The sequence below is a fragment of the Channa argus genome, chromosome 9 (assembly GCF_033026475.1).
Source record: "Channa argus isolate prfri chromosome 9, Channa argus male v1.0, whole genome shotgun sequence".
Taxonomy (NCBI): Eukaryota; Metazoa; Chordata; class Actinopteri; order Anabantiformes; family Channidae; genus Channa; species Channa argus.
This window is the reverse complement of record NC_090205.1, coordinates 21,121,224-21,182,171: the sequence shown is the minus strand read 5'-3', so window position 1 is coordinate 21,182,171 and position 60,948 is coordinate 21,121,224. Positions and strand designations below refer to the sequence as shown.

The 60,948-nt window shown below is 39.7% G+C and overlaps 3 protein-coding genes and 2 long non-coding RNA genes across 5 annotated transcripts; 3 read left to right on the top strand and 2 right to left on the bottom strand.

Annotated features, from left to right (window-relative positions):
• Nucleotides 1-5,549: 5,549 nt before the first annotated feature.
• cryba2b (crystallin, beta A2b) lies at nt 5,550-8,714 on the top strand. The gene is made up of 5 exons (XM_067516666.1): nt 5,550-5,645; nt 6,362-6,549; nt 7,483-7,624; nt 7,817-7,959; nt 8,335-8,714. The coding sequence occupies exons 2-5, from the start codon at nt 6,392-6,394 to the stop codon at nt 8,480-8,482; spliced, it is 591 nt and encodes a 196-aa protein (XP_067372767.1). The 5' UTR covers nt 5,550-5,645; nt 6,362-6,391; the 3' UTR covers nt 8,483-8,714.
• Nucleotides 8,715-10,436: 1,722 nt separating this feature from the next.
• fev (FEV transcription factor, ETS family member) lies at nt 10,437-21,985 on the top strand. Its single transcript, XM_067516665.1, has 3 exons — nt 10,437-12,616; nt 13,291-13,362; nt 14,432-21,985. Exons 1-3 carry the CDS (start codon nt 12,568-12,570, stop codon nt 14,971-14,973), a joined length of 663 nt encoding a protein of 220 aa, XP_067372766.1. The 5' UTR covers nt 10,437-12,567; the 3' UTR covers nt 14,974-21,985.
• A 66-nt stretch (nt 21,986-22,051) lies between these two features.
• On the bottom strand, nt 22,052-23,480 carry LOC137133238 (uncharacterized). Its single transcript, XR_010915219.1, has 3 exons — nt 23,059-23,480; nt 22,534-22,690; nt 22,052-22,365 (listed from the first exon to the last, which is right to left on the bottom strand). It is a non-coding gene; the product is annotated as an uncharacterized lncRNA (long non-coding RNA).
• An 849-nt stretch (nt 23,481-24,329) lies between these two features.
• Nucleotides 24,330-27,360, bottom strand: LOC137133237 (cyclin-dependent kinase 5 activator 1-like). The gene has a single exon (XM_067516664.1). The coding sequence runs from the start codon at nt 27,123-27,125 to the stop codon at nt 26,238-26,240; it is 888 nt and encodes a 295-aa protein (XP_067372765.1). The 5' UTR covers nt 27,126-27,360; the 3' UTR covers nt 24,330-26,237.
• A 13,037-nt stretch (nt 27,361-40,397) lies between these two features.
• Nucleotides 40,398-50,959, top strand: LOC137133178 (uncharacterized). Its single transcript, XR_010915215.1, has 3 exons — nt 40,398-41,010; nt 50,158-50,315; nt 50,699-50,959. It is a non-coding gene; the product is annotated as an uncharacterized lncRNA (long non-coding RNA).
• Nucleotides 50,960-60,948: the final 9,989 nt, after the last annotated feature.

Below are 60,948 nucleotides of genomic sequence, written 5' to 3'. Positions count from 1 at the left end.
CTCCTACGTCATGAACGGAGGCTGCAGGCAAGCACTAGGAAACAGAGATGGGCTTAATGGGAGGATATGTTAATCATTAACTAAACATTAAGCACACACAGAGCAGACATCTGATATGGGCCATCTGTCATTTTAGATGTCTCATTCAACCATCTTCCATTTATCATTCATTTTCTGTTGTTTCTTATGTCAAAGAGGATGTATACCTCTTAGTGTTTTGGTGTACGATTTAAATGTTTGCTGAATTGTCTTATGTAGTGTGTGGTTTGACAATAAACTGATGATTCCATTTCAAGCATACGATTCAACCATAATCATTTTTTGGGGGGGTAGGGGTTAAAATCTCAAGCTGATTTTAGTTTTGATTTTCTTTTTTTCTAGTTTTGTTTATCTACAAGTAGAGTTTAAGCTGTGCCCTAAATGCATCACTTAATTACTTAATTGTCTTCTTCTTTATCCATTGAACAGAAACTAAATGTCCATCACAGACTGTTTGGGCTACTTTCTTTTAAATGCTGCCTTATACACTATCAGATGCACACACAGGAGCCAACCAGGCCTAATTTTCTATGTTTGGATCACTTGGGCTGAACATCAAAACACCTAATGTTATATAATTAAAAAAATATTTAGAATCATTGTTTATGGTGTTTGGGTCTTTGTGCCTTGGATTAAAACTTAAATACTGAATATTTTCCGCAGCATATAGCACCTTCCCCAGTAGGATTGCTAATGAACTAGCTGAAATTTAGTGTACACATCTTTCTTTTAGATTTCATCACCTTAAAGGAGACATTATAATGGAGCCAGTCATACATGCTATTCTTTACCTGAGAGCCTATTTGCCTCTGCTTGAAGCTCAAGTCAATATTTATTTAAAGCCATAAGAAGAGAAAGCTCACACTCCTCAGTATCCTGGTTACCTTGCTCCGATTTAAACTGACTGTCCCAACTGGTCCTGCTGCTGCTACACCCTTCCTACCAGCCCCAGGAGCAGCATTAGTTGTTGAATGATTTGGTTAGAAGTGAGCCTAGCAGCTTAGCCACCTTCTTTACATCTGAGTCTGAATTATGTAATGTGAGGAAATATGGTTCCTAGATTGTTTTGTTTTTAATTTATACCTTTAGCCTTAAACACTGTAGCCTTTTTTGCTTACCAAAATGAGTATTGCTTACCTGAATTTGATATTTCTTTCCTGAAAACTCACCATTGCAAGCATCATTTTCTCAGAATTGTTCGGCCAAATGTGAAGATTTTTTAATCCAAATAAAGTGTACAGTGACACTGGGTTTTTTATCTGTAAGAATTCCTCTAATACAATGAATTATTATAATTTTAAGCCACATACAAATAAGTGAGTTGAGTTCACTAGGGAACCCCTGCACCTGACGTTTCCCATTACTCCTGCTGCCCCAGCTGTGACCCTATGAACTCTGGACAGCAGGGGTGTATTCTATCAGCTCCATTTAGACCACTGTAGCAGTACACATCTGTAGAGCAGAAACATGATTACATTTGTAGTGTCCACCAAACTGTTTGCTTCTATAATCGGTGCATCAAATGCTTCCCAGAGGGTGTGTGTGTGTGTGTGTGTGTATGTGTGTGTCTGTGCTGCCTTTAGGCTGTGTGCTGTTTCCTTTGACAGTTACTGATAATGAAGAGTCATGCAAATGCTTGAGGCTTATTCCATCTCCTGGTTGGCTACTTTGCTTTCTGTAATGGTAGTTGGTGGCGCTATGGCAATGGTGTCGCTGTGATGATGTAATTTATGAGCTCAGAAAAGGTCATTCTGTTCATTAGGGGGTATATTTTGTAGCACTCACAAAAACCTCTTGGCTCATTTCTTATGATTCAGAGCATTATCAATTAGAGAAACAACTTGAGCATTATGTGTCAGTAAAGACTGTCTAGAGAAGTGAAAGAAAACAGTAAAAATGATCTATGATTTTGACTTTTACTCTTCAAAGGTGAAATGTTTTTGTACCTGGCTCTCACCTGCAGTTTGTGTCTGCCTGTCATTGCAATTTAATACTGATAAGTGAAAGATGCTAGCCCAGAAAACCTCAGAATCTACATTTTCTCTCTCTTTGTTTCCTGCTTGTAAATCCAGCTGCTTGGGTGTCAGTGCAAAGATCAGCAGGGACAAGTGGAGGTGGTACGAGCAGATGTCCTGCTCACATCATCCTTACCTGGATTAGTTGCCATGGTAACCTTCCACCTGAAGAAGGGCATTTATTCAGTGCAATCTGTGTGTATGTCCTGTGTGTGTGTGTGTGTGTCTGTGTGTGTGTGTATGCTCACATGCAAACACACTTGTGTGTGTGTGACCAGGTGCATTCACTGACTATTCAAATAGTTCAGACTCACACTGACCCAGAAAACAAGATGTCTCTCAGTAGAATTAGCACACTTCCTGCACTGCAGCTAACGAAATACAAAATATGAAGATATAATATGATTACTTTTTGCATTAAGAGATAAGGATGAGTTCCGTTTTTTTTTTTCAAATAAGTTTTTATAAACTGTGCATAAACGTAAAAACATAACAAAATCGTTTTCCAACAGAATGTCCAACTACTACAGCTCAGTCCATACAAAGGAAAAAACAAAACAAAACTAAAAACCTAAACTAAACTAAACTAAACTAAACTAAACTAAACTAAACTAAACTAAACTAAACTAAACTAAACTAAACTAAACTAAACTAAACTAAACAACGTAATTATTGTTATGTTCACAAATTGACTTAAGTAACAAGATGAAAAAGCTTCAGGGATGATTTAGTATGAAACTGGCCTTATGAAATGATCTAATGTTCTGGGCCGTTACACTATCATGCAGCACAATAATCTGATTATAGCTGTATTCCTGTGCTTTGCATTAAACTGCCTGACTTAAATGTAGAGTTGAACTTTTGACCTGCACCAGACATACACCAGTCTGAGAGCAGGAGAAATTAAATGACAAATCGAGGTGGGGCCTGTCTGTTTACAAAACAGTAGTGCATAATGAATCAATAATGAACTGTTGGCTTTAGTCTTTAAAGAAACTAAAGAAACTGGCAGCCATGCTTTCTGTAGTAATAAAGAAAAACTGATATATAAAAAAACAAGTTACTAGATGAGTCATATGAACAGTGAGAAGACATGGAATGGATTTTTTTATACAGCCAGATAAGGATTCAAAGTAGAACTGTTGTACCTTTGTGCTGGATCTCACTATCCTTGATGGATGCAAATCCCCTGAGCTGGATTTAACAGGGAAATGAGTCAAATTTGTGTGTGGTGTGTGTGTGTGTGTGTGTGTGTGTGTGTGTGTGTGTGTGTGTGTGTGTGTGTGCATTAATGTAGTTAAGACCTTTTGGCAAAAGGAGGACACTTTAGTGGTCCCAACAAGTTAAAAGGATAGTTAAAAAGGTGCGTTGAAAGAGGTTTTAAGACTTGGTTTTGAGGTCAGCGTTAGGAGTCGACATTTAGTTGTTATGGTGAGGGTTATGGGCCCAGGGAATGAAATATGTCAACAAGACACTGAGTTTACATACATTTTATGGAGACCTACACACTCTCGCCATAATCACCACTCGTCTAACCTTTACCAAAAGCACTACCCTAACTTAAAACCAATTTCCACCCTCAATTTTAATGATTTACTTTAAGGTTGCTTTTCGTCCTCCAAAGGAAAGTGGGTTCTCACTGTGTGACTGTTAGAACAGATTGGTTATGTACCCGCAACATGAGTAACACACACAAACTCACAACATCTGTGTCTATATACGCTCTTCCTTTCACCTGCCCATCACCTGCTCTGGGGGAAAGCAGGGTGACAGACACATATGTAGAGAGACAATGAATGGGTTAACAGGACACAATGAGAAAGCTGTTCATACAAGTAAACAGCTCATGCATGCCCAGAGGTGGAACACACACACTCACACACCTCATACATCACACACACAGTAATAACCAAACTAGCTGAGTTCTTTTTACTTGATATGTGGTAAGAAAAGAAAGATAATAACTTAATAATCTAAAATCTGGTGCACCAAAAGCTGGATTGTTGTTGTCGTTGTCACTGCTGAAGGTCTTTCTGGAATTAGATACTTTCATCCAAATACCATCTCAGACCCCGATTTTTGTCAAGTCAAAGCAACCAGTCGATTGAATGTTAATTCACTTTTGTGTTTATGTAGTAAATAGAGCAGACAAGTGTTACAAGTGTCTGTAATAAATGCTTCTGCCGCTAGATGTCAGCAATGATGAAGGAAAGTGGATGACACAATCTTCATACTACAGTATATTGAATCACAAATCATGCAAGAAGAAATAAGAAAACAGAAGGAAACAGCAACATAGGTCTGGCATTAAAACCTGACCTTAAAACATACTTGAGATAAAAAACTAAAACTTTGTGTCCGGTGTTCTGTCAGCTATAGACATAATGTTTTTTCAGTGCTTGCTCAACAACATATATTTATTGTAATTTAAATTTGTAATATTGTAGTATTCGCTTCACATGACACACAGACTAATAATACAAATGAAGTAAACACACAAAAACGTATGTCCATTACAATACGAATGGGTTCATTCATGATGTGTGTTTACTAAAATGTAACTAATGCAAATCTTTGTTTTTTAAAGCTCAAAAGGTTGTAAATATCTGTAAATCCTTAGTTGAGAAACAGCTATATATGTTAATAAGAATTAAGCAATAAATAAATTACTACATTAATAAGTACAAATAATTGAAATTGATGTTTTTCAAAGTAGAAAAAAAATCACAGGTAAGCGTGACCAGTCTGTAGTGTGTGGAATTGCCATAATAAAAATGTGCTCCAAGACACCACATGTATCTGTCCTTTTGTCTAAATACTATGACTATTCTTGCTAAAAGCCTACTGTACAAGAAAATACTGTGGCTTTACATTTTTGTATAATAAAATAATATAATACCAGAGCACTGCTGTATGTGGAAGTGTACTGAGGTTGAGCATGCTGATGTCCTTCTTTGGAGCATATACTGAGACATACTCACACCTAGTTGTATATGAGGCTGTATCGATAACTGTATCTATCAAAACCGGAGACGGCTGTGGAAAGGGCCTTCTGAATTGGTTCTGGTCAGAAACTGCTATGTAGCTTTGTAGCACCGAATCCAGCTGACATCAAAGACAGGAATATCCTTTAGATGAAATTGCCACATGTCACGTTACTGACTCTGGGGGATACCTTGGGCCCTTTTCCCACTCACAGCCAGGATCCACTTTACATAGAGCAAAGAGAGAGAGAGAGGAGGAGAGAGAGCGGATCAGCTCCCAGAATGTGTCTATTATCCTGCAACACCAATCAAACTGTTGTGTCAGTGCGTTACTATTGTATAGTCCTAGGTCAGGTTGCTACAGACCATGGCTGCCATATTGATGACTAAGTCAGTTTGGGGCTCTGAGGACAATGGTGCTCTGGAGCCTCCACAAAGCGCGAGGCTAAAGCCTGCCTTTCAGTGGGCCCGCTCATCTGCTGAGTGTGCAAGGCTGCTGGGCAAATGGAGTGGAGCAGGTTCAGGGGGCTCGGCCCTATAAAAACACAGGCGGGGGTCTCTTCCCCGACATTGATTATACTGGATCTGTCCCACCTCAGTACTGTCTGTAAGTATATCATCACACTGCTTCAGAATAAGAAACTGCAATCAGGCGACATCTCTCTGTACTGGGGTGGAGCCCAACAGCTACCAAGATGCTGCTCAGAACTGTGTCTTTTATAGATTGACTGCTTTGAGTGCATTTTAATGCTTGGTTTGCTAAGAGTAAGAACATAGAAACCACCTCATGCTTCTGCTCTTAGATTATTTGGTTTGCTTTGTTGCTGTGTCCTCTATTTTTAATTGAGAAAGAAATTCTTGAAATGAAAGAAATGAAATATTCTAAAAATAGGAGGCTTCAGATGGCATTGTTATCTGAAACCAACTGAAACCGAGACAAATCTGCTCTGTGGTGAAATTGAAAAATGATGAATGAGTGGAATATTTCACCTCCAGTGACGGCTTTAGAAAGAAACCTGAAGAGATATTTCTTTTCAGAGTAAAAGTAAAACAATGTGATCTTAACAGAAAGGCAGTAGTGTAGCACACTGTGTTTTATCTTAATAAAGAGTCTTTATTATTCAGGACAAAATATTAAATATTCCAGTTGTAAGGTAATTTAGATAAACATCAACATTGGCTTAATCAACATTTGGCAGTTTGCTCTCCTAAACCTGTTTTTTTAATATTATTTTACAGTGTTGATCATTTTAACAACAATGTTGTTAAAATGATTTGTAACCCATTTAACAATAAAATGTTTTAAAACACTATATTCTTCAGACAGTTACTCCAAAAGGAGAAGCAGCAGCCATGAACACTCAACAGATGGAGCAGATGGGCCAGTTCAAGATCACGGTCTGGGAGGAGGAGAACTTCCAGGGAAAGCGCTGTGAGTTCCTGCTGGAGTGTCAGAACATCATGGAGAGGGGCTTCAACAAGATCCGCTCCATCAAGGTTGAGAATGGACCGTAAGTCGACATTACTGGTTCTCCTTTGGATCACATGTTCACTTTTAAGCTTTTGATCTCAACCCATCCACTCATATATTTTTTGGATCCTTTTTTTCATCCCCTGTGTGGATCAAAATCTGTATTTTTCTCACGTTTCTTTTTCAGTATAACATTGTTTTTCTTGAACTATGTTTAGGATCTGATATCTGTAGGACTAGTTATTTTATAGCCCATAAAAATGACTAAATGTTGTCATTAAGACCAACTAAACAACATAAACACTATTAGTAAAATGAATATTAGTTTACGAGTTACATCGAGATCATGTTTAGCTTTTACAGTATGATATTCTTATCGAATTAAGGCCACATTGTTTACTTCTAATTCTAATTTTATCTGCTTGAAAAAATCTAAATTGGAGCATGCAAGCCTCAAACACCAACTGCAATCATTGACAGAAAAGACAAAATAACAAACAAAAAAAGAAAAAAGAAAAACGTAACTTGCAGCCTACGCTCTTATTACATTGCTAGTTGACACGTAGCGATTGTGTGGGTGCATGCATCCATGTGTGACCTTGATGTGATATGAGTTGGCTGTGTGCAGCTGCCGGCTGTGAGCCAGAATGGGTGGCTGACTGACTGGTGATCAGATAAAAAGCCCTGGGTGCAGCGGCAGCAGCCACAGGGATGGTGGTGGCGGTGCCGATGTAGTCCGGAGCAGCAGTATTTAATGTTTGCTTTGTGCTCTCGGTAACAAAAGAAGCTGCATGCTCTTTCCCTCGAGGCCATTCTGTGGGCGTTGGGCTCTATTGTTTATTGAAAATGACAGTTTTAGTCCTGTTGCAGTAAAACAACTTTGTAGTTAATTTGTTGAGTATATACTCGGGATTTTACTTTTCTTTCCTTTCCTAATTATTCTCACATTTCTATCCTGCTTTTTGTCCTCCAGCTGGGTGGGCTATGAGTACCCAGAGTTCCAGGGGCAACAGTTTATCCTGGAGAAGGGTGACTACCCTCGCTATGAGGCCTGGAGTGGAAACAGCAGCTACAGAACCGAGCACCTGCTTTCCTTTAGACCCATCAAGTGTGCTGTAAGTTTAGTATTTTATACTCAACCCAGCCTCTATCGACTTCTAAGCATGATTTACCGTGTTGAAATGTACTTTGCAATCTCCCCAGTTCTCCGTCTAATCAAATCTAAATCTTTATCAGTCACCACTTTTCTTGGCTGTAGCAGCACACGTGACTATGACACCTTTCCCTCTTTTCCTCTTTCTCTGCAGAACCACAGTGACAGCAAAGTGACCCTGTACGAGTGTGAGGACTTCCAGGGCCGTAAGTTTGAGGTGTGTGATGACTACCCCTCTCTACAGGCCATGGGTTGGTGCAGCAAGGAAGTGCCCTCCATCAAAATCAACTCGGGAGCGTAAGTTACATGCCTTGCGGTTTTGTTTATGGGGATTATTTTAATCCAAATACACTATTTAAAATTGTTTACAAAGCTTTTGCCGTAAAATAAAGTTGGGCAGTAAATAATCATTCAAGGCAAATAATCATTCTGACACAGGCCAGTCTGATCTGATTCTGTTTAATGTGAAGATGATAAATACATATCTGACAGCTGCAAATCTATAACATCTGCTAAGACGCACTCACCCATCACAACCAACCACACACTAAAATTGTCTTCTTCACACACTTGTGAGTGGCCTTAAAATTTCACCTTGAATTCCAGTTGTTATGACACAACACACACTGGCCTCGACTTACGTCCTCTCTGTCTCTCTCTCTCTTTCTGCAGCTGGGTGGCCTACCAGTTCCCTGGTTACCGTGGCTACCAGTACATCCTGGAGAGAGACAGACACCAAGGCGAGTACAGAAACTACAACGAGTACAGCACCCAGGCTCACACCAACCAGGTGCAGTCCATTCGTAGGATCCAGCACTAAGTCTTCATTCTGCCTGCCTGACCCAACCTGAAAAAAACAGATAAAGCAACCCCTCCCTGAACCCCTTCTTCAACTTGAACCCTGGACAGACCACTGTCACAGAACAGTAGATGGACAACTTCTTTCTATCACTCTGTGGCTCTGCGTGTATGGATATCTGAGTATCTACTTCTTCTACCATGCTACAGCATGTTTGTGAAATAGGAAATAAAGGCTTTTCTTCAAAACTAGACACTGTTTGTCAGTATTTTTTTTTTCTTACAAGGAATTTTATCAACTTAAACTAATTAAAATACATTAAAAATTGGTTATATAAATATGTCAGCCAATTTGTGCCTGTAAGTCAAACTACAGGGGCACAAACATGGCAGAGCCCACATGCTCATTTAGCTCTGTGTTCTAGCTTGTCCCTATTTAAATAACAGACATTATGTAGCTTTCTAGAGAACGTAGATGGGACGATCAAAATCTGTTAGGCTTTTCTTCTCAGACTGTATCTAATTTGCAATAAATAAGAGCATGAGATCACATTTGCTTCTATTATTTATTCTATTATTTGTTCTTCAGCCGTTACAGCTTATAAAGTGAAGTTTTAACCAAACGAGCTTAAAATAGGTTGCCGGTGCTGTTTTGAAACTATGTGCTGTAGCTTACTGACAGTCAAATACTCAAGAGATACATAATCAATATATCTGAGTGAAACTATAAATCATTTATTCATTCAGAAAGTTGCTCTTTCTTGGCTTAACCGTAGCAAAGTTGTCAAAAACATTCAAAAACACAGTCAGGAAATAAATACCTCGATAGACTGAAAGGACTCCAGGCACTTGAGCTGCTCCATGGTGTCAGCACACATCCAGCCGACCTTATTTAAATCGCTTCATTGCTCTTTGAACACTTCAAAAGAGGCCAGCAGAGGTCCTCTGAGAGACAACTTGTCATCTATGTAATGTTGTTAGTTATTGATGAAATGTAGATGCACGTGCCCTGTCCAAGGTCCTGAACTGTTAGAATAATGGTCTTTAGTGATCTTAGACACTTTTCAAACAAACAAAACAAACAAAACAAAACAAACAAACAAACAAACAAACAAACAAACAAACATAAGCCGTGTCCAAGGTGGACAAATAAAGCCACTGACTTATACAGTATATGATGACCCAATGCTATGCTACTGCTTGTCACTGACTGTGGGAACCGTGTGAGCCTACAGTATGTTGAAAACGTTAACTTCCTATTAAACACAGGGCTGTTTTCCCTTTTTGACAATGCATTTGTCAGATATTCCCATTGTCCTTTTTTTAAAACATGTAGTTACATTTTGTTTGAACCCACAGTGAAATACTTGAGCCTTCATTTACCTGAAAAAATTCAAATCCCCAAATTTACTTTTTCACTTTAAATACTGACTCATGGTGATGCAGTGATGACATGAAAATTATATTATCTTATTTATTCCCTCATTATATGTTGATATTTTCTGTATTTTAAAGAATATGCGTTTGAAATCCATTTGAAAAGCATTTCTGTAATTTCTGAAATAAAATGTATGCTGATGATTTCACATAACCCAAGACTTGCTATGAAAAGTCTGGTAGCTTAGCATTTGTTTGTTTATCTAATGTGACACTATCATGTTTATCTTAGTCACACGCCGGGATCCTGGAGTGTGTTTACCTCTGCACACACTCCTCCTGTTGGTCCAGGACGTGGGATTCCGTGTTACACACCCACAACCCTGCACCGGCTGACAGTCCCACACCCAAAAAACCAGGATCTTTTAATAAATGTGTAACTATGTACACACACCTTTCTCAAATATACATTCCTCTGCAGAGAGATTAAAGAGGCTGCACTCAGGCTTGTAGAGCAGTGATACTTGACTAGTGTAGTAAGTTACAAGCCGGGTTACATCGAGCACACAAAGGTAGGTTCAAGACTTCACAGAAGAACCATGGAATTATTCTTGATCACAGCAGTCTTGATTGACCTTATGCCTGATGACTCTATGAATCTTATTATCATTTTAAAATAGAGGATTGTTATTTGCCTTGATAGATTACATTTGACTTTAGCTTATGTTATTTTTCACAAACTAGAAAACTCAACTGAGTAACACCCCTTATAAATAAACATTGTATTAAGTTTTTGGAGATTTATGCAAAACTAATATGATTTTAAGTGTTCAAAGCTTTAGATAAGCTACTATAAAGTGCTGACCTGGCTTTTTTCAATTATAAATTCTTCACTATCAGTATGTTAACTGAGTGTAGAGTTTGTTGTGGAAATTTAACCAATCTTTGCTTTTCTGAAAACATACATCTGTCCTTTGTCCATGGATTTCTGGCCACATGAAAAACAGTCTCTGGAGGGTGAACACCTATTTATTTACGACTCCATTAATGGATACAGTCTAGCTTTCGAGGCTTGTTTTAAGTTGCCTGCGACTTGTACTTGGACACAGGCAGCTAAAGCAAGTCTGGGACGCCTGAGACACACCTACAAGCCCAGCCCCGAGGACATGCTATCATGTGAAGAACTGAAAATCCAGCTTTTAATCCAGGAAGGAGGAATTTCTTATTTTCTAATGCAATCTGAATATAATTTAGACTATGTGAACTGTGACACGTGTAGAAACATGCATGCTGTTACTGACTGTGTAGTAGTTAAATAAACAAAATGACTATGTAATAGATTTTTTATTCTGCCTTTGTGTATGTCTGCTTGGTCAGGTGGCATCTAAATAGATTATAAATGATCAGGTAAGTCAATATTAAAGGCAAAATATGAAAGGAATTTATTATTTTAGGGGTAAAGGTGGGTTTTAATGCTATGACTGATATTATATATATTTAAAGGTGACTGGGCCTGCTTACCAGGGATATTATTTACATTTACATTTACATTTAGTCATTTAGCAGACGCCTTTATCCAAAGCGAAGTCAAGGAGAAAACATCAAAGCAAATTCCTATCAGAAAATCAAAAAATTCTAATGAGATGCAAGTACATCTCATTATGATTATAGCAATAGCCCATACATATAAATACACCCCTTTTAAGGTATATTTGCAAACCTTTATCGCCCAGATTTTATGTTAGGCTCATTAATTTTAACAAATTTCGCCTCTCACTTACAATGTCGTTAGCGTGTCGTGTTTCATTTTTTCCACAATAATAATGTGATTGATCAGATGAAATGCTGCTCTGGAATTGAAAAAAAAGATGCATGATATCAAGTCCAAATATCGACAGGAAACTTAAGCACGGAGTTAAACGTCTCGAGTGATTTGCTCGTCTGTGTAAATGGGGTAACATAGACAGTTATCCCCCTTAACTGCCAGAATTAATGATAAATAATTGCAGATGATGTGTAGACTGTTGACATATATTTAAGAAATTAACAAACAAAGGCATTCCACATGAGCTAAACCACGAGTACAGGGCCACAACACAGCCCACTGCTCTGAAGAAAAGAAGAAGAAAAAAAAAAAGACATGACAACGTTTGCGAGCATCACAAGCCACGGTTGTAAAGTTACAACCTCATTACCCTCAGATTGAGGCTATATAACCTTAAACCCACAAGCAGAAGGTTTTGTGGGATGAAATGTTCTTGTTTTCTCATGTGCAGTGAAGCGTGCTTTTCAAGGTAAATATTCTTTTTCCAACATGAAATAGGCCTTTGTTGTGTACCGAGAGGTAAAGAGGCGGAAAAGTGAGGAGGATCTGAACTGGTTTCCATGTCAAACACTTCAATTCACCATAGAAACTCAGATCTTAACGCGGAAACTTTATTAAACTGTGATGGCGGATTGATAAGGGCCGAATTTCTATCGGCCTCTTTTTATTGTTGGCACCAGGCGGGCTGACAGAGGTAAATTGCTCTTTTAATTAAAGCAATGCACCAGGGGAAATTGCTGTCTGAATATTGTCTCAGAGATGGGGGCCACTGACTGTTGCCTGGAAACTTCAATCTGTCCACCCGCATTTATTCCAGATCACAGTTATGAGATAAAGTTTAATAAAAATCTTTTCCTCCGCCACCAACGAAATGAAATCCAACCCTTTCTGAACAACTCAACACAATGAGACAGGACTGCGGAGGAAACCTCATGTTCAACATGTATCTCTCAGGTTCGTCATTTTGTTCCGTAAAGAGTTTTAGAAACAGCCTGTTATGATAGAATTTTTTTAAATTCTGCTGGGTGTCGGTGTCCTGAGGCGGTGATGCTCCAGGGCTTTCCAGGGCACAGCATTGTTCAAGCTTTTCAATCTGAAAGCCCGTCTGCTCTTTTGTCGGAAATCGGAAATCCTTTTTCCTGGACGCGTTTCCTGGCTTCTCCCAGAGGAGAAGGCAAAGGAGACATGCTTCGCGCATGGGACTGAGACTGGACCTGGAGACAATTAGGACTTGAATCTATTCTAACTTCTGAAGAAATATTGTGATTTTTAACCTTTAATTCCAATTTGCACTAAGCCGATCAATTCTATAGCATTTTATCACAAGTAATCATTTGGACCGAGAGTGCGTCATTTTTATGAAAACAGATTCAAAGAAATTCATTTTTAAAATGTGTTTTATTTTATTCACCCATAGTTCTTTGATATCTAAGAGAGGTCATGTTAAAATACGTTTATTTCTACAAGATTCCGCATATAACTGGCGTTCTTCTTACCTCAGTGAAACAATTATTGGCTATGAGGAATAAACACAAGGCCAGCACCTGTTCCAGAAAGCATCTTGGAAATTCTTCATAAACAAAGAAGTAGGCAGCTGGTAATGATAATGTATCTACTTTCATTTTCAGATCCAACAGAAAATCTGTTGAAAGAAAGCAAAGGAACATCATGGGGTCCAATAAATACAGGAGTGCAAAAAGGTAAGAGAAGTCAAGAAGGAGCCAAAAACTTCATTATACAGTCCCATGATTTCATATTAATTAGCGTATGATCATAGGAAATTATGTTTTCAGTTCTCCATCAGGACATTAATCAACATTAATTTCTCCACGCTACTAAAGAATTTAGTTTCAGGACAGAAAATTGCTTGAAAAAAGAATAAAAGGAATCAATACAATTTACCAATATAAACATAAAAACTATTATCAGGGTTATAATGCGTTAAAGGCCAACTTCATTTTATTTGTGTGTCTATTTTGCCTCGTACTGGAATTCAACCAATAAAAATCACAGCTATTTTCTGAATTCATACCTTGAGTATGAAGTTACATGATATTTACTGGCCTCCACATTTTAAAAACATCAGTGATAAATAGCTTTATGATCAGATCAGATAATAGAAAAATACATTTTATTAAGGTAAAATAAAATATAAATCCCTATAATCCGTCATTCCTCTTTATCTTAATGTGACTTATTTAATCAGACTGTGACGGAGCGTTAACATCATAAAAAACTCAAAAGCAAGTGCAAAGGACTAAAGGAAAGAATTCGGGACGCTTTAATAATCGAAAATATATAAAACAAATGACAAATTATATTTCAAATGTGAACGATCAACAGACTAATGCATATGAGAATTTCAAGAATATTACGATGTTTGCAGGATATGTGCAATATTTTAAACCCTGAAAAAACGAATGCTTAAAATTCATTTAAACGTGACATTTAATAAATTGAACAGGCGTAAACTATGCTTAATATGTATATTTTTGCAGCTGGTGTGTAACTTGTCTGTATATCAAAACTTGCTGCCAATAGCATATAAAATGTAAATAATGTATAAAATGCACGGAATATCACTAAAGTCGAATGCCACATTATTATTATTATTATTATTATTATTATTATTATTATTATTATTATTATTATTATTATTATTATTATTAATATGAATATTATTATTACCACCAGGCTTCACAAAAGGTTTGTAGTTCTTATCGTGCTTTGCATAAAACGGAAACCATCTTTTTTTATGTCTTTACTCAGGCAGTGGGCAGATTCAGCTCTGGCAGTTCCTGCTGGAGCTGCTCTCGGACAGCACCAACATGTCATGCATCGCCTGGGAAGGCACCAACGGAGAGTTTAAGCTCATCGATCCGGACGAGGTGGCCCGGCGTTGGGGGGAGCGCAAGAGCAAGCCCAACATGAACTACGACAAGCTGAGCCGAGCACTGCGCTACTACTACGACAAAAACATCATGACCAAAGTCCACGGCAAGAGATATGCCTATAAGTTTGATTTCCACGGCTTGGCGCAGGTTTGTCAGCCTTCCACCACGGAACAGGCCATCTACAAGTTTCAGGGTAACTTCTCCCCGATTCCCTTCTCGGGAATTTCCAAACTGAACCTCGTGGCTCCCGGTGTGGGGCCGTCTGGTTTCTCCTACTGGCCTGGCTCTCCTCCGGCGGCTCTGTATCACAGCCACAACCTCCAGCCTCCAGGGCCCTTTGGCACCGTTTCTCCCTCACACATCAGCTGTGTCAATAACATCAACAGTCTTAGTAACATCAACAACCATTACAACTGACTTTTCGTGTATGTTGTAGACAGACTGGCAGATTATTAACACCATAAATGACACAAAAACGATCGAGAGAACAGAAAGGTCTGTTGAACATGGCTAAAACTGGCAAGATTCGGTTAAAATGGAACAGGAAATATAAGGAATAGTTCAACAATATAGGCTTTCAGCCTTCATAATGGATGCTCATGGCCAGCAAAACAGTTTTTTTTTTTATCTAGCCTGGTCCAAGATACCTTTTTCACAAGCAAGCTATTAAATGTAACAGACGGGTCGCCTATTACGCACAGTGTTTTGAACTTTTACGCAAAATATTAACAGTAGTTGTTTTGGTTATATTTTATTCCCAAAACAAACAAATGGGGTTTAAAAAAAAATCTTCACAACTGAATTTAGGTGAAAAATTTACAAAGCTTTGCTTGAGTGGGAGGTTCTAAATAAACACATACATTTAAACTATTTAAAATACAATGATAGAGAGGTTGTGCGTTTTATGACGAGCAGTTTTCGTTTCCCCTGCTTCCTGTGCTGTTTATCATCCCATTTCCACCCAGTTCTGGGCTTGGTATTAAATGCAGGCAGTTGAGTTTGCGCCAAACTGTCCTCTAATACTAGACCATTGGCGCCATCTCGTGGTTATGTGATAAAGCCAACTGGCATAATTATCTGTTTAAAGATCGTCACCATCACCACCACATTATCCAGTAATAGTGTTACTTTACTCCAGGAATTAGATCTAAAGAATACATTGTGTCCTTATAGAAAGAAAATTCACCGTGAGGTACTTGCAATAAAAATGCAAATAGTACATAGATGAAAAGATGTGTTAAATAGGCTCCAACGTCAATAGAAAAAGAGACTGTGAATCGTTGACCTATTGTGTAAATACTGAAGGGTAGATTCAGGCTCGGGCTACTTTGCTGCTTTTTAGGGATTTTGCAGTAAATTAGTAGGCATCCATTCATAAATGCTCATTCTGTAGCTAAACTACTATAAAAATCAAATAAATAAAAACAGACTGTTATAAACAGTATCTCTGTGTCGTTGCATTATGTGTTGAAGCCCCTTTGCTTCATCATTCAAAACACCTGTGTCCCAATAACCAGACATCTGTGTCCCACTTTAACACAGTGCAGGGTTGTGCAGGGTTCCTCTGGTTGTTGAGTGTTTTCACAAAATGTGTATTTTTAATTGATTTTCCAATACAATCTCTGAGTTATAAATAAAACAATTATGATGACAATGATCCCTCATGGTGGACATTATTGTAAAAGTTATGCACTTTTAATATAAATCCTCTAACAAAACACATCTTACACGATTTAGCTTATTAAGCTCAGCTTTACTTTAAATGAAGCCTGAACAGGGAACTCATTGATATTAATTGTAACATTGCTAAGGATCAAGTGCACTATGTTTTTAATTCTAAATGACAATAGAAACGCTTCAGCAATGAAACACCCACTGAGCAACCGACCTGCATTTTTATGTGAATCCCTCAATTTATCATAACTCATTTTCAAGCATGTTGCATTTTTCATAGTTTGCTGCTGCTTGTGATGATGTGGCCTAGAACTGCGGCAAAATGTGACATCAAATGCCAGCCACATGGGGGCGCCATAACTCTTCCAACACCAGAGAAGCACTTGCATAATAGGTAGTAAGGAGGTGGCCTGATTTAAGAACATAAATGCATCTGCAAAAAGCAGGTGGAGCCCAGACCTCATCGTATGACAGAGGTTAAAGTAAAATCAAGGAATTTGCTCCTAAATGCATAATGTGTGGATACAAAAAGACACTGCTAACTGAAGATATTTAATCGATCATTTATTCGGACAGCTGAGCCCCACTCCTTTGTGATGGAGTAGCAGTAAACATTATGCAACTTTTAGTCAACACTGAATGCAGTGAAATGATTGGCTTTAAATTTTTAACTCTAACTCTTAATAGTCAGCGATGATTCAGAAACAGCAAGTGTGTGTATGTGTAGGACAGAGGGAGAAAGAGAGTTACTCATTCACACACATTCACCTTACGTGTGTGTCCTGCATATCAATACGAAAGGCATGGGGTCACTCCTGACAACTGTAGGTCTCTCTCTGTCTCTCTCTTTGTTGGCTAGATTCTTTAGACCTTTACAGACAGCAGAATATTCACACAGACACACACACACACACAGCAAAGGAAAGAGTGGTGTGTAACTCTGATTTGACGTTCACACCCTTTAGAGTATTTACTTCTTATAAGTGGAAACTCCATAGGGACCTGTGATCATCACTGTCTTCTCTGCCAGCTGCTCTGCCACTAATCCGATGCACCTATTGTTGTGCACTTATCCTCTCTCTTCTTCTTGCATAACAAACTGGGTGGGTGTTTTCCCTGGAAGCTACAGGATTAACAGTGTGAATGCAGAAGACTGAGGAGTGAGAAGAAAACATGATAAGGAGAACAGAGAAAGAAGAGACGACCATCTAGCTGCTTAGCAGCACTTATGTAAAAGATGAGTCTTCTCTGTAAGTGAGAAAAAAGAAACTAGGAAGGTGTTTTCAACATGGCACTTCTCTTTATGGATAAAGTGGCTTGAGACAGTTTGTCTCTGGGCAGGCCCTCTTATGCTACTTGTCAAAGTTTCACGCACCATATATTATCGTCATGGTGCCGTAATGCAGCCTTAAATACTAAATGTATTAAGAAGCTATGTGGGAGGTGCATTCAGGTGATAGTGGAAAACTAAGTAGTCATCTGAGCCATCTGAGTAGTGCAAGTAGGTTCCTGCACTATGCTGCATTCACAAACTATAAGTTACAGTGTTGGATTTCAATAGACATGAAGGCAAAACAGACATCATGACAACTAAAATATCTATTTTGCCTGAATTTTCTAATTGGGAAGTGGCTCCTCAAACCTGAGAGCAATTCAGCATTAGTATTTGTAGGAGGTAAGAGCTTGCATTAACTTTTTCATTCTTTCACACTAGCAGCACAGTGGTGGAGTAATTAACACTTTTGCCTCACAGCCAAAAGGACCCCAGTTTGAATCCACATGCAGACTGCAGCCTTTCTGTGCGGAGTTTGCATGTTCTCCCTGTGCTCACGTTGATGTTCTCCAGGTGCTCCAGTTTCCTTCCCACAGTCCAATAACATGCATGTTAGGTTCAGTGGTGACTATAAAGTTGTGAATGTGATTGTGAACTATTGTCTGTCAGTGTTGTCTCTCTGTGTTCACCCCTCTCTGCCCTATGACAGCTGGGATAGGCTCTAAGCCACTGTGACCATCAACAGAATAGGAGGCAACAGATAATGGATAGATAGATAGATTCTACTATGGCCAATGCAAAATACAGTGCATCCAGAAACTATTCAAAGCATTTAACATATTTTATTATGTTACAGCCTTATTCCAGAATGGATTAAATTTATTATTTTCTTCAAAATTCTACAAACAACACCCCATAATGACAACGTGAAAGAAGTTTGTTCGAAATCTAGTAAATAAAAAAAAAAAAAACTGAGCAATCGAGTGAGAAGGGTCTTCGTCAGTGAGGTGACCAAGAAGCCGATGGTCACTTAGCATTTCTCTGTGGAGAGAGGAGAACCTTGCAGAAGAACAACAATCTCTGGACTCTCAGATCATGAGAAACACAATTCTGTGGTCTGATGAAACAATGATTGAACTCTTTGGGCTGAATGCCAAGAGTCATGTCTGGAGGAAACCAGGCACCACTCACCACCTGGACAATAAAATCCCTACAGTAAAGCATGTAGGTGGCAGCATCATGCTTTCGGGATGTTTTCCAGCGGCAGGAACTGGGAGACTAGTCAGGATCGAGGGAAAGAAAAATGCAGCAATGTACATATTTGATGAAAACCTGTTGTAGAGCGCTCTGGACCTCAGACTGGGGCGACTGTCATCTTTCAACAGGACAATGACCCTAAGCACACAGCCAAGATAACAAAGGAACCACTCTGTGAATGTCCTTGTATGGCCCAGCTAGAACCCAGACTTGAACCCTATTGAACATCTCTGGAGAAATCGGAAATTGGCTGACGCTCCTCATCCAACCTGATGGAGCTTGACAGGTACTGCAAATAAGAACGAGAGAAACTGCCCCAAAAATAGGTGCCAAGCTAGTAGCATCATACTCACAAAGACTTGAGGCTGTAATTGGTGCTAAAGGTGCTTCAACAATATGACACTTTCAGACAGTCTCTGGACTAGAAGGGTAAATAGTGTATGTTAGAGATCACAGTAACTGAAAGCAACATTTTGTTGTGTTTGTTCAAATTCTCATCCTGACAGGTAACGATGAGTCACATATTCCATGAAAGAGAAGTAGGTCTCTCTGTCCCGGTAGTGAACATTGTCATTATTATTAGGACATAGGGTAAGGCAGTCAGTGGGCATTGTGTGGCTTTGTGTGAAGTGTTGCAGTCAGTGAGTCATTCTTCCAGCTGGAGAGAGTGGTAATGAAGGCTCAGCTAAATTAGAACAGTACACCTACATGGTGCTGAAATAGACTTGAGGTGAGAGGAAAAGATGTGAGGACAGGGGAGAAACTTACAGAGGTAAAGGAAAGAGAAACAAGGAAGGTAAAGGAAGCATTGAAGGAAAATTGATAACAAATGGACACTCACACCTCTGGACATAAACATGGATTTTGTAAGCTACGTGTCACTCAATGACAGGAAGCCAGCAATGCTTTGGTTGAAATGTAAATGTATCAGTAAAGATAATGGCCTGTGATTTGAGCATCTTTATACTTAAAAATCCACCTTTGGGTTCTGTCTGTTCCATAAAACCCGAGGGATGAGTAATCATGTAGATTCATGCAGTGTGAGATGATTCACTCGCAAATAAAAAAGAGAAAATAACAATGAACACTGTGTAGGTGTCCTGAGAATGAAGGGATTACTGTCATGGATATATTACATATTATATAAGCACTTAAATATAAAACATGTTATTACCACATGACAGTAGATGGCTTGTCACTTTTCAATGAATTCAACAGTGAGGATTCTTTGGCAGAAGTTAACTGCTAAACCAGACCAAGTTTAAAAGTGTCAGCCAACTGTCTCTCACTGCACATCAACGCCTGAGGTAATCTCTTTAAAGAGATTAAGACGGGGGTGGTGTAGCAGGAGGACGGCAAAATAGACATAATCCCTATAGGGTGCTGCTTACTTTGTTCCAGAGTTGATCATTTTTCCACTTGGTTGACAAATGTGAGGTTATAAATGGTAAAGAACATGAGGAACCTAAAGGTAAAGATGGTAAAGATGTATGGGTAAAAAACAATGAAAGCAATTTGAATTTTTTTCTGATTTTTTTATTGATGTTGGAAGCACTGAGATTCTTTACTTCAGTAAAGCTTCTATAAAAATATCTAATTTAGGGGTGGACTGCCTCCAAAGATAAATCTGATGGGTTTTCACATAACTAACGGAGCATGAAAGAAAAAAAATTCTCTAACACCACCTTGTATTTCTTTTGCAGACTCATAACCACCTAGAGTCTGGAACACTAGTTTCAATGAAATCATATGTAAAGCTCTTTTCAGTCTACCAGAAATGTTATGAAGACATCAACAAGATTGTGAGGAGCCACAGAGCAAAAATATTTAACTATTTATTGGATTTTAAAAGCTTAATAAACACTGTTTAATGTAAAATCTCAGCTGAAAAGAACCAGAATAAAACAATAAAACCACAAAACTGTAGTTAAGTGTGATTACATGAATACATTACCTTTCACCACCGTCTTACTGCAAACAGTAGTATTTATGGTGTGAATAAATACTGCACTATAATGTTCTCATCTAATGCAGTTGCTGGTTGCATTTGGGCGAAGTTATTTTCCACAGACCAGCAGAACAGCAACAGGAGACACCATTTACCATAGTTTTGTTTGACATCATCAAGCCACATTTCGTTACATTATAACCACAAAGATAAATGTATTTTATTTAGATTTCAAGTCATAGACCAACAAAAAATGGCACATAATTGTGAAGGGAAAGGAAAATGATGAATTATTTAAATTTTTTTACAAATAACTATCTGAAAAATGTGGTGTGCATTTGTAGTCACCCCCCTTTACTCTGAGGCCACAAACTAAAACCCAGTGGAACCAGTTGCCTTCAGAAGTCACCTAAATATTAAATAGAGTCCACCTGTGTGTAATTTAATCTCAGTAAAGCTATAAATCTCAGATGGTTTGTTAGAGAACATTAGTGAACAAGCATCATGAAGTCTGTGGAACACAGCAGACTGCTCAGGGATAAAGTTGTGGAGAACTTAAAAGCAGGGTTAGATTACATAAACAATATCCCAAGCTTTGAATATCTCACGGAGCCCAAGTTGCCCAAATTAGAGTAATAAAAAAGCAAGTTGATAACAAGTTTAACTTTAATAAAGTATGAATACTAGTATGAGGCACTTTAGCTTTTTCATCACCATCAATACAGAAAAGGCTGGAAATGTTTGGGAAGAGTATATTAGCCAAGACCACTACTTTTGTGCTTTCAGCAATGAGATGAAATCACCTGAACCGAAAAACACCTCTGGATGATGTCATCTGGAGGAAAATAGAAAAGTCACATAGAAGTTATATTTTGCCTTTCATATCGAATGAGTTGAAAATGACTGTGATTTCATCCTTTAAATCATTTTCCAAATTATTTTAAATTAATACAAATGATTAATAAAAACGCCACAACCACCCACAGTCAATGTCAGTCAGTCACCAACAGATCATCTCTTTTACCTGTACTGTGGCCCCCTGTTGTCTAAAAGCTATTTAAACATATCAGCCAAACACACTGCTCCACCAGGTGACATGTTTTGCTTTATTATTTATTAGGCTTTATTATAAAGTGGTTTTAATATTTCTGGACAACAATGGAGGTCTATGGAACAGACTAATAATATAATTCAGACTGCTCGACCATTTCTCCAACTCCCCCATATATCTGTACCTAAGTCTTAGTCCCTACCATCTCATAGGACCAACAGCACCATTTGGTAAAATAGCGCCCCCCCCCCCCCCCTCCCCCCCTCCCCCCCCCCCCCCCCAAATAGGGAGGCAGGTGTTGAAACTGCATGGCACCAGACACCATGATGATGATAATGGTGGCAGCTGAACTCAATTCTTTAACAACGGCATTGGGACAATGGGACAAAGAAATTGGGGTTAGGTTAGGTTATAGGTAGAGTGAGGTAAGATAACAAACATGATTGGGTGTTGATAAAAGGTTGTGCTGTTGCTTCAATTTAATGATTTGTCACATAATGTATCACAACAAAGCAACAAACAGTTGTTTCACACTGGACTCAAGTGGGAAAGTCCTTTGCTTCATTAAACCTTCCAACCACGGCAACCTCTTCCTGGTGAAGTTTTCTGTGGATACATTAATGGAGGATAATATTAGGTCGACTGCACTGACAGACGTTCCCAAACACTGTGTGCCTGTCTTCTAATGATCCCTGCAGTGTGTATTCGTTGTGCAGTGGTTCTACCCACGCTCAGCCCCACACAGCTCACTCTGTCCAGCTCTCATTCACTTACCTACCCGTTACTATAGAGACACAGTGGAGAAGAATGAAGAAAGCAGGCTGGCAGGCAAGGGACCTGGGTTGAATTTTAATAACGAAGAGAAGGCTCACAACACTGCACTGGGAGGCTGTTACATAACACTGCAACAGGATTCTGCTGTGAATGCAACCTATAAAAATTCAGAAAAAGAGAGAGAAAAAAGAAACGACCAAAGCTACTTTGACCATCAAAACGGTGTGTTTGCCATCTTTTCTTTCAGTGTCTGACCTCACAGGTCAGAATAAGTAATAATTCAGCTCACATGGAAGTTGAAACTGTACGAGTGACATGCAACATTAGTGATAAGGAAATTCAAAATGAATATTGCAGGAGGTTCTGTGGTATTCTGCTAGACAAACAGGTCAGTAAAGTGACTTTCATGTTTTATCGCAGCAGTACTGTATGTGTTAAATATTAAATACAGTAAATCTACATGTATTGTAAACTGCAATATAAACTGCAGAGGTAAGACAGAGGTGCTAAGGGCAATATACCTACATTATGTGGCTAAAGTTTCAACTTAAAAGTCTTTTGGAAGGTTTGCTTTTATTCTTCCTCCAATATCATCAGACCAGCATTTGATGGCAGTAAATAGAAAAAAACTCTCCCTCCGCTTTATTCCTCTGTGTTCTCATTTGCCTCTTTTTATAAAAAACTGTTCCACTTTTTCCAGTCTCTTCACCCGCATTTACCTCCCATTTCTGTTTTTATGTCCTCATTTCTGTCTCCTTGGTCTCTGCCTTCGCAAATAGGCGATGTAAGACCATAAGACAGACAGGGACAGAGAAAAAGAGAGAGATGCATGTTGGGGTGAGGAATGGGGGTGGGAGGGTAGTGGTGTAGAGGGAGAAAGAGTCACAGACAGTTGTGAGACTGCAGCAGATTCTAACCAATCACATGAAGGAGCCCTCCAGCCCACGTGTCTTATTCATAAAACCAGGAGGAAACCCTTATCAATCCAGTTCCATTCTGTCATACCCACAACCCATAAATGTAGCCATGAGCTTCTACTACTTGACCTGTTTTTAATCTAATTGATGTACAACATTTATATATATATATATATATATATATATATATATATATATATGAAGAATTGAGAATCTAAAAAAGCCTTCTGAAAATCATACACTGAGACAATTCAGAAGAGTGCATATTGCTCATGACTGTTCCCATTTCAGTACAAGGTCCCATTTCGAATACCCAAGACACACAGATAGGATACCAAAAATATCCTTTATATGTGTCAGCATGCTTCATTGTCCTCTGTGCACAACACTGCTAAACAGCTAATGCAACTGCAACATATTTTAGAACATAATGCAGGTCATTTTGAAGGTTATACGTGCTGAGGTTTGTTATTTACAGAATATAACCTTTTATGTTAGTATACATAAAGATTTGCCTGAATTAACCTTATCTGATGACTTTCTGTGTTTCCTGGCAACAAATGAAATCTCAGGAGTTTTAGTCTCATGGCAACCCACGGCAACATCCGAAACACATGCCAGTAAGCATATTCGTCATGGACTTTTTTCTATTGCATAACCGTGTCTCAAGGGCTCCCTTCAAGTCAAGGATTAGCGGGTGGTGTCAGCGGATAAGAAGCTGTCTGTGTTAAGTACTGCTTTAGCAAAGTGCAAGGTTTGTACAAACATTGGCCCACAAGCGTGTGTGCTCACGAATTAAGCGATGTATGGTGGTGCTCACAGAGAGAATCATTAAGCTGAACTGTTCGATGATCAAATCAATGCAAGAGAGACCAGAGATTCTACATAAATTTGGATTTATTTCATCATGTTTACCATAAACCATAACTAATTGTTGATCTTTTATTAACATGTACAGAGGGTGAATGCAACTGTGGTGCAACACCACAGACAAAACACGCATGTCTAAATATCACTTGTCATAGCTGACACAAAATGAACTGTACAAAAGATTTATTTCACTGATGATCATCCTAGAGCCAGACTTGATGACAGCAAACTTAACAGCAAGGACTCCAGACCTGAAAGGAAACACTGGCACATGACCATTATGTTAAACCACTGTGCAAAACATCGAAGGTTTGTTCACAGCTGTGCAAAATAGCAGCATCATATTCCACTTTTCAAAGCAATGACTTCACAACACAACATCACAATGATCACTCAGAAGGACCGTAATACTGAACACTAACTGTCAGATTTGCCCTAAATGTTTGGTTTCAGACTTGGAGTCAAATAACTTTTAGCTTATGCAGTGACACAAATGTGCAAATCATAGTCTTCTGCCATATAATAATGAGACCTTTACATTCAACACTTATATTCCGAGGAGAGATCCTGCCTGAATTAACTGAAGTGAAAGTGAATCGAATCTAGCAAACCAAGGCCCTTCATACATATACACAACAGGGCAAAAATACCATTTGACCACTGAGCTCTATGTGTTTTTTGTAGTGCTTGAACTACATCAAGTGCAGCCACTTTCAAAACAGACAGAGGAAAATAAAGTGAAATTTGAACATCTGGGATATGTACATGTAAACCATATAGTTTCAGGCCAAGATTATGTCATAATTGGCACATATGAGATTAAAAAAAAAAATCTCTTGGAAAAACTATACATTCCATTCGGTGTCTAGTTGTCCTCTGCAATATGTTGCAAAGCAATACATCACAGTGGCCACTGTGTATTAAAAGCAATACATAAGTGAGGCCCCAGCTTGTTAATTTGCCTTATGGCCATCTATGGGCCTATTTAGTGCAGTTTAACACATTCCAGGCGTCATTAATTTTACATTTCATCCCCCTATATCATCAGCTCAAAAACAGGTACATTACTACACTATAATGTTGGAAGCCAAAAACAAGCCTTAGCATTTTAAATGTGATTATTGTTATGACAAATTTAAGGGTTTTATGCATAAGATGAGCTGAAAATGGTTGTATTTCAACTAGGTATTAAAATAGCCGTACACACAGCAGGGTGCTTTGCTGCAGAAGAGGCCTTTTAACATATGAGCTCTGCAGATGGAAACTAGCCTTTCACCTATATATTACCCATAGAGAAATATCAGTTTAGTTACACCAAGCGATGGGTTTCGTCCCTTTTAAGAAGCATGCTTCTGATATCTGGTGCATGTAGCCTAACGTTAAAAAAGCACTATACACTGCATATCTTTACTCACAATGCTTATGCGGAAAGTGGACTGGGCTGACTCTGGTGAGACCTTCTTAAGGTGACTCAAATAGCAGGGAGCGGTGGGAGAAATAGCTGCACAGGTCAGCACCTCGGACAGCTCCGCCTGTCGACTTCTCACAAAACACCGATCTATTCTGGTCTTTTTCTGGAACCTCACCTCACTGCGGCATCTTTTCACTCGCCCGCAAAGTAGGCTAATCGTGAATGACTGTCACTGAGAATGTGATTGGATTTATATCACGAAGTCAATTCCTGCGTCACTCGGGGGACAAGACAAAGGGACGATATATCATTGGCATGCATTTAATGAAATCTCCTACGCTGTAGCCTAAACACCATTGTGAAGTTGTGTAACATCATGAGAGAGATAGTTAGCCCACATCTGAGAATCCCTCCTCGTCGGCCCTTACATTCAAAACCAACCTTATGTGATTTTGCAACACATTCATCTTTAAAAAATAAACACCAGTTTCTTGTTCGTTTCCACATCAGCGATCCAGATTGGACTCGCCGGTGTCTCGTTGACTTTTGAGGTCCTGGAAGACCTCGGTGAAAAAGTGCGGGTCTGCGTTCAGCTGCAGCATTTTGGCACTCATCCTGTTGATGATCCGGAGAGACGTCTCCCAGAAAACGTCCTTGTTCGACTCGGTCATGAACGGCTTGAGTGGGTAGGAGATCTCGTTGCCCATGTAGGAGTAGGCGAGGTAGAGGCAAGTCTGAAAGGAGCCCTGCAGCTCGGCCGGGCTGCTGATGCTGTCCGTTATCGTGTCTTCGCACAACAGGTACACGAACACCACGTTGGCTGGCGTGATGAAACCCTGGTCCTGCCAGCCCTGCAGCAAAAGAGTCCGATCGATGTTTCGGAACCAGAGGATCACCTCTCCGCTGTTTAACTCTTTCAATTTGTAACACCTGCGGCACATGAAGTCCCCTAAACAACGCAGCAGTTCTCCCGTTGAAGCCTGGATGACGATCCTCCTCGGGGACACCAGAGACAGGCTGCTGGGTTGTTTCTGCACTGAAGAAAGCCTCCCGTTTTGGACTACAGCCTCATTCTTTTGCGTGGGGACCGTGGGCACCGGGACTGGGATGGGCGCTTTGGGTTTCTTTTCTTCGTTTTGGTGCGTTTTCCTGATGTTCTCGTTGTTGAGCTGAGCCACCTGGCTGGACGGGAGTTCACGGATAGGGAGCGGATTCGGGGTCACTTTCTTGGCACTCTTCTTGGCCGAATTGGCTACCAGCTTCTTCCAGGAGAGAGAGACGAACATCGAGTGCCGTTTGAGGCTCTTGTCATTTTTGAGTCCATCTCCTGCGACTTCGGCGTCCATAATAGATGCCTTTTTTGTCGCAGGAGATATAGAGAGGACGGTACCCATGACTGCAGAGGAGAGAGCCGCGGTGATGTGATGCTGCTGCAACTTTAACGCAGAATTTTCTGCAGGGTGAGAGGCGGCGAACAACAGTCACGACAACGTCAGAAACTCCATTTACGCGTTTTCACTCGCTTTGGAGCTGGTTTTCGCTGTGAAGTTGTATTCCGGCAGATGCTCTGTCAGCCCCTCAGCACGGAGACGATAAGACACAATCCACCGACTGCAGCCCAAACGAGGATTAGTCGCTCTGCGCAGTCCAAGGGTTTCGACGAACCAAAGAGCGCAACAGCTGACTGATACCACACCCAGCCAATGAGAAACCGCCAAATGATCCAATCACCGGGAACGTTGTTTATAGGACTGTGTTGCCATTAATAGCCAATGTACAGGTAACAAACACATCTGAGGCTTATGCGCTGGTCTTCAATACTAGTCTAGTTCATTGGAAGCTATATGGCTATGTATAGCCATGTGACGCCGTTTGTCCTCCAACACTGTCAGTCAGAAGAAAAAAAGGTTCGCTTAGCAACATTTCTGAACGAGGAGATGTGCAGCTCTATTCACCGATCTACAGTTCCCATTATCATCCCGTTCCTCAGATCGTTTACCTATTTAGAAACTGAATGGTAAATCCTTTTTCTTAGCAGCAGCTCACCAGAGGGGGCCTGTTTGCTCACTGTGGAGAAATTTTGATCCAACACCATCACCCACCATCTTGGGTTCAAACGATTATATGGTCAGTACGCTTGATGCCAGAAAAGAAAAAAATGATTGAATGAGTAAATAAAAACAAATCACCTTGATTTGTTCTAATTGAAATACAGGACAATTCCTTAGGTTGTAATCTTGATGTTTATCAGGTAAAAGTACTGCTGTATGAGCACTAGACAGGTTACAACGAGATCAACTTTATATATATATATTTTAATCTTTCATGGCTGATCGCCTTAAAAACTAAATAAGCTTATCTTGGCTTGGGGCTATGCTGGGAGTCATACCAGAGCACTCTGATACTTTCCTGCAGCCCATGTAGTAGGACACAGTTCAAACCCAACACCCACCTACCCAGTGACTTCATAAGACGTCTCTGGAAACTCAATGGGTGATCCAATTACGCACAGTCGATTGGCAGCCCTCCACTAAAGTTACATGACTGATTGCAGTCTGATGTTTCCATTCAGGTTGAAGTAGAAACATATAGTATGTTTGCATTAATAGTCTGAGCTATTCAGTATGTTTGACGTGCATTTCCTCTATTCTGAGATGAGTAATATCATTGCTGTAATGGTGAAAATGGTCAACAACAATTTTTTTTCATTTTTTTCATTTATGATTTCATTGTTGTTGGCAATGTGAAATTAAATTCTGTAGCAATTAATCAATTTTTTTTTTTAAAGTTAGATGACTTTAGGAGATGCAGAGATCAAGGAGTTGTGTTTTGTCCTTTACTGGTTTAGAATAAAGGAAAAGAGGTCAGACATAGTGATGATCTGTCAAATCAATGTGGGATATTTATTTACGTGTCTATTTTACAAGTAAAAGAAGATTTTAAAAAATTATCACTAAACCGCTTCATATACATTTGTATAGATATGTATGAAGGTGATTCATGCCAAACTTAGCAAAGTAAAATGAATTACAATCATGTCCTAGTCCTATTTAACACAAACTCTTTTGATCACGTCAATGTTTGATCCAAATGCATCATAAATAAATAAATTATTTGGTTTTCAAAAGACACTCTTTCATCACAAACAGATGTGACACAAGAATAATCTCAATGTATTAAACATGAAACAATCAGTCTTTCTGGCTCTATTTTATATCGCTATGTAAGTGCCAAAGAAAAATCTCAAAATCCCTGAATTTGGTAAATGCAATATTGGAATATGATCAACTGATATAGTCCTTAGTGAAAGGTACTTAGCAAACACTGAGCAACATATGCTATAGTGAGTTTTTTGCAAAGCTGCCAGCAGTGACTGTAATTGAGCAAGAGGAGACCAAAGTTTCTGAGCTGAAAAACTAAAATAATTGTTCACTATGGGCCAATTAGCTTTGTAGAGATAAAGGGAGCATTTACTTTTTTAACACTTTTTTAAGACCTATTTGACTGCTTTTAGATACAAAACCAGTGGAACCCAGTTTTGTACAAGATGGTGAAAAATTTCACAGAGTGGGGGCCTAATGTGCACTAGTCCTCATGCTGATGGACAAGGGACACTGAAGAGAATTTATTGGTTTACTTTCCCCAGCACCAGGTAAGCAAAGTGCCATATCAGCAGTTACCCAGGATTCCCAGAAGGAGATGATGATGGTGATGATGATGATGACTATTTTCCCCACACTCACTTGTTGTAAAATTTTCCCAGCATAGCCCCAAAAATCTTTAGTCACAAATGCTTGACCTTTACCCACCAGTAAGTATCCAGCCAGAGGTTTGGAATTGATCAAGTGCAGCAGGACCAGGGTTCTCTACAAACAAAAGCAGGCCAACACAATAATCGTCATTACCCCCCAATGTCAACCATCAGCCCAGAGCTACGTTTCTGACCCCATTTCTCATTGAGCTGCTGCAGTAACGCTGATGATTTCTTTCTCAAAATTGAAATGCTAAACATATGCTCTGAACGCATAAATGTAACTGTGGTGAGGCAAAAATACCGATTTTTAAGTTTGCTGACATGTAAAAACACAAACTATCGGTAACTACCGGCTTTTAAAAGCCAATGTACCACCCAGCCCTAGTGTTGTATTTTGCAAACAATCTCTGGGTTTCTGTGCCTTGGTTATGTGACTGTTCTTAGTCATCCAGGTTTGGATATACGAAGGTTGAATCATCATCAATAATTGTCTTTTTTGTTGGTTGGCTCCAAGTAGTGGTTTGAAATAATGAACCCTCAACAAAATTGCACTTAAGCAAATTGTAAAATATTCCCTAATTTTTTGCGTCATAGTTTTTTGTGTCTTAAGTACATAGAAAACATATTGGTATTACTCTTATACCACCAAGCCTACAATTCACATTACATATGAATTGTGGCCAATTTATTGTAGAGTACAATAACAGTTATATAATTTATAACCTGTGATGGATTCTGGTCTCTGTCCTATTGCTATAGAGGTGTTGAGGCTACTAACCCCATTTTTTTCAGGGCATCTGTCCATAATCACCAACTCTCCTCTTCCTCACATTGACATCTCTTATCATTTTCCTGGAAGTTTCCAGGAAGTGACTTTTCCTTTTTTGCTTTCATTTTCATAAAATTCCAGAGAATCTCTCTGACAAGCCACAGATAATGTTTATTTTGTGGTCAGTAACTTTTATAATTATAATGTCCTTTATGAGAATATGTTGTTTCCGCTGTAAAAATGGAAAGTTTCTCATGAATTTAATGCAAAAACTCTATAAGTGTATAGAAGCATATAAGTGTATGGAATGTCAGCCATTTTGTATGTTTTTGCTGCCAGAAACTAGTAATGTGATGTGGATGCAGGCTACTAAAAAAATAAATAAAAAAATGTGTATCTCACAATTTTGCAGCCGATATTATGAAACTAGTTTGTTTTGCATTGTGGACGAATCTAACGGTTCTACATTTTGATGTGGGACCAGGTCTTTTCATTGATAATATTGCAGCAGCCATGTCACACTTTTGAAGACATGAAACAAGGACTCTGCAGAAATAGCTATTAAAAAGAAAACACACTTTGTTTGCTTGTTTTTTTGCTATAACAATTCATTATAAATCTTTTAATATAAGAAAATGCATAACAGATGTACACGTTGCTATCACTTCATAAACACTCAGTAGTGATACAAAAAAAACATATATACAAAAAATTCTATTGTTTTATGTTATACAAATTATTTATTTCAAGCTGACAGGAACATCTGATGTTTGAGTTATACAAACTGAAAGAACATTCAGTGAACAACTCTGAACAAAACGGAAAACTGTTCATTTCTGCACCACATTATTTTTAGTGTACAGTTAAATGCAAAATCAAATAGTAAAATGTAATGTGCGGTCAGATTGAAAGTATTTAGCTGCTTATAGTTAAACGATTCATTTCCATATTTCTTCTTTCATACTGCACAAAACCTATATATTTTCAGCCTAAGATACTGTATGTGTGTGCAATGTGACCTGATGGCCAGTAATTTCAAACACATCCTTTATGGTACATTGATGGTTTATATCAGACTCCTGCTGACTGAGCTTAAATGATGAAAAGCAAAACACCATCAAATATTTGACGTCCTGCATACATTTTCTGGATTATGCAAGAAAAAATGTCTTCAGGGCATACACTAGTTTCTGTGTCTTTATTGGCATGGCTGAAGCTTTGCTGGGGTAAGTTTGCCTCCTGCTGGTGATTCAGTGCAACTGTGGCAACTGCAGAGACTTTCTTTGTCCTCTGCACTACACATATACAATTTTTAAAATAATTTTAACTTGATCTGACCATAACATGTTTATATTCAAATCACTGTGCCTTCTGTCAGAGACTTATTTGACAACTGAATTCGACAATTGCTCATGTCTTATGCAGATAATTTGTCCACATCAAGTTTCTTATTTTTTTTAAAAACATTTTTAAAAATTGATAATTTGAAAATTTTGAAGGATTAAATATTTGCTTTGCACATTTAATACTTGTGGTCAAATTAAGTCTCAGAAATGAGTCTCAGAAATGTTTCTGGTTTCTTAACCCTGGAAGCAGAGCAATGACTTTACAAAGAACCAGCCTTTTCTAAAACAGTCTGTTCATATGAGGTGGAAACAAGCTAACCACTGGAGGGCAGTCACATTCAGCCATTAAAAAAAAAAAACCTCAGACTGCGTGGAAATATTTGTAATTCTGGTGACATTTGCTGTCATCGGGTGTCTTCACCACCTTGTCCTGGCATTTAATTAGTGAATAGGCATATCGGGCAGAATGACTGAAGAAAGGAGCAAAGGTTTCTGAAACCTTTGACTGTTATTAGTTTTAGTGACAGAATTCCCCAGTTGACTGACTGTCTGCCAACAGACTTACAGCACTGACAGGAAAACAATACTGCAATCATGTAAAAGGGTTTTGTAGCATCTCGTAAACTGTTTTTATTTATTATGCAGGTGCACACGGGGAATATATAAAGTAATAAATTTCGTTCTGTTTTATGCCATTGCTTGTTCTCTGTGTAACTGTCATATCTCTTTCATTATAGCAAAAGAGAAATTGGAGATTCATCCTTTGCTCGGACAGAGCAATGACAGATGAATAAAACCAGTCTGAACACTGGGTTGCTCTGCTTTTTGAGAATATTCTCAAAAAGCTTTCTGTCTTTGTGTGTGTTTGTAGTGTAGATCAAACATTGGTAAAGAGATTGGATGTCATGCCTTATCGAAGACATGTCTGTCAAAGCCAGTGGGAGGGATTAGCTTGGCCGACACAGGCAGGTGGAGACAAAATACAATCTAGAGAGAGCAGAGTGAAAGAGAGGCAGGTGGCATCACACAAACAAAGACAGACAGCTGCACACGCACACACACACACACACACACACACACACACACACACACACACACACACACACACACACACACACACACACACACACACACACACACACACACACACACACACAGACAAACAGGTGGCCCACTGTGAATGTCATAGACTTGTTAAAGAGCTTCCTCCTTTTGCTTGTATGCAGCTGCATGACCATGGAGTTGCTGATAATGATACACACACACATTTACACACTTTTGCCAGATAGACACATATTTTCCCACTCATGACAAAGCAGGATTGTTTGCACCACTGAATGGGTTCGTTCTCATACCATACACAGTCATCCTGTCATCGATGTGCAACTGTCTTACACCAGAAAGTCTCCTTTTCATAAACATGCCCTCTGAATTAAACAATTATTTAATCAGAACAACTAAACAATTAAAAAAATGTTGTTCTACTACTTTTCTCGATGTAGATTTGGTATATAGTTGTTGCAACATTTGTACTTTGCAGCTTCAAGGGACCTGATAGATGCTTGATTTCACCATAAATAAACAAAAAACAAAAAACCACAATGTGATTATGAGCATCTCCACTTCAAAAAACTTTCACTGTCTGTGTCACCTAAGGCAACCCACCAATTTTTAGTCAGCTGGAAAACATTTTTTCTCAGATTCTCAGATTTTTTCTTAGATTCTCAGATTTGTGTGTTTTTTATACATCTGCCGTTGGATATTAACAATTTTAGCAATTAATAAAACATAATGGATACCAGCTTTGAAGCAGTGTCTGACAAAGCTTCAATTCAAACACAACTAACAGGTATCGAGACAAAAGCAGCATCTGGTGTTAAACAACCTCACCTGCTGCTGTCCATTGAATTTTGTAACAAAAGACAAAAACAGCAATATTAAAATGAGGCTTTAGCACTGTACCAACACAATCAAAAACAGACAGGTGATCAAAGGCTACAATCTCTCTGTCTCTCTGTCTCTCACACACACACGCACACACACACACACTTTTACAGCTGGATGTAGGTCTTTCCTCTCAACACAAGCCGGAAGACCTGCCCTGTACTGTTGTGCCTCACTGCTATAATTACAACAAGGGATGATAAGTATTCAAATGCTTTGATGTTCTTATCTAGGGCAGCGAAAATGGGGATGAGGACATGCTTGTAGTCAAGGTTCAATCTCACTCTCATGCATATACACACACACACACACACACACACACACACACACACACACACACACACACACACACACACACACACACACACACACACACACACACACACACACACACACTTTAAGGCTTTGGTTAGGTAATGTATTACCATTCATATCCACCAGGCTGCGCCCTTGTCTACCTATTTTGTTCTGATACTCAGGATAATCCTAGACAATGTCATACAGTTAGAAAAAAGATAATTTAACAGCAGCGACAAGTGTGAGGGATTTACAGATCTTTAAATATTTTATTGTATGAAAAAAGCATTTATTTGTAACAAACTACAACTATTAGTCTCACAGGTTATTGCCAAGAGATTAAAAGTTTGAAAGTTTGAGACTGATGCCAGACAACTTTTCTAAAAAAAAAACATTTGATCAGTCTCCAGTAAGGCTTTCCTTTTGTTTGGCAAATTAGACCCAAAAAAGATAAACTTCTTCCCACCCACATCTCAGTTTGCCTTTGGCTGAATGGTACAGTAAAGATACTGAGGCTCATACACAAGTTCAAATCCAATCTGTTTCTCAGTTGGAAAGGACTGGAGCTCTGTTTACACAGTAGAAAGATTATTGCTCCATAGGAACAAAGTGTGGAGGCTTTGATGCACAATAGGAGCTACTGAAAAGGACCAGGAGGAGGACAGAGGGAAAGTATGGTCCGAGACACACACACACACACACACACATACACACACCGAAGTGACACTAACCTTCTTGGAATAAACTCTGATTGCTCCTCTTGGAAGGATCACAAAATATGGTGAACAGATGTTTTATGTTTTATCATACCCACAGGACAGAGGCAGTGTGACCCATCCTAGTTTCTATGTTTTTTCTTGTTATAGAACCAATTTCACGGTATTTATTTACTGTATGTAAACTCCATTGATTCCACGTAGTCGATCAAAGTTTCCCTAAGGGCTCACTGCAGAAAGTCACATGTTTGCAAAGTTGCAGGTGTTGTGAGTCCAACTCACAAACCTGCAAACCACCAACGCTTTCATTGTAAGCTTTTAAAATACAAAGAAAATACTCTAAATATCTATTGTAACTTAAACAAAACAAAACAGAGTAACTCGGTTCCTTCCAAACAGACCCTTTTCAGCCCCTCTCTAGCCTCTGGCTGTTGTATTTTCTCTGAGCCAGAGATCAGGGAGAGCTCCACAGTTCTGTGGCTTTAGGCCAGCTGGCTGATACTTTTCCATCAACTGGTGGCTATCTAAGATCTCCTCCCTCTCACATCTTCCGCCTTGACTTTTCACTCCATCTTACCAAAACACACATATATACACAGAAAAATCACTAACTATTCTACAGAAAGCAATAGGGTCATTTTATTGTGAAAAGTATCATCTTTGAGCTAAATCAAACACTTTCCTCTGATGACCGTACTGTCACCAAACGTTTGATAAAGAAGCATTGAATAGTTTTCAATAGAAAGCAGGTGGTTGTTTCAGCAGTTACATTTTGTATTGTAGATATTTTATTTGTTTTCCTGACTTGACTATTATTCTCTTTTTCACTTTATCACAGATAAGCTTGGGGTCTCCACTACAGATCAGGTCATCTTCACATTGATTTGGCCCAGGATCTCATGCCTGATGCCTTTCCTGACACAACTCTCCCCAGTTTTCAGACTTGCGAGCAGGACTCAGATGCGCACTGGATTGTGCTACCTCAGCATCTGGGGTTGAGCAGTTTGGGGGTTAAGTGTTTTGCCAAGGGACACTTTGACATATGGCCAGGAGAACGGACCATAAATCGCTGACTCCACGGTCAATCAGCAAATCCCCCAAATCAAAATAGTCTCTGGAAGCTCCATGATCTACGACTCTAAGTGGAATGTTAGTGCAGATCACAATCCAAGGACCTTAACTTCCAGGTACTCAGAGAAGGCTGAAGCTGTTCTATGAAGACTTTATAGAAGACATAAGAAAAGAAAAGAAAAACTGTTCAAGGCGGGATGGCGGTCTAAAAGAAGTGGACTATTGTATTAGAAATGAATTTTTGTGAAAGACTGTAGACTGTTGTGTTTTTCCTGTTTTTCCTCGTCAGACTCTTTTAGTTGCTACTTTGTGTTTGGTTGTTACTTTCCGTTTGTTACATTGTATTCGCCTTTGTTGTTACTTTTGTCCCTGATATTTTCAGCCGCCCTCAGTTCTCCTCTTTTCCTCGTCCCCTTGCCTGTGCAGAGGATCTCACCTCACCCATTTCCCTGTAGGAATTCAGTCACCATTTATACATCTCTGTGCTCAAACCATTTCTTGCCTTCATTTTTTTCTCTTAGATCTCCACGACATTACCTGCACCTCCCATCACCTCTGCAGCACTCACATCTCTGCCCTGCCGCTCCGTCTGTTTAGAATTCTAATTCATTCTGGCAACCACGGACCCAGCAGGCAGGAAGGACTGGAAGAGGAGCTAGAGGGTCCTCTTTCTCAGCATGACACCAATATGGCCATGATTCATGCTGATCTCAATACAATCTCAAAAAATAGTACATTTTCTCAATTAAATCTGAGAGAGATGCATTTCGCCTCCTCTCCAGACTCACGCAGGGATGGTGGCTGAGTACGCTATTGGATTCAAAACTATTGCAGCAGATTGTTCTTGGAATGAACCCACCTTTGTGGAAAGGTTCTACCAGCAGCTGTCAGAATCCATAAAGGATGAACTCACTTTTTGGGAACTTCCTTAATCTCTGAATGCCTTTATCGATGTGTATACTTGTGTAGACCGGACAGCTCTCACTCAAGTTTCCCTTTCCACCAATTTCCTGGTGTCCGAGCTTAGGCCTTCTCCTGCCTCTAGTTCCCCTAAGCCAATGCAGCTATAGGGAGAACACGTCTTTCCCCTGAGGAAAGGAACAGGCAGTTCAGGTGCAGCCTGTATATCTACTGCGGTTGTTCAGGTCACAAAATGCAGTTCTGCCCTTCGCTACGTTTACTGACTCCAGAGTGGACACAGAATTCATGGACCTGGTTTTCAAGTTGGGTCTTCTATTATTAGCACACTTCAAACCCATTACCATTCGTGCTGGATGGCCATGTGTTAAACTGCTCCCATTTTTTTGACTGTAGAAAACCACCGCAAGAATTTATCCTTTCAGATCATCTGGTCCCCCCAGCATCCACTTATCCTTGGCTCCACATGGCTAACTATTGATTGGCTAGAGGTAAAGTTATTAGCTGTGGGGCTCCACTGAGACTTCGCCTGATAAAACTGACCTGTCAAATGTTCCTATACTCTATCATGACCGAAATTAGTTTTTAGTAAAGACAAGGCCACATCCCTTCCACCTTATCGTCCCTATGACTGTGCCATCAAGTTTTTACCTGGCACCATGCCACCACGCGGCTCTGCCTATGTATTGTTAATCATGGATTATACCAGATAACCGTGCTTAATCGTTATCCTTTTCCTCAGTGTTTGAAATTCTGCAGGGCATAACCGTGTTCACTAAATTGGACCTTAGTAACGCATGTCACCTGGTCCGCATCTGGGAGGAGGACCAATGCAGGATGGCCGTTAACAAATCGGCCGGCCACTTCGAATACCTGGTCATGCCCTGGGCTGCCTAATGCTCTGGCAATATTCAAAAATCTGGTTAATAATGTTTGGGAAACACGTTTCTTTTCTTCTACACAGGAAACATTTTTATCTTTTGACCCCAATCGACAGTTCACTGTAGAGGTAGATGCCTCAGATGTAGGGGTCCGGGCTGTTCTTTCCCAAAGATCTGGAGACAATTCTAAGACTGACCCATTGTTCTGGCGTCTCTCAGAAGCAGAACAAAATTATGACATTGGTAATCGGGAAATTCTAGCAGTTAATTTGGCCTTGGAGAAGTGGAGGCACTGGTTGGTGGGGGCTAAGCATCCCTTTGTGGTCCTCAGGGATCACAAAAACTTAGAATAACTTAATACTGCCAGGCTCTCACCCGGCTCGCTGGGCCCTCTTCTTTAATTGCTTTCGGTTCACCCTAGCCTTCCTCTCCAGTCACAAAAAAGCACCAAAGCTGACACCTTGTCCTGCATGTGTTACCCTTCGCCAGGCAGTGAAAAGCCTGATTTCATCTTACCCGGTTATGTTTGTCTAACTCTCATCCGCCAATGTCATGTTCTCCCCAATTGTCCGGATGGACTCCTGATTGTGCCAGATCAGCTCAGGTCTAAGGTGGCTAGATTGGTGTCATGGCTCCTGTTTATCCTGCGATCCTGGCATATTATGTACTTTATTTGTGGTGCGCCAGCGGTTGTGGTGGCCTAATGTCCACTTAGAAGTGTCTGAACTGCTTATACCTTTAGGAACAGATGATAGATATAATACTAAATATGACTTCAAATTTACAAACATGTTTCTACACTTCACCAATACAATAACTACATTTTAGCAATGGAAGTACAACCTGTGAAATGGTCATTAAAAGTGCATTTTCCATTACACATTGATCCCATACCTACAGTATATGTTAGATGTTGTCTTTGTCTCACCCAACAACAGAGGGCAGCGCTGCATCTTTGTGTCTTTCTTCCTGCCCCTCTTAAAGCTGGAACACATGACATCAACCCCTGCATTCTCCCATGTGAATTACCAGAGTCCTCACCCAGGGGTAAGGAGTCATCCAAGGAAAATAAACCAAAGCAACCAAAATAATCTATTACTGGAATGTGGGTTTGTTACACCCTCAGTGATCCACCATCTTTCTACAGGTGCTGAAAATATGTGGGGGACAATTTTCATTACGCTGATTACACTTTGTAAACAACATTATACTTATTGAAGTTTATAAGGTTTAATGAATATTTATTGGTTAATGTCTAAACAGCAACATTTACGCTAGAATCTCAGGTCTTAAATGCTTCTCAGCTCCTGAAGTACAGCTTTGTAGATGTCCCTGACTTACTGTACAGGTGAATAGACAAGAGCAGCAGCAAAGACCTCACCAGCATATAAAAATCCTGCATTTGAAACAAGACAAACCGATTTTTTTTTTTAGTCCAACTATCATTAATTTGTTGTTTTTGTGCAGCAGCATTACATATCACATGGGACACAGCAACATAGGCGAGTTTAGCAGACAGATCACACGGCTACTGCTAATGTGGATCTTGTTATTGCAAGGGTACCCAGAGGAGCATTTTAGCCCCACACTGGGCCTCCCTCACTGAAGCACTATCATCCCACATCAGTCCTTGATGTGGTTTGGCAGGACGTGACGGGGCAGAGCGGGGCCCAAAGTGATCAGTCGCGAAGTAACATCTGAAACCCATTTCCCCACAATTAAAGAGAGAGAGAAACTATCAGGACCAAACATCACCCGTTTCCACGACATTGAGTCAAACATTTGCGTGTGTGAGTGTGTGAGTGGTGTGAGCTGTATCTCTCCACCACAATCACACACACACACACACACACACACACACACACACACACACACACACACACACACACACACACTTCTCCCACCCTAAATAGTGGCAGAGCACTTCCAAATGTGTTTACTTACAAAGAAAACCACTTGTCACAAAAAATGAGAAATATCAACACAGATACAGGGAGGTAAATAAACAGGGGGAATGACAGATAAACAAGGAAAGTCTGTACATGATGGATGGCAGAGTCAGAAAGGAGCGTGACAGCAGATAGTGTTAGGGTTGTTTTCTCTGCACACCTGTGCTGCTATCAACATACACACACACACACACACACACGCAGAAACTAAGAGAACTCAGTCGCTAGACGATGCCCTGTCTGAGATCCCTTTCCACCATGTGTGCGTGTGTCTGTGTGTACATCACCAGACTGTGCATGTTGAGTTGCTCCGTCTGGATGCTCATTAGACATCAAACACAATAAAGCAGTGAGTGGAATGAAGCTGATTGCTATCTCCACATGTAATCAAACCAATTCAACCCACAGAAACACACACACACATGTCCACACATCTTCTCCTACTCCAAACCAAGAGTAAAGGCCTCACTCTTCCACTCCTTTTACAGTGCCTCCTCCCTGGTTCAGATCATTGGTCATGATGTGCTTGCCATGTCCTTGGCCCAGGATGTACAGCAGAGTCACCGAGCTCCGCTCTTTACTGTGGTATCAGTGGTCGGCCATTTCATAAACATCCTCCAGGAGAACCTGTCAGTGAAGTTCCTATCCAGTTGAGCCAAGAACTGCAGCTTCCCATGACCCTCAGCTTTCATGGGTGAGGTTGACCTCGAGTGAACCTCAAGATGACCTTTTGGAACAGCTCTGTGTTTTTCATCAGTATGTCTGTTATGAATGAGGCATGAATATGATAATACCAGGTCATGTAAAAGGCTACTTATCCTGATCTTTGTTTTTTTTAGGTTGTGTTGCCTTGTGCTCTCCTCTTTGGCTTGGTGACCAGGGCTTCAAAATGACTTTGGTTACCTTGGTGAAATGATGATCTGACACCAACTAAGAAGTAAATGTCATTTTGTGGCCAGAAAAATTAACTTTGGTTTAAATGGGCTTTGGACCTTTATTTTTTGTGATTACACATATCTATGTGATCATAAGATCTGTTCAAATCTTCAGCTCTCTGATTTCATTTGAATTAGCAAGTGTAAGTGGCCTTGCTGTGAGCTGATGGGAGCATGTGTGTGTTTGGGCATGCATCCTCCTTGGCAAGTAATGTTTTGTTGGCTCCGACATGGTGGTAGACAACTTCAGACAGAACAATCTGTTACAGCCCACAGCAGCAACTCAACCAGTGAAATGTGATGAGGTTAAGAAGACAAAGAGAATGGCCGACGGAGAAGAAAGTGAATACAGCCAGCGGGAGACAGACACAAATCAGAGTTGGAGAGGGAGAAGCAGACGACGAGTACTAAGAGAAAACTTTGAGAGACCACTCTGACTGAGAGATCAGACGCAAACAGAGACAGAGCCAAATCATTATTGTTTCATTAAAACAAGCATGTCCTAACTATCCAGGAGAGAGCACTACTTTCACTGGCCTATCTCTGAAAACTCCATCGCAGGGAGAGCCATTACTTACCCTTTCACCTTTTGTAACTTGGCAACTACTATCCATCACCTATCGTCAGCCAATGCTTTTCTCCGGAGGCTGAAAGGGAGCTGATGAGCATGACATCAATTTGAAGAAAAAGCACATACACGTGAGTATACTGTACCGTACATCATATGCCGTAGCTACTAGATGGTGCGATCAACAATAGTTTGATGTTTTAAGTCAGCAGTAGGCTAGTTCAATTTTTGCAGCTAGCTAGATGAGGTAGAATTTCATTTCTGTAGATTATATGCAGTGACGCCACAGCCAGCAGTGGATTAGCCTGTGTTGGCAAAAGAATTGAAAGAAGGTAAAAAGGTAGTCTGGCTGTGATCAGGTCACCGACTAACACGCGTAATCTGTATAAAAACACTAGTTGTAAAATTTCAGCTATGTTGGATTTAAAAAATTGTTGGATTTGGACGCACAGTGGTGGAGTTGTCACTGCTGCCACCTCACTGTTAGAACTTCGATGGTTTGAATTTACCTGCTTGTTGGGGCCTTTCTGTTTGGAGTTTGCATGTTCTGCCCGTACTTGTGTGGGTTTCTTCCAGGTACTCAGATGCCACCCACAGTCCAAAGTTACTTAGTGAGTCTAAACTGCCTGTAGAAGTGAATGTGAGTGTGAATAGTTGTCTGTGTGCGTCTCTCTGTGTTGTTTCTGACATAGACTGACAACCTGTCCATAATGTATCCCACGTCTCGCCTAATGACAGGGGGGACAGGCTCTAGCCCTATGACCAATTTCAGGCTACATGATCAAGGTAATGGATGGATTGTTTTGGACAAAGGCAGGCTGATTGTTTCCCCCTGTTTCCAGTTTTTTTATTAAGCAATATGACTATAAACTGTAGCTTCCCAATGTACTGAACAGACATATGAGTGGAAATAGACTATCAGAAAGAGAGTAGGTAGAAAAAGGTGCAAATATTGAACTCTAAGGGGTTAGAACGGATAACACTGTCATGGTCCCAGTGCCCTTCCTGTCCGTGGACTTTTATTTTATGGCCCCTTCTCCCTACTTCCTGTGCCTTGGTTCTTTTCCCCAGCTTTGCCCTCGTTTGTCCCTCATGGTTTGCTCCTGTTCTCTGCTCTCCTAAGTTCAGTCTTCCCCTCACTCCCCTGCCAGATCCTCATCGTCATTTCCGTCGTTGTCATCGTCATTGTTGTTACCCTCACCAACCCACAGTAGACTCTGAACTCATGTTAAAACCTGAATTTATGTTTCTCGGACTCCTGTTTTCTGGACTCTTGTATCATGGACTCTGTGCACCTGTTACCTTTGGTCTGAGGTTTGCCTTCTGTTGAATTCAGTGTATAGGTTTAGTTTCCAGTTTTCTTGGCTTGTTTGGTCCTGGTTTTTGTGTTTTAGGTATGGTTTTGCATTCTTCAGTTTATCAGTGCCTTTTGTTCAGTTTGTTCGTGTCTGCCTCCCTTTAGTCTGTTAGTTTATGTACATCCCCAACTCTGTACTTTGGTTATCTTTTTCCCTCCAGTGTGCTTTAGGTCGTGCTCTGTTTTACTTTAGTTATCAATTGTTTGTATCTTTTTTATATATTCCTGTCAATCTCCTTGGCCTTTTCCCGTGAGTTTGTTTGTTTAAACTTTTGATTTAGATATTCTCCTGTGTTTTTTTTCACCCACCCTTCAGTTGTGTAGTTGGGTCCTTAAGTGTTTCTTAAGTGTATTTTGTTAAGATGGTTTCCGTAGCCTTCCCCTTGTGTTTACCTGTTTAGTAGTTATTGTTATCCGTGTCATTTGTTTTTGTTTATCTCTCCTGTTTAGTAGGAGTTGTTTTCTGAGTCTCATTTGTTTAGTTATCTCTGTTTTCCAGTTTCCTTAGCCTTCCCGTGTGATCATTTAGGTTTTATTCTTTCATTTCCCGGTCTTATTTATCCCTGAGTCTTTGTGTTTATTTTGGCAAATTAAGTTCCCCTCTTGTTGTCTAGGTTAGTTTCTGTTGTTGTCTTATTTTCTACTTAGTTAACTCCCCTCATGTTCTGGTCCTCTGGATAGTTTGTTTGAGTCTGTTCTGTTCTGAACCTGTTTCTTGTACCCTCCTGTTAGGAGCGATTTATATTTTGCCATTTTCAAGTCCCTGACAATCAAAGCCTTTTTGTTGTTGCAATCCCTCTCACACTCTCCTCACTTGGGTCCTCCCTTAACCAAAACCCTGACAAACACAATGAATAACAAACTTAAATTTGATTTAAACTAAGTCCAATATAGAGATTAGTTTCAAATGCCATCCACCAGATATTCAGTTTTAGGTGGCATGTGTATGCGAAATTATGTTATGTAATTGTATTGTGTCAGGTTCAGCCTGCTACAGATATGAGTAAAACATTTGTCAAAAGTTGGTGTATCTCTATATACCTTCAGATTTGAGTTCTGTGGGTTTAGCCATACTTTGAGATGCTTCTTTGGAGAAACTGTTTGTAAACGTGTGTGAGATTGCTGTACTTAAACTTGTGATTAAAATTGGTCTGTTATCGGCTGTTGCGAAGCAAATACAATAAATGTTCATCATACAACGATCTCTGGAGTGAATTACTTGTTGGACCATCAGATTCGAGTAAGATCCCCTCTACATTAGTAAGAAACCTTCTATACACGTGCTAAACACTACTCAGCGAATAATAGAAGGAGAAATTGAGGCAGCTAATGTGGAAAAACGACAGGCAAAGCCAAGTCTGAAGGCCATGGAGAATGCTTTGCAAACAAAGTTGTGTCCAGTAATACGGTGACAGAGTTAAAGGTAAGACACCTGGAATCAAATAACTTCACAGAGCTAAATGAGGTGTGACACAAAAGGGTATTCCAGTGAGCAAGGATAACATCCCACGAAAAGAAAATGTAGATAAGTGGCCACATCTTAAAGGAGTGCAAATACATCTCATCAGAGCAGACATAGGCCTGTTGATTGGAACTAATGTTGGACCCAGACAATGTCATTCCCAGCATCAACAATGGGCCTTATGCAGTCAGACCTATGCTGGGTTGGACGGTCAATGGGGCACTGAAAGAATGTGGTTGTAACAAAACTAGAGATGAAATAACCCATGTTGCGTCAAACCGTATATCCTTTGCCAAGCTAGAAGACCTGTGGTATTAACAGTTTCAGTACTTCCTGAGGGTGGTCAAGATGAGGTGTATTAGATGTCTGAGGCATGTCTGTTCATGGATAGAGTGTCACAGCCTGCTAAGTAGACAAACGGACACTACTGCTTTAATCTCCCAGTAACGGATTTGGACATTTAAATGTCAAACAACATCAGAACATCAGAACAACATGCTACAACTCTGAAGAGAAAGTTTCTCAGGAATCCCTCATTTAGGGTGGTTTATTTTGCCTTCGTGAATGATACGATCACTAAAAAAATAGGCAAAGAAGGTTACAAATAAGGAACTTGGCCGCAGTGATTGAAAGGTTTGGTACATTCCTCATCATTGGGTGTATCTTCCTAAAAAGCTTAAGCTTCGTGTGGTGTTTGACTGTGGCGCGTCTTAACAGGGGACCTTGTAAAAATGAACCCCTCCTTCAAGGACCAAATCTTACTAGCATAATAACTGGTGTTCTGACTAGCTTTAGTCAGGAGCCTGTGGCAATAGTGGCAGATGTGGAGGCTATGATCCACTAGGTAAAGGTCTCGTCAAACGACGCTGACCTACTCAGATTCTTGTGGTGGCCAGTTGCTGACACTAGTCAGCTGATGGTAGAATACAGGATGAAGGTGCATCTGTTTGGAGCCACTTCATCGCCCAGTTGTGCTAGCTATGCACTCAGTTGATGCACTCAGAAGACAACACACATTTGTTTGATGCCTGCACAGTAAATACGGTGGTGCAACATTTTTATGTATACGATTGCCTTAAATAGGTTGAGTCTGTTGAAAAGGCTGAGACTCTTTACCACAGTTTGAAGACTGTATGTCAGACGGGTGGCTTCAGGTTAAATAAATGGATCAGCAACAATTGAATGGTGTTAGCAGCCATTCCAGAGAGGTGGTCGTTATTCAAAGTAAACCTCCCACCAGAAGAGGGATTTTATCCATGTTGAGCTCAGCGTATGATCCATTGGGAATGCTTATAGCTGTGAATTTATATGCTAGGAAAATTATGCAGGAGCTTTGTGGGGTGAGATTTGGAGGGGATGAGACTGTGCCTGAACATCTTACCCAAATGTGGTCCCATTGGGTGCAAAGTCTGTAGAAGCTAAATTACTTTACAACTGAGAGATTTTTCAAACCAAATGGCTTGGGTCAGACCGTGTCTGCTCGACTGCATCATTTTGCACACGCTAGCAAAGATGGCTACAGGAAAGTAAAGTACCTGGTCCAGCGTAACATCAGTAACCAAGCCCAAAGCCCAAGCCCGTGGCCCCCCAAAGCCCATGACTATCCCTCGTTTGGAGCTTACTGCAGCAACCTTAGCAGTTCATATGCATAAAATGCTACATGCTAAAATGGTAAATGCTAAAAGGCTACATGTTTTGGACTGACAGTACAGCAGTGCTAAAGTACATCAGCAACGAAACATCAAGGTTTCGCACGATTGCAGCTAATAGGGTATCAGCGATTCAGCAGACCTCAACAGTCTCACTGGTGCACTACGTAAACTCTCAGGTTAATCCGGCAGACGGTGCATCAAGGGGACAGAACGTGAAAGGCTTTCTGCGAAATAAGCTAAGGGTATCTGGACATGGCTTCCTTACACAGGCAGTCGAGAAGTGGCCAAGGATTCCAGACTTGCAAGAGATTGATGTAGCCGATCCTGAGGTCAAAAGAAAGGTCAAAGTGAATGTTCTCGCAGTTGAAGAAAGTACTGATACAATGCAAAGGTTGATAGAGTACTACTCATCATGAACATGCTTAAAGCGGGCCTCCTGTGATTGAAAGATAAGCTTCTAACTTCCAGAAGGAGAAAGGAGCTGTTGGAAAATATCGTCCAATATATTCAGCTTCAAGGAAACTAAAAAATAAGAAAGAAGAGCCAAACTGTGGATGAGCTCCAAGAAGCAGAGGTAGAAATAACTCATCACTGCCATTGGAAGAGTTTTCCGGATGAAATTTCCGCTCTGCTAAAGAAGGAACCAGTGAAAGGGAGCAGCCACATACGTAGACTTAATCCGGTGCTTCAGGATGGAAGTCTTTCTGCAGGGGGATGGCTCTGCCAAGCTGCCATGCCTGAGGCATCCAAGCTGCCTACTATTCTGGCTAAAGATCATCGAGCATCTCAGCTTATACTGCAGGACATCAATCCAACGAGTAGGTCATGGTGATCGCAACCATGTCTTGTCTATGTTGGGTCAAAGATACTGGATACCAATAGCAATCTCAGCAATAAGAAAGATTCTATCCAGGTGTCGAAATTGTCAAACATTGTATGGAGCAAACGGGTGGCAACATGTGGCAGACCTCCCACATAGTAGAGTCTTACCTGATGAATCACCGTTTACTAGAGTAGGTGTTGATTACTTCGGCCCCTTTAATATTAAACAGAGATGAACCAGTGCAAAAAGGTATGGTGTCATATTTACATGTATGGCTACTTGAGCTGTCCATATGGAAGTGGCAGCGTCATTAGACACAGACTCGTTTATTAATGCACTTGGATGCTTTATTGCAAGAAGAGGTCAGGTTTTAGAAATACGCTCAATTAATGGAACCAACTTCGTTGGTGCTGAGCGACAGCTCAAAAGGTCTCTAGAAGAATGGAGCACGTCAGAAATAGAAAATACGCTGACTCAGCATGGCATCAGGCGGATGTTTAACCCCCAATCTGCTTTTCATTAGGTGAGATGGAAGCCATTATATATTATAGTCGGCCAAATATACCTTCTGATGATCCAAATGACTTGGAAGCTTTGACACCAAATCACCTTCTTGTCTGAAAGACCCAACCTTCGATACCTCTGGGAATTTTCCAGAAAGATGATTTACGCCCGCTGTAGATGGAGACAAATCCAATATATGGCAGATCTCTTTTTGAAATGTTGGGCTAAAGAGTATCTACCTGAGCTCCAAAGGCAGCAAAAATGGACACATGCAAACCGCAATTTTGATTGTGTTGATTGTTGATGAGTCAGCGCCTCTTGGGTGGTTGGTAGGATCATCCACAGAATAAAGGATGAGCAAGGTGTAGTCCGTCAGGTTCGTATCAAGAGCAGGACCAAGGAGTTTGACCCATCACCAAGGTCTGTCTTCGACAGAAATAAGAGTGAGACAGTGGTAAAGACTCCTAGATCTCCTATGGTGTGTTAAGTGCTGGTAACCTCTGCCACGGGAAGAAGAAGGAGAAAACACCATAGAAGAATGGTCATGATGTTTGTAGGTTATTGCATGATTTGTTTTTGAGTTTTGTTCATAAGTAATTGTTTTCAACATTAAGTTTGTGAATTTTTTTAATATTGGAGCACAATTAGTGCCCGGTTATGTATGAGCCTACCAGGGTTTCCTTTTTTTTGTTTACATTGCGTATTGTGTATTGTGAACTGTACTGTATTGTGTGTTGTGTATGTTTGTGTGTACTGATAATGTTATTAGTGACATCATATAGCTTTGATAGTTGCCTTGAGGGTTGTCTTTGTAGTTTACCTTTTTAAGTGTATTATCCAGTGATCAAGAGAACAATGTAGTCCAAAGTTTTGTTACAAGAGACACAGTTCAGCTCAGCTACTGAAGGGAGCAGACGTGTTAGGTAACTGGAGCAGAGGAACTGACTACAAGGTAGTGGGGACTGCAACAAGGTAGAAGTGAAAGGTTCAGTGTGTAGCTGTGGAGGCACATGATTTCTTACCAAGTTCAGTGGGTTTAGCCATACTTTGTGATGCTTGTTCGATGAAACTGTTTTTGAACGTGTTTGTGAGATTGCTGTCCTTAAAGTTGTTTGTAAAATTGGTCCGTTATCGGCTAAGTTGAGAAGAAAATGTTCAATGTTCATCATACAACGATCTCCAGAGTGAAGTACTTGTTGGTCCATCAGATTCGAGTTAGATCGCCTCTACAGTAGGGATTAATTTTTTAATGTGGTGTTCCACCTTTGGTGTTACCCTCTGCTGTGGGCCCCTTTTGCAAAGTCATATGAATCAGATTTACCTGGCCAGGGCTGGGAGTGAAAAACTGTGAGACATGAAGAGAAAAAAAATAATAAGAGAGGGAGGGAAAGAGAGAGCAAGGGTGAGACAAGATCCTCTGAGGGCAGCAGCTCTGGTTTCATCCAACCACTGATGCTGACTGGCAGCCATGTCAAATGCTTAGAAGTCAAACGATGCTGATTCTCAAGTTCATCTTAAGGGCATGTCAAAGAAAAGCTTATTATACAGGGTTTTGGAGGGCCTGGAATGTGCAAACACACTTATTCACCAACACAAACAGACAAGTGGAGACACACACACGCAGCTTTGCAAAATATATACTGTAATATACATACCCTTAAGTTTTTGGATTTGTGCTTGTGACATACAGTTACAGATCCAAAGAAAGACACACTGTACTTTCTCATAACATCTTGACTGTAGGTATTTGATGAGCAGTAAAATCTTTCAGGGTTATTATCCCCAAATACTGAAGAGTGGATTAATTATAATCACGGCTAAGACATCTCCATCTGGAGATTATCTCTGTGATGTACAGTGAAAAAGGTTTAGACCTTTGTTAGGACACAGGCCTCATAGTATAATGATCAGAACAGGGTGAATCATCGCACGTCCTTATTTCTGTCTGTGCTCTTAATGTGTATGTGTCAGGCATTATCTGACTACTGGAGTGCCAAATTTTGGGTTTCATCTTTCTCTTGTAAACTGAGGATTTTCCAAGGAACAGCTAAATGAACATGATCATAAACCATAAAAAACAAGATATTCTCAAGTTTCTGCTAAACTGTTTTCTGCTTTGCCAAGGTATTGCCTGAAGCAAGAAAGAAGTTCCCTCTGTGAAGCTTTCCTTTAAGTGGCAGGCTGTGGTACACAGCAGGTGGGGTGTTCAAGGTCAGCAGGAACATGGCCTTGATTATTTTGAAATCTTATTTAAAAGGAAAAAGTATTCCCTCAGAATACGAGTTTGCCTGATTTATTTACAAGCCGGGGGTGTGTGTTTGATGGCCTCCACGACATTAGAGCCTCAGTAAAGGTTATGGCATGACCAATTACTTAATTTTATTATAATAACACATAGTAAAGTGTTTTGGAAACAACCATTTTTAGATTTGTGCAATACCTATTTACAGCTATATACACATAATGTATATGTAAATACTATCTACAGGGACTAGTCATCAGAGGCACTGTGCACATAGACTGCAGCTCTTTATGAAAAAAGAATAAATACCAACCTTAGGTATATTTTACCTACAGCAGGACATGCTGCATCATGCTGAGCTTTTTTCACTATGGCTTCAACGTGAATTGCTTAAATCTCAGCATTGCTGCTAGGGAATTATGTGTTCATCGGGCAGGAAAGGTGAGGTAGGGAAAGAGAGGCTTTCCAGTGGCAGCAGCTCAACATTTACTAAAGTCTTGAGTAAGACTAAAAGACCACATGTGTGACATTCAGTTATTTTACATGAAGACATAAAGTGCTTCATTGTGTTTTACAACACTGCACATGTTCACTTTTCCTCTGGTTGGGTGTATAATCTTGGCATTACATCACTTTTAGAGACATTCAATTCTGTCATCAATAGCAAACCAAGACTAAACATACAGAATCTGAGTAATGAAATTTTCACTGCTGCCACACAGGCGTTACACTCTCCATGAGGCGCAGGCAGCCATGATAACTGTGCTAAACAATGTTTTTTTCCATTTTCGGTTTTAATTCAGTTTTGCAGGACACCTCAATCTCTGTACCCGGTGGGGGGCGGTCAGTCCTTTGAGTGAATGGTCCTCTCCTGGGCATGTCTTGACTCATTCCAGTCATCAAACCTGACCTGTAACAACTCTCGGTGACCTGTAGAGGGAGCACTTCACTATGCTCTCCACTCTCTACCACAGCTGGCTGTAACACCTGCTCTCCAGATGTCTTCTTCTGCTAGAGAGGAAAATGAGCTTGGCATTCAAACTTTTCAGTCAGTGTCTCTCGCTCTCTTTCCCTCTCTTTTTTTTTCTCACTTTTCTAAAATATAAAGTGCTGTCACAGATGCAGCCTTCTATGTGAACTCTCGTCACCTTTCTCGTCTCACTCCTCTTACATTCTGTCTCTGTCGGCCCTTTCTTTTCCATGCTGTGATTGTTTACACACGTCTTTGTTATACCCAGGTTACTGGAAGCAAAGGTGAAGTGAAGGAGCTGAAACATTCACCTGGTGACAGACTGCAAGAGACACAGGGGAACCTCTTCACATCACTCCATTACGCCACTCCCTCCCTTATGCCTTCTCCACGCTCAATATAACCCCTTAAACCGACAACGATGAGGTATTTGTTTTTAATGCCTCTCTTATACACTTCAGCACCTAAGTGTACTGTGGCTGAATTGTGTAATTAGTATATTTTTCTTTGGCAATGAAAAGAAGGAGGGAGTTGCCACACGCAAATGTTTAATGAGTCACATAATGATTCAAAGAGAAAATTAGTCTTAACTTGAACATTGGATAAAGTGCTACATGTGGGTTTCTGTCAAGCTGGTAAAATGTAACAATGCATTTTTGCAGCAGTCAGTGAAATGTCCTGTGATTCTAGGTTGTTGGAGTGCAAATCCTTTTCCCTTGCAGCAATTATCCACCGTGTGTTTGTAGTAAATCTGCACGCATATGGCCCTGCCTTTGAAGACCTAACTTCTAATCCTGTAACCCTGTTAGAGAAAACAGAAGGAGGGAAGAGAGAGAAGGACAGAGAGGCAAGGAGAGGGCGCCTCAAGCAGGAGAAACGAAAGAGCCCAGTTGTAGCTGAAGTTCCAAGACTTCACATTTCCCTCTACGAAATCATTTGAGAGGCATCTATTCCTACATTTCAACGGACATAACAAGACAAAATAAACAAGAATTAGTTATTGAAAATGTTTACACAGATGTTTCTTGACTGTCTTGTGTTGTGTTTTTGGATTTCACCGAAATATTAAAGACAAATAATGAAGTACAAGATTATCCAGATTTTTTTTTCTTTTATTTACACCACCACAAAATGGCACACATTTAAAGAAAAGCAGAAATGGCCAAAGGGGAAGGCCAGGTCTTTAATATTTGTCAGCAGAGGGAAGCCGCAGGGAGGGTGTTTCCCTCTGGCCCAGGGGCCGATACTGTGGTGACCGCTGCCTGCCTGCCGGGGCCGCCTGTTAGCAGCAATGTTTGATCCCAGGAGTCCGGGATCCTTGGAAAAGCTGAACTCCATTTGCCTGGGTTGGTTGACTTCTGGAAGCAGAACAGTCAAGTCAGCAGTGGATTGGCCCCGATTCTGTGCAGCTGCTCGGAGAGTGAACACCACGAGAACCACTCAAGGAACCACTCGGGGAACCGCCACAGCACCGCGTGGAGAACCTCGACATGTGTCATAGCCACAATTTACAGAGTTGTGTGTTGTGAAACAGATATATGATACCGCGATACTTAACAAAGTTATTTTGGAAATGGTATACACAGTAAGTCCCACCAACTATGAGCTTGGCTGCAGCAATGTGGAACTTCTCATTCAAACACGCTCTCTGCTTTCATTTGCATGCAGTTGCAGTGATTATAATTTCTCTCTTGCAAATCACACTGTCATGTGTGTGAGTTCTATGTGCTACTCTAGCCCACTCTCATGTCCATTGCATTGGCACACACGGAGATGATGTTCCCTGCTCAAGAGTGGTATGCTAACTGTATCACTAGAATTCTGTTATGTATGGATGACTAATACCATATCTTATAATACAGAGACAATTACAGTTGTGGTACAAAGAGTATAACAAGAAGAGTTTGTGTACAACTACACATAATTTACAGAGTCAAATCAAATGAAACTTTAAAGAAAAAGGAAACAGAATTAGACAGTCAGTGTATTAGGCCCAAAAAACAACAAGCAGTCATCCAGAGAGTCTAACATTGGATGTCAAACCCACCTCTACCACAATGAACACAAGCTGTAGTTGAGTCATGCTGTTGCTACATGAGAACACACAACACTGCTAAACAAAAGAAAGGAAAACCCTTACAAACTAAATGAATTTATAAATGTTGTGAGATATGTTACCTTATAGGACCCATAAAATCTGATGCTGACCATATTTCATCAAACACAAGCAGTGTAATGTATTAAAAGATTAAAAGCAAAATACTTATAATCAAAAACAGCAGAGAAGCACATTAACATGCAAGGAGAAGGCCATATCCAATACAGTAAAAGAGAAATTCAGTAATTTCCCAGCACGATTGATAGTGATGGTGGTGTACCATTCAGGGTTAGCAGGGCAGCTGCTCCTAGTATCGGGAACAAAAATTCCCAGCAATCTTCATTACACACAAATACATAATTATCAGTATGGTCACATCAGCTCCAAAAAAAAAAAAAAAAAAAAAACACACAAAAAAAAGCAAAACAAACAACTCTACACACACACATAGAATTTTCCCAGACATTCTTGGTAATGCGTGGAGCCTCATGCCCCCATCACCATGTGCTGAGAGATGGCCACATCAGGGTCTTTTGTCCCACCCTGCTCACCCACAGTATCCACAAATGTAACATGAATGAACACAAATATGCAAGTGCAACACACGCAGACCAAGTCCTGGATGTATGTGAAAACCCTCACGGACCACATAAACATGCACACAAACTGTTACATGCTCAGCTTGACTATAGACATATGGGACGATGCAGGGTTTCAATCCAATAATGTTTTTTAAATAAGAAATTGTGCTGGTTAAATCTGGTTAATGTTTCTGTGGCTTTGGTTGGTATTAGAATTTTTTGAAAATCTAAAAACAAATCTGTGGGAAAGGAATGCAGCTAGAATGTGAATCACAATCAGAGGCATGGGCTGTCATTAGATGCCATTTTCAAACATTTAATGGCTGTTTTTTTGTGTATCATGCAGCTGTTAGGGCCAATGTATTGTAATTTGATTTCTTGATTCACTATTTAATATGAATTTAACAGAAAGCACTAACCATTTTTAAGTTACATATATTTTTTAAATAAATGACACCTGATTTGATTGTAGGGCCCCACACTCACATGAGCAATTCAGAGTTATCAATTAATCAAATTTGTATTTCTTTAGATTGTGAGAGAACCTGGAGCAAACACAAGTAAAGGGAGAACTTGCACACTCCATACCTACGATGATCTATTTTGACACTGTAGAGGACTTGGGCTGGGGTCCTTCATATTAGAGTGGTTCTAAATCTTTCTGTCAGTAATTGAAGCAATAAATTACCTGCTGATGGTGGCAGGGCATTAACGGTGGCATTACAAGGCCAATAGCAAGCAGATGTTTTATTGCCTGGAGTTTTCATACTTATTTTTTCATATAATTCTTTTTGTACATACCTCATCTTTAAATATGTAGTAGTTTATCTGCATACAGAGGTGCTTGAAAGTTTGTGAACCCCTTTGAATTTTCTCCTGCATAAACACGACCTAAAATGTGATCTCATGTCTTCAGAAATCATTCATTCAAACCTGTGTTTAATGGTGAATAGTTATCCATATTTCCAAATGTAATAACATGAAAATATCATAAAGGTATTTGATTCAAAACAGCACTATTTGTTTTTTTTTCATAAATGGAAATGGCATAGCTTGTCTTATTAGTGTATGTGTTTGTGTTGATCTTGTTGTAATTATTTCATGGTAAACCAGGAAAAAACCAAGAACAGTTTAGAGACAAATTGGTCTTTTGGGTTATTTTTATTTCAGTTTGGGTATATATGTATTTTATTATATGAGCATCTCAATATTAATTATGGCATTTGTGTTTTAGCTAACTCAGCAGGTAGAGCACCGGGGTCAGTGATCAATAAGGTCAATGCACGTAAAGACCTCGGTTTCTGTACTTAACACAAGCCCACAAGTCTTCTGTGTGTCTGGTTTTAGATTATGTCTGATATTTTGGGGATTTCATGAACAGGAAAAATGCATCAAAATACATTTTGATGCAAGGACAATTTGATCATTTTGAGTATTTAATCCAGTTTTGGCTATTAGTGGGGATATGGGTGGGAACCTCTGAATGTCAGACATAGTGAGAAGATCTGACTTCAAAACAGAGTTGTGATCATGCCTCAACACCGATAAGCTCAATAGGCTCTTAATTGAGATCTTTTATAAAATGTATGATAAAATGTTTGTATTAAAGCAAATGTATGTTTTTGTTTTATGATGGTCAGGTAGTTTAGTGGTTTCTCTGAGAAGAAAAGATTTTGTTTTGAGAATAAACTCTATTTTCTTCTCTATTTTTTGTTATATTATGATGGGCTGTGGTTTTTTGTAAAATGTCATGAAATTATGATGAGTTTTTCTAGATTGTTGACTATGTGAAAACTTGTGAAACTTTTATGTGAGACTTTTGTAATTTCTTTTGGTAATTTTACAATGTTAAACCTATATTTGAACCTAAGTTTGTAGTTATGTCAGAAATGGAGCTGTTTTAGTTATCTTGCCTTGTAAGCTCATGTGGGCTGGGCATGTGTATGTGCATGACAATTAAAACTGAACTAAGCTGAACTTCTGTTAGATATCTGTTAGCTGAAAGTGCTCCAGCGCGTAGCCACAATGACAGTAACTAAATGTTGGGCCAGTTTGGAGTGAAGTAACCATTTGATTAAATGGAAATATTGACCAAATTCTCAATGTCTCATCCCCCAGTTTGGACCTCTGTCTACCCATAATACCACATGTGCACACACACACGCACGCACGCACACACACACACACACACACACACATACACACACACACACACGCATACACACACAGCCATGATCACATCAACATTAGCAGCTAGGTCTTGTATGCTGGCTATAATGAATGAGCTCAATTTCAACTGTCACCTACAGTAGATTCAAGACCAAAAAAAGCATAGTTGCCTGTGTGTTTTGCTCCAACTTGGTGCAAAATGTATTTTTTAATGGAAGCCCCACAGTGTTAACACAAGTTGTCAATTGTGAGCACCAAATCTGAAACGGAAAATATCATGATTATGATTCCATTTCACTGACAAGATTATATGTCTACCTTGTGAACTGAGAGGCCATTTCAACTCTTCATTTTACGTAAAGGCTCCATTTGCGTAATGAAAGCCACTTTGGCTAAATACATGATTATAGTGAGGAACCTTAGACCATTTAAAGTGTTTGGTCAAGGTTAAGGTCAGCAGAATGAAAGAAAACAACAACTTCACTCTAAAGAAAGCCATGGAAGCTGGAGACAAATCTAAACACTAAACGCTGTAATTTTAAGGCCTCTCTTTTTTGGTGAATTTTTTTGTTTTGTTTTTATGTAAATGATTAACCATTTTTGCATTTTATGCAACTGTTTATCGTATTTTATAAACAGTTATCTGCAAGGAAATTTTGTGTAGCTGGCTTCTGGACACCCAGTGTCTGTTTTTGTAAAAGCAAGAACAAAAACATTCTTGAGAGGAAAGACTTAAAAGAGATCCACTATCACAATCATCTGGATAACATTGTTGTATTACAAACAACTTCGGGATGTTACGGTAAATACTTTTATTTTCTCAATCCATTACCAGCTTGACTTGGTCTGCTCTGTATCAATTCTCAGGAGCCACACAAGAAGCTTGCGACTTCAGGAAATAAGTTTGCTCGCATGAAGGCAAGTCGGACCTCATCTGATCTTTGACCTCTCGTTATGACATGCTTGAGAATGGTGAGTCAACACAGACACACATAAACATTTACCGCAACTTCGAGGCTCTTATTCCCGTAACACTTTCACATAAGTGAAACAGTTTGTAACTCGTTACAAATGCGATGTCACACACCATCTGCTATAGTTTTTCTGGAAACACTAATGGTAAAGCTTTTTTTAGGGGGGGAAATTACCTAGTTTCAAACATCTATATATCAAGAATACATATCAAGCACATCATTTTAAGTCCCAGAGAGCAGCTTTTGAAAATAGTTTACAAAACTACAGAGGGTTAACAAAAAAACCTGTAATTTCCTCTGCAGTGAAAAGAGTGAGCATGCTATCTATTCTTACCAGATTAGTAATCTTAGCAGAGAAAATGGCTCAATTAAAAATAACTATAGAGAGTTTTCTCATTTTCCCTCAGCATGTTATGACTGTGTGTTTAAAGTGTTGATTTCACGCAAGTGTGTGTGACCATGTAAGTGGGCACCCATGTGTCTGTGAGCACATGTGTGTATGTGAGTTTAGATCATTTAACAAATCATTTTCTCTTGATCTTCATAAGTGACAGCCACTCATTCACCTGATTTGGGAGTCAGCCCCACCCTATTATTTAGCTATAGCAAATAGCCTGCCCCCTCAACATGGGTCAGTACTAACCTCTTCATCTAATGACTCTCTAGTTATTACTTAGTCTTCCCCCAGAATCAAAGACTGCATCCCACATGCAAAGCAATTTATGACCATGTTAGACATCTTAATGGCCAGAAAGATTTATACTGACGAAACAGCATAGATCTAGTTAATGTTTGAAAGAAAACAACAACAGTCGGTCAATGTGGTAAATAACAAAAGGCTGAGCTGAGAAATTAAGTTTTTTAACATAGAGTCTTAAAGTTATTTAATCTTGAACCCCTATTTGGGAAACACAGTCTCATTGTAGGACACGACCATAGTGAATCATGGAGTATGTGCTGTCACACACCCGACACTAGTCTGTGACTCATTTTGGATTCCGGTTAATGGCACAACCATCACTGGGGTCACTGGCCGTTCGGTTCTCTTTGCTTTTAATCAACAATATTCAAAGGGTATATAATGTGCAGATTTAATAAGATTCATATGTTTACTTCCATGTTGGTAAAATAGTTTATGTGTACTTACAGAGGTATCCGACAGATGACTAAGATTATAAAATACAGTTGTATCAAAATAAAAATCTCTACTTGTTGCTTTCATGGCATGTGTTAACATTTTGATTGCTATAACATTTATTTAAAATTGTACATTACTAAACAAAAACAACAAATATGTCAATGTTAGTATTATATATTACATCATTAAAAAGTGGTCACTTTACACCAGCACAACTAAATACCAATAACAACATTTATAGAAGGTGACACACACAAAAAACAAACAAAAAACAAACAAAAAATATTTTAGTTCTCCATCATTTCCCTCCCCAGTATTTCCTACTTGCCACTGATTAACAACATCCTGAATCCTGTGTGTGTGATCAGTTATGGTGTGGGATGACAAGATGACTGCTTTGATCTCCCCATCACCTCCTATGAACATACACAGATGGCCATGGCACCGTGTGTGTGTGTGTGTGTGTGTGTTGTATTGCAGTTCCACTTGACTCTAATTTGAATAGGTTTCTATAATACATAGCGTGAACATGTGTGATTATAGAGTTTTTTCCACTATGCTCATCCATTCACTCCTTAAAATGTCATGTTTTCAAATGCTCAAACTGTGAATGTAGGGTGAGATAACAAATAGCTTTTCAAAATGCTATGGTGCATTGATCCTTCTTGGCATTCAATGCAAAATCAACAAAAGCTTCAAAACAAAGCATATTTCAAGAAACTCATGCCATCAAAACTGTGGATAATATAAAAAAGCAAGCATTTCAGTATTTCATTTGACTATGACTTGAGAGCTGTTTTGTTTGTGTGTTTTCATAGTTCTGTATGTTCAGCTTGTACTTACCCCAGTGATTCAGCAGTTACGAATCTCTACATTGTCCTATCCTCAGTCTTCTAGAACCACATACAAAGGTTTCTGTTGCATTGTAAACACTATCCTCAGCGTAGCATGATGCTGTTGGAATGTGGATCGCTCTTTACAGCACAGAGACCAACCCAGACCCACATCAAAATGTTCAAGGAAAGCAAAGGTTGATTGGTTTATTAGTTAGTGAGTTACTGATATCATCAATACTCCTCCATAGAGAGAGAGAGAGGGAAAAAAAATCTCTTTAATAATTTTATTATGCAATGAGTTTATGTGATGACCAGGAGTTTTTTCTAAATCAGTTTTAAGACGATGCTAAAGATCCATCTATACATCATCTGTAATTGGTTATCTTGTTCAGTTTTGCGACGGAGTGGAGACCATTCCAGCTGTCATTGGGTGAGAGTTGGCATGAAATAATTAACGAGGGGGCCTGGTGGCTCAGTGGTAGAGCATGGGGTTAGGATGCAATAGGCCGTGCTTTCAAATTCTAGCTTCTAGCAGTGCTAACCACTTCACCACCATGCTGCCCACTCAGGTAAAGAGCTTCTTCAGTATTTTTCCACATACAAATTTCCGTCTCCTTGATAATTCATTTATAATATGTGTACTGTGTGGTCATAAGTGTATTCTCCCACCTTTGTTTATGAGAAATCTTTTGTTTTTTCTCAGTGTTGATCGGAGAAGGCAGCACCATGAGGTGAGGACCAGCGCTCTGAGTGCATTTGGTTTCTGCTTTGAGCTGGTCGCGATGGCGGTGCTTCATTCAGTTTCAAATTGTTACTGATCTCCACCAGTCAATCACAACTGCATCAGAAGAACTCTTAAATAAAACCTTATTGGCTATGACTGTAAAAATGGAAAGTTTCTCATTTCTTCTTGGTTTCCAAGTGTGTAAGAAGCTGGGGAGAAATCCTCGCATAATTCATAACCGCAAGTTCCAAACACTTCTAATTCTATCAAATCACCATCATAATATTTAGGATATATTGGCAAAGAACAAATATTCCTTCTTTAGAAATTAATTAAAGTCAAGTTTTTATTATTTTTTATGACTTTTGCACTGATATAATTTTCATTATTTTCTATAATTTTTGTTATATACACTCATTCACAGTTTCATTACTTCTAATAAATATTTGGCCAATGATACAATATTATTATGGTAGATTTAGGATTAAGGATCCATCCCTTTACATTAAAATCGCATTTCAGGGCTGAGAATGTCTGATGAGAGAAGAACTATTTGTATTAGTTAAATATGCATCAAATTTTATGTTGATGAAAAAAGTCTTTGTTTTATTCTTTTTACCATTTCAAAATAAGAAAGGAAGCCTAGTGGCTCAATGGGTAGAGCATCAGGTTGGGATGCAGAAGGCACGTTATACCATTTCAAAATAAGGAGATGCAAACTTTGCACCAAACTATAAATTAGCTGACCTCCCGTTGTACACACAGAAATGAAGTTGCCAATTAAAAAAATCTGGAAGGTTGCTTTACAACACTCACCCAAGCTCTGTTGGTATTTATCTTGTTCTCATAGGCTCTATTTACTGTCTAAATACTGCAATTAAATCATCTCATCTGCTGGTCAGCAATTCATTAACTGTTTAGACAGTCTACAGTATATCTGGGTGTACAAATTGAAGACACATTAAAAATGTTTTTTACCTGTTTATGCTATGATTAATGTTATCATCTTTATCAAAATCTTTTTCTTGAAAAAGATGCCAACCAGTAAACAGTCTAGCCCTCAAAATTCTTATGGTGCCAGTGCAAATGGTGTTGCAGTACACAGACAGATGTTACCATCTATTCCTCATATAGACTTGGCCCTGCCTAGCCCTACCCAAAGATTTCCTCATGGCCCCAGATCTGAAAAGTATTAGGAGATGGAGAAATTAATAAACAAAACGCTTCTGAGAATGACATAGTTGCTAAAGATGGCAAGCGGTAAGATAAGTGAAGGAGAGATCAGAGAAGAGGAGATGGACGAAGTAAGTCTGGATCTGGAGCTCTACAGAGAAGGAACCCACAGAGAAAACCTCTGTGGCCAAAGCATCCATCATCCTCATGTTACTGCGATGGGAAGAGATTGCTGACCTCACCAGCAGATGTGCAGCCTGTTAGCTGGGCAGGGCTAGCCAGGGTTGGACTGCGAAGAGTTGTGCTTGTGAATTTACATTCCCTCCCTCATCTGAATACTTGCATTGATCACAGTTATGATGCCTAAACACACACACACACACACACACACACACACACACACACACACACACACACACACACACACACACACACACACACACACACACACACACACACACACACACACACACATATATGGAAAATACAGTAAAATACACACCAAATCACACTGCTCATAGCACAATAACTTAATATATCAGTGATTTATAGTACACTGTGTGTACACATAGTCCAAATTTCTTTGCATCTAAATTTCATAACTTAGTCGACAGTTGGACACAGATTTATCAGTTTACCTCAGAAAAAGAATTAGGCCAAGTAACCTTATACTTTCCAGCCTGCTAGCTAAGCCGAGTATATATCCGGTGACCCCAGCAAAGCTGGACAGATTAGTTTGCTCTGCCGACTTACTTAGCTAAGTTAACTCATGTTAAATGTCAAAATAAACAAAAGAAACTTCAACTGTCTCTTCCTCACACTTGCAGCTACATTAGCAGCATTTAACTAACTCTATTTAGTCGCTGTACATAGTTCACATTTTGTAAGCCCTCAGGGGCCCCTATTGGCCTGGGACCCCAAGCAGCGGCCTGCTGGTACTGAGCCTCTGGTCATAATGATGAATGACAGCGAAAGGAGATAGAGGCTGTAGCTGGAGGCTGTAAACTATTTAAGGAGCTTAAGATTTGCTCAGTTGTCCTTGTGCTGACAGTTCTACAGCAGGTACCTATCACCTTCTCACAATGGCAGGGAGTGGCCCAGGGGGTTGGTACCTGCTGCAGAACCTTCAGCGCAAGGGAAACTGAGCAAATCTGAAGCTAAAATCCCTTGTCATCATAAATAGGTACAACTTTATTGTTATGTACATTTAAGTTGGTTTCATTTTGTAGCAGTTGCAAAGAGGTAGGTTATCCCTGCCTCTCTCCAACTATTTATCATTATTTGTTTGTGACTATTTGAAGTTTAAAATAACAGATAAGGTACGTATTTTACCTTTCTGACACTGAACAAACACTATTAACTCACT

Coding starts and splice junctions, on each gene's coding strand:
- fev (XM_067516665.1), top strand. CDS start 12,568: ATGAGACAGGACTGCGGAGGAAACCTCATGTTCAACATGTATCTCTCA. Junction 12,617..13,290: donor GTTCAACATGTATCTCTCAG/GTTCGTCATTTT, acceptor TTTCATTTTCAG/ATCCAACAGAAAATCTGTTG. Junction 13,363..14,431: donor AAATACAGGAGTGCAAAAAG/GTAAGAGAAGTC, acceptor GTCTTTACTCAG/GCAGTGGGCAGATTCAGCTC.
- LOC137133237 (XM_067516664.1), bottom strand. CDS start 27,125: ATGGGTACCGTCCTCTCTATATCTCCTGCGACAAAAAAGGCATCTATT.
- cryba2b (XM_067516666.1), top strand. CDS start 6,392: ATGAACACTCAACAGATGGAGCAGATGGGCCAGTTCAAGATCACGGTC. Junction 6,550..7,482: donor ATCAAGGTTGAGAATGGACC/GTAAGTCGACAT, acceptor TTTGTCCTCCAG/CTGGGTGGGCTATGAGTACC. Junction 7,960..8,334: donor ATCAAAATCAACTCGGGAGC/GTAAGTTACATG, acceptor CTCTTTCTGCAG/CTGGGTGGCCTACCAGTTCC.